The sequence below is a fragment of the Musca vetustissima genome, unplaced genomic scaffold (genome assembly GCF_032173495.1).
Source record: "Musca vetustissima isolate MV318-11 ecotype Yass unplaced genomic scaffold, APGP_CSIRO_Mvet_v1 utg91909, whole genome shotgun sequence".
Lineage (NCBI taxonomy): Eukaryota > Metazoa > Arthropoda > Insecta > Diptera > Muscidae > Musca > Musca vetustissima.
In genome coordinates this window covers 51,662-123,750 of record NW_026872421.1, presented here as the reverse complement: position 1 = coordinate 123,750, position 72,089 = coordinate 51,662, and the positions used below count along the sequence as shown (strand labels likewise).

Genomic DNA, 72,089 nt, shown 5'->3' with positions numbered 1-72,089 from the left:
ATTTTGTACAGAGTACTGAAGAAGGTCCCGATTGATGTATGTATTGATGAAGTTTTATTGGAATCGGTTCAGATTTAGATATAGCTCCAATATATAGTTTCCCCCGATTTTATGTAAATGGTGCACCATACTGTCAATGTTTGTCCGATTGAGATAAAATTTGGATTGTAGACTTTTCAGGTTTAGATATAGCTTCCACATATATTTCCAACCGATTTCATCAAAATGATGAACAAAATAACTAAAATATGTCCGCTTAGGACGTACCAAATCGAACCTAAAATAACGTGTATGTGTCGAGATAATTTGAGTGACGTAGGGGATGATATATACCAAGCAACGGCTCTAATTCGCTTTAACATGGCGAAGCCCAGGCTTATCTTGGTCCCTCTTTCATCTCAATTGTGGACACTGACCCACCACCCCCCCCCCCCCCCCCCCCCCGCGGTTTCATCTGGAGTAACTATTTTCATCATCCATTGAAATAGTGAGCTAATATGTGCCGCGAGTTCACCCGTAGGATCTATAAAAAATGGATTGAGGTGTCGGGTTAGTTGCCCACACTCGGAAAACTACTATGAGAAAGAAAAAAACAAACCCCCCTGATGTTTACGACCCCCGCAAACGTATAAAGGACCACGATCTGCGAATTTTCCCTTGGAATGTGCGCACCATGTACAGAACAGGCGCAGTTTTCGTTTTGGCGGATGTACTCAAGAAGTACAAAGCCGATGTTTTTGCTTACAGGAAATGCGATGGAAAGGGACTGGCGTAAGTAAATCAGACGATTACGCCCTGTATTATAGCTGTCATGAAACGAGACATGAATTTGGCTGCGGATTTATGGTTAACAGGAAAATAAAAGACCTCGTCTCCAGATTCACTCCAGTAGATGAGCGAATTGCTATAATCCATATAAAAGCGAAGTTCTTCTACATCAGTCTCTTTTGCGCCCATGCTCCGACCGAAGTCAAGGATGAGACATATTTTACGAGCGCCTAGAAACATCATATGACCGCTGCCCTGGCCATGACATTAAAATTCTGCTAGGGGATTTTAATGCAAAAAACGGAGAGAAAATATCTTTGGCCCCACCGTCCATGAAGAAACATCCAACAACGGCATGGGGTTGATTGACTTCGCGGTAGCAATAAACATGGTAGTTAGCAGCACCAGATTCGATCATCTCGATATACCCAATACCACCTGGATTTCACCTGATCAAGCAACGAGAATTCAAATTGACCATGTTGTGGTAGACGGACGGCATTCGTCCAGTGTTTTAGACGTTCGATCGATACGAGGAGCAAATATCGATTCGGACCATTACCTTGTGACAGCCAAGGTTCGCACCCGTCTTGATATAGCAGCAAAGGTGCGATCTAATGTAAATTCGAAGTCGAAAAGCTGCAAACACAACAGATAGCAGAGGCCTACTCCGTTCAACTTAACCACCTGCTTGACGAAAGCACTTCTTGTCCCGATAATGGTTAGTGGTATGTGTATGGGCTGTTTTAATTTAGTTCAAATGTCTATGTATTTCATGCAAATAATTTCGTCCGATTCCATTTCAATGGCCCTCCAAAGATGATATGTCTATTCTATCAAGAGATGTTCATATATATAATATCCTTTAGTACATATGAGCTTCTCTTAGTCGGCTCGTACGACTTTTGAACTTTCCTTACTGGGTTTTTCCTAATTTCCGACAAAGTCGACAGGTCGCATTAATTATCCGATTTGGATGAAAATTTGGCACAGGCCATGTTCCTACTCCAAACCGTACTGAGTACGTTTATGCTAAAAAATTTCAACATTTTCAAAGTCAGTAGACCTCGTAAAATAATAAAATTTACTTATATACGCATTATTTGTATGTATGTATTTATATGTATATATATTGCGCCCTATAGTATCGCACATAAATATTCCTAACAAATACCACATTATTATTGTATTTAAAATAATACAACTTATACCGAATCAAATATCCCTCATAAAAAAAAATAAAACCCCAGCAATGAGTTTGTGGTTTGGGTTCATTGTTTTATTTAAATGTCAGTTGTTTTATCTCTTGCCTGGTCTGAACATCCAAACAGCAGCAGCTCGACCACCAACACCACCAGCAGTCCCTGAGAAACTATGCTGCTGTTAATACGAGAAAAAAACAACAACAAAAATCCACATTCAATATAGAATCATAAACGGTCAAATGAAACAAAACAAAAAACACAAAACTTTACTTTAAATACCTCAACTTCTATTGAACTTAGCAGTTGTAATTTATAATTGATTTTGAGTAATCACAAAACAATAACTCGGCGCTTGGAGTCCGGCCAGCAACAACAATGCCAAAGCAACCACAGGTAATTCGTTTTGTGTAAACCTTGACATATGATGCTGAGCGAGCGAGCGATGTGAAGTTCAGGAAATAAATAGGAAAATTATGTCTACGTCAGCATTCCTATTCAATTTGACACTTGTTATTGATGGATGGATGGTTGGTTGAACGGATGAATGGAGGATTAATGTGAATGATGTGCAAAGCTGCGAGACATCAGATATCACTTAAGTGCAACAGAGGGCTAAGCAAACCACTGCAAAAGGCACAACTTAATTAGTTAGCGATCAATTGTTTATTTGTTTGTTAATGAACGTTGCATTGTTTTGAAAAGGGCGTGAGAATGTAGTGCTTGCTATATGGTGGTGGTGGCGTTTGAAGAGAAATCGAAAGACTTAAGAAACGAACTTGAAATATGAAATTGCATAATTTTACCACTGAAGGTGGTCTATTGATGGTGTAATAGGAACATGCGGGTTCTCACTTCACCAAAGACCTTGATAATCTCAATGCCATACTAATTGTCAGAAATTTTGTACAAAAAATGGTCGCTTAAATACAAAGGTCAACCAAACAGGGTTGTCGATCCACAGAACATTGCTGATGTGCATAAACTAATAATGTAGAATCATGTCATGTGACATACCGTAAGATAAAGCATCTTTGGATCACCATTGAAATGGAATCGGACGAAATTAAACGTAAAGTTCATAGACATTTGAACTGAATTAAAACAAACCATACACATACTATTCTGGAGATTACGAAAAATCGATTCCAACCAAATTTCGCATACATCAATCAGGACCTACTTCTTTTGTCTCAATCAGTCAAATATTGTCTATGTGGTGCTCTATTTACATAAAATCGGACGAAAATATATATGCGAAAATATATATACTAAATCTGAAGCGATTCCAACAAAACATCGCATACATCAACTTGGACCTAATTCAGTACTCTGTGCAAAATTTTGTCTCAATCGGACAAACATTGACAGTATGGTGCTCCATTTAAATAAAATCGAACGAAACTATATATGGCAACTCTATGTAAATCTGAGCAGATTCCAACAAAACTTTGTATACATCAATCTGGAAATAATTCTTTACTCTGTGCATAATATTGCATCAATCAGTCAAATATTGGCAGTATGGTGCTCCATTTATTTAAAATCGGACGAAAATATATATGTGGGAGTTATATCTAACTCTGAACCTTTTAAACAAAATTTCGCGGACGTCAACCTGCAGTATTTTCAGGACGCTGTGCAAAATTTTGTCTCAATCGAATAAACATTTACTGTATGGTGCTCCATTTACATAAAATCTGACGAAACTATGTCTAAATCTGAACCGATTCCAACAAAACTTCATCAAACACGCATCTATCAGGACCTACTTCAGTAGTATGTGTGAAATGTTGTCTCAATCGGACAACTATTGGGAGCTTGGTGCACTATTTACATAAAATCGGACGAAAGTATACAGGGTAAGATAAAAAACTGGAACAAAATCAAACGCCATAATTATACCCTTCACCCAACTGTGGTACAGGTTATTATGTCTTTGTGCATATGTTTGTAACAGGCAAAAGGAAACGAGATAGACAAATGGCTCCTTTTGAGAATATGCATAGAATCACTTTCTGAGTCGAATTATGCATGTCCGTCCGTCTGTCTATGTTAAATTGTAAACAAAGTACAGGTCGCATTTATGATCCGAATTGGATAAATTTGACATATGCCACTTATTAGGCCCAAGGACGAACCCTATTGAAATTGGGAAAATTGGTCTCTTGTGGTTTTCCAAATATAAAGAAATCACACTATCACGCTTGAACTCCATCACGAAAACTTTTTTTCTGGAAAATTCTCACCAAAATGCTTTTGTACGATTGTAAAAAATATAATGAGCTGTCACTGGAATAATTTTAACAGCTGTCGGACGAGTGGTTTAGAAATGACAGGAGTCTGAAATTGGTTGCAGTTTTTTTCATCTCACCCTTATATTATGAATTTTGCCAATGAAAAGGGCAATATGTGGTCGTACAGATCCCCAATCCGTAGAACGGATACTGTGACCGCCCTCGGGCGATATCACCCGCTATTTCATTCCCAGTTATTTTACTATGCCCTGGGACCTAAACCATAGTAACTTTAAAGACATGAATCGATTTTCTTCTAAATAATATGAACATGTTCGCAGAGATTATCGATCGACTAGATACGACTGTGGTACAGAACCTATATGACTTTATAGAAAGTCTAGTAGGGACGCACCCGATGAAGTAAAAGGCAATCCGGTGGTGCGAGATAGGTGGATGGAGATATTGGAGAAAAAAATCCAATATGGAAAGAGGTTTTAGGCCAGTCCAAGAAGAAATGGGCAGCCTTCAAAGAGCATTGGAGGAGAAAAGCCGTGACGTGGCGGAGTTACGGGCAAGGAATAACGAGCTAAGAGAAAAGGAATCTTTTGAAAAAACTGGATCTTTCGGAGAAGAACCGTCGATCAGCAGAGGCAGAACGTGACCAGTTGGCCATACGAATGGTTGCAAATAACAATAAGGAGTTGCAAGTATGTATTATTCCATTTGTTCACAGTAATATTCCATTGGCACAGGAAATAGCTCCAGTCGAGTTGGCCATGGAAAAGCCGCAACCAATTCACCTTTAAGCTTGAGATCTTGAAAGTACAATTCAATGTATGTACCTCTTGCCTTTTTTAAACTTGCCTGTGCCCTTTCTTTAAGGCAACCATTGGCGTCTTCCGATCACGGCCACGTCACGGCTTTTCTCCTCCAATGCTCTTTGAAGGCTGCCCATTTGTTCTTGGACTGGCCTAAAACCTCCTGCCAAATTGAATTTTTTCTCCAATATCTCCATCCACCTATCTCGCACCACCGGATCGCCTTTTACTTCATCGGGTGCGTCCCTCACTAGACTTTCTATAAATTCATATAGGTTCTGTACCACAGTCGTATCTAGTCGGTCGGTGCCGAGGCTCTGCCTAGCTTATCTTCATCTGTCACCGCCTTGTTTCTTGCCGCAGTCTTCTTTTTGACTCTGCATTTTGTTTTCAATTATTTTTTTGTCTAGACCGATTGTGGAGAAAATTGATGCTGAAGAATTTGCTTTAAGGTCAAGGAAATTCTCTCAGCTTGGAGGAAATCCAAATAGACAAAAAAATAATAAAATAATAATTATTTGCTGTGCATTTACACACTAATTTATTAATATAAAAAGTGCTCCGTAAGAACTAAGTATTACAATATGACTTAACCTATTTTAGACTAATGTGTAAAAGTGTGAGAGAGAGAGAGAGAGCATCTGCCATAACACATGAAGTGGACACACACGTTTTTTTATCTCACTTGTGGCAAGCACGCTACACATGCTTATCAATCTGTAGTGAAGATTACTCCCCGTAATCTCGCCCAAACATGCCACATGTGGCAATAGAAAAATCCTATCTTATCTCAAGTGGACTGTATACGAAAATAGATCCCTGTTTAACTAAATATTCTCTCTTCTACACAAGGGACCCACAGCACTATCTTCATTATTTAAAAACCATGTTCGCCACGTGAACAGATTTTGAATGTGACTACATTGCCTAAAGACTGCCTGTTGAATCTATTATGTTCTTTAACTATTTTAGCCGATTTCGTGATTGCTAGGATTTCTACTTGAAAAATTCTACAAAGTTCGATGAGTTTATATGAGTTGTGTATGACAAATTCCTCACAGTAAAAACTTGCACCAATACCTTGAACCAGTTTGTATATAAGTCACGAGTTCTTATCATGTTAAGGATACAAGCATGCCGTAAATGCGAAGTTCGGTTCGATGCCAGGAACCTAATCAAAAAGTTCATTGGAGATTTGGAATTATGTTCAAGGCAGCTTAAGGTGTACTTCTATGAGCCCGATCAATGTACGATATCCGGTTTTAATCCCCATCTCTTTCATTTGAAGTTCTTGTAAGAGTAAAGTGCTAAAAGACCTTCTTAATGCAATCCTCTTCACATTTTTTATAGCGTTATCTTATAGTCAAGTATTTTTCCGAGTAGTTTAGCTTCTATAGAGGGGTCTAAGGTCACTCTATTCAAGATGGCAGGCCGAAGTTCGCATCGATGCCTGGAACCTAACCAAAAAGTCCATTTATTGGAGATTTAGGATTATTTTCAAGGCAGTTCTTCTGAGAGCCCAGTTATCAGGAGCTATACCGATCGCTGTACGATGTCCGGTTTCAATCCCCAACTCTTTCCTTTGAAGTTATTGTATGAATAAAGTGCTAATAGAACTGTCTTAATGCGATCCTCTTCACTATTTTCCCCTTTAGTTTATGGTCAAGTATTTTCCCGAGTTGTTTAGCTTCTATAGAGGGAAATTTGAGATCTTACCATATAGGAGCTTAGTAGTATTTTTCATTGCTACTACTCCTTGGGTGTTCGGTATTAATAATGGGATATAAGTTTTAGTATGGCTTCTATACAACTTTACCGACCTCTTTTCGGTATTTAAAAGGTTTGAGTGGATTATTTTCATGGAAAATTACAATATAACCGAAGTGGGTTTAAGTTGTCATTGCGGATTCTTGATGGGCAAAAAATATGTACTTCACAGAGAATTGTCAACGTAGGTCCTTGTGTAAATAGCCCACACATAAAGGCCTCTCTCCATGTTCGTTATGTTGAAGATTCGAGTGATTTGATTTTTCGCTGTCTCAGAGGATAAAAAGAGTACTAGCAGACAATTTACAATGATAGTGTCCCCATAAAAAAATTCAGACCTATTTAAGGTATTAAGTGGAGAGTTTTACAAATTCAGTAGCTTCTTACATATTGTTATTACTAGAAACCTTTTTCTTAGTTTTCATTACAAATTTTCACATTAAATCCCAAAACGAATAAAATACTCCTTCTTCTTCCTTTGCATCGCAAACAAATGTCCATTCAGCTCATCCTTGCCATACCATATTAGGAAACCGATACGAATCGTGTTTCTTTCTTCTGCATTTAAGGTTTAACTTTGTCTATTTTTTTCGAATGCAAATTTGGTAATATCTTCAAATATCTAAAGTCATACTGGGGATGAATCTTTGTTATCTACTCAAATGGGTTCCTATACAAAAGTCAAATTGCATGCCCCTCTCTCTAAGTCTCTTTAAGCCCACAACTTATCTTGACATTTTGACAACAGCGCAAAAAAACTATGGTTAAACAAAATTTACATGACATGTTTTATACTTTTGGCCTTAACCAAGATCGTGGCTATATTCTGTGTGCAGCATTGGCGATGCAGAGAAGAGGAAGCAGATGATGTCAAAGCTACATAAATTGGGTACGGTTACATTGCTCCCCAACAAGCAGCACTAAAACGTTACGATTCCATTTTGTTGTACGAGACAAATATCAGTTAAGACGAAGGCTTTAAAGATTTATTTGCATTAATATTAAACAAATCAAATACAACACTAACAACTAATACTACTACTAATAATAATAATTGGCAAATTTGTTTTATTGACAAACTTCATTTTCAATATTAATTCAATTGTTTTCGGTGACAAATATTTTAGATTAAAATAAATTTTTTATTGAATTTGCAATGCAAAAAAAAAAACAAGAACAATTCAAGGTTAATTTGCAGTTTTTGTTGTAAGTATGTATCATAAGTAGTTTAAATATGTTGGTATGTAGGAGATAGAATTTAACTTTGGACTTGTTTTGGGCTCGTTAAAACTAATACGACATACAAATTTTGCATAGATTTGATCATTCTCTTAGCTTTATATTAATGGATCATTTTTTATACATTTCACCACACTGTGTTGTGTGCATATGTTTGTAACAGGCAAAAGGAAACGAGATAGACACATGGTTCCTTTTGAGAATATGCATAGAATCACTTTCTGAGTCGATTTATGCATGTCCGTCCGTCTGTAGATGTTAAATTGTAAACAAAGTACAGATCGCATTTATGAACCGATTTGGATGAAATTTGGCACAGCTCACTTATTTGGCCCAAGGACGAACCCTATTGATATTGGGAAAAAATCGGTTCAGATTTAGGTATAGCTCCCATATATATTTTCGTCCGATTTAAGGTAAATAATGCACCAAAGTCCCTATATATCTTTCGATTTGCACGAAATTTGGCAAGGCGTACTGAATTGAGTCTAGAATCTTGTGTGTTAAGTTCCGTGAAAATCGATTCAGATTTAGATATAGCTTCCATATATTTTTTCGTCCGATTTTAGGCAAATAGTGTACCAAAGTCCCTATATATACAACGATTTGCACGAAATTTGACATAGCGCACTGATTTGAATCCAGAATGATGAGTGGTAAGTTTCGGGAAAATCGGTACAGATTTAGTTATAGCTCCCTATACTATTTATCATAGTGTACTGAATTAATTCTAGAGCGATGTGTGTTAATTTCGTGAAAATCGGTTCAGATTTAGATATAGCTCCCCAAAGTCCCTATATATTTTTCGATTTGCACAAAATTTGGCAAATTGTGTGTTCTAAATTTCATTACTCAAGCTATAAAGGTTCACCCAAATCTTAATTTTACCAGATTTAGTATATATAAATCCAACAGAAATCTTATTTCCCAATTTCAGGATTCCACCCAAATATAACTTGTACCATATTTAGTACCAATTAGAACACATTAGTATGAATCTCCAAAACTTCCTACCCTATCTCCAAATTTCAGAATTCCAGTTTTATCGGTTCACCCAAAATTTAAATTGTACCAAATTTAGTATCCATAACCCACTCCGACTGTAACCTTATTTCCAAATATCGGTGTTTCAGCTCTATCGGTCCACCCACAACTTCCTTCATATCCCAATCCTAAACCCTAATAGTGACCTCCACTCCATATTTCAGGATTCCAACTCTATCGGTTTACCCAAAATTAAATTGTACCAAATATAGTACCATTTAGTATTTAACGTACACATAAACAATTTCCAAAACTACCTACATATCGCTATTCTACACTTCTACACTTCATCAGTGACCCTCATTTCAAATTTAAAAGTTCTAGCTCCATCGGTTCGGCAAATAAAATGGTACCACATTAAATACTTTTTAGTACTTTTCGTGCCGTTCTAGTACGAAAATGTATATGGGAGATATATATAAATCTGAACCGATTTTAATAAAACTTTACATACGCATACCGTTAAATGGGGTCTATCCTAAAAAGTGAGTCAATACTTATCATTTTTGATAAGATGATTTGGCACCCAGTGAGAACCTAAAATATCAAAATATCATGTCAAAAGCGTACTTAAGATCCCCAAATTACAGAATAATGGAGGCAACCTCGAAGCATGGATCATTATTAGAATTTTTGAGAGGAAGAATTTCTACGCAAATAAATCCAAACCAAAATCTCTCAAAAATATTGACAATGATGAAGATATGTTCCATTTATTAAAATCCATACATCCCTTCCCCACACTGTGGTACAGGGTATTATGTCTTTGTGCATATGTTTGTAACAGGCAAAAGGAATCGAGATAGTCCCAGGGTTCGTTTTGAAAAAAGGCATGGAATCTTTCTGAGTTGATTTATGCATGTCTGCCCGTCCAAGTATTTTTGTGAACAGAGTACATGTCGCATTTATGATCCGATTTGGATGAAATTTGGCACAGTTCACTTATTTAGCTCATGGACGAACCCCATTGAAATTGGATAATCGGTTCAGATTTAGATATACCTCACATATATAGTTTCATCCGATTTTATGTGAATGATGCACCAAACTCCCAATATTTGTCCGATTGGGACAAAATTCTGCACTGAGTACTAAATTAGGTCCAGACTGATGTATGTGAAGTTTTGTTAAAATCGGTTCAGATTTAGATATAGCTCCCATATATAGTTTCGTCCGATTTTTTTGTGAATGATACACCAAACTCCCAATATTTGTCCGATGACCATACTGAATTAGGTCCAGACTCCGATGCAAAATATTGAAGTTTTGTTTTGTTAAAATCAATATTTGTCCGATTTTTTGTGAATGATACACAAAACACCCAATATTTATCCAATGGAGCAAAATTTTACATAGCGAATGCAATAAAGAAAAAAATGATGTGTGATAAGGTTTGTTGAAATCGGTTCAGATTTTGATATAGGTTTTATAAATGGTGCACCTAGGGGCCTATGTTTGCTCGATTTACACGAAATTTGGCAGAGGATATTAACTGGAATATACAGTGATAACAAAGAACTAATGGTGTATGCAACGATTGCTCAATTTATATATAGGTCAAATACGTAACTTTACTATATTTCATACAAATGGTACACCTAAGAATCCAAATCTGCCCGTTTGGCATGCAATTTTTCATTGATTTCAGAATGGTAGGTGTATGGGGTTTTTCCAAATATCTATCTAGATAGCACATTTAATTTCGCCCGATTCCATCTCAATGGTCCTCCAAAGATGCTACGTCCATTCTACAGGATATTAACATCTCTTGTATGTGCCCAAAGGTGTCACGTGCGACTTTTGAACTTTCCTTTTTATACCCTTCACCACACTGTGATATAGGGTATTATGTCTTTGTCCATATGTTTGTAACAGGCAAAAGGAAACGAGATAGACACATGGTTCCTTTTGAGAATATGCATGGAATCATGCCGAGATGATGTCAATTCATTGATATCAATTTCATTGACATGAAATTATTAGGATACATAAGTAGAATATACCCAAAGTGGTGAAGGGTATCATATAGTCGGCCCAGTCCGACTTTATTACTTTCCCTACTGGTTGGTTAATATTTAGTCTTGCCTAAGCCAGAAATACATGTAGTATCCCTTGTATTAATAGAAGTAACCCATAGTGTTATAATATTCTGTATAACTCTATACCGAATATACAAAACGTTACACTTTCTAAAACATTGTAATAACCCCCTTCGTGTTTCACCTCTAAATAGTGAATCTTATATTATATATATATGTATATATATATATAAAAATGGAGCAAAGAAAATGTATACTAACGCATCAATTGAGAACGGCTGGACCGATATGACTCAAAATGGGTTTGAATTGTCGGTAATTGCAGTGAGAAGGTTTTTATGAAATAAAATTTTAAGAAAAATCCGCGAAAGTCTCGCAAAATTATTTTGAAGGAATGGCTGGACCGAATCGACTCCAAATTACTTTCAGTTGTCTGTTATTGAAGTGGAAAGGTTTCAAAGAAGGAATATTTTGAGAAAAATCCGCGAAAATGTTGCAAAATATATGTTTAAGGAAATTTTCATTTCCACACATTTTCTTCGAAGCTTTATGATTTCATCACTTCGTAGATCTTTTTGGACATATTTTAGTCGAACATTGTCAGTGTATATTCTCTTTAAGCAATTGTCAATTATGGAAAATTCTCAAAATATGTTCATTTTCTACAATCAATTGGATTGTCATTACTCTAAGGGTCGTACCTAAATTCATGCGTATGCGTACGAATTTATTCACCTCAAAAGTTAATTACATGTATTTCAATAAATATTACCCAAATACGCATTGCGTATCAAAATATAAAGTTGAAAATTTTCAACATTGACAATGCGTATTTTCGAATTTTTGTTTTTTGAAAATAGAATTCCAGTCATTGAAAAATTCGTTTTTCTATAAATGTAAATATTTTCGATCAATTAAAAAAATGTTTTTATCAATTTTCGCCGTTTTCAATTGGCACAGATGCAAATAAAGTCCTTGCGTATTTGGGTAATACGGACGTCTTACAAACCCTATAAAGGTGAGGAAGTGAGTATTTCTGATGGAGCGCAATAAATTAGGTAAGGTCCTAAAATATATACATATGTATATATATATATATATAAATGAATTGCTGTTCGTTAGTCTCGCTAAAAATCGAGAACGGATTTTTTTATCTTAGTCTTGAACTGTTCGTGGAGTTTCAGGGAAGTCTTAAAAGGTGAGAAAAAATCGGAATGTATCTAAAATGTTGCTATGCCATGGGAAATATCGAATAAGGTGGTACCATTATATGGTGATGGTATACATCAAAACATGTATTATAACAAAGAGTCTTATGATGGTATGACCCATTCGTATTGTACATGTGTCTATAAAATTACAAATACCTGAATATGTCAACTACCGACATCTAATAACATGTAAAAACGTTGTTCTTAAACCAGTAGGGACATTAATAGAGCGACTATGTTACAGAATTATGGTTGTCCATGATTTGAAAAAAAAAGTTCAAAATTAAGACACTCGGGTTGGAAAAGGGGGGTAAAAACATCAACACGCCGTATGGGCCTTTTTAATATGTTAGGCCAACTCTATGAGAAAAGTCGGTCAAAGTCTTTGCAAAACCAAAAATGGGGAGGGACCTGTATGTATGAGAGATATCAAAAATTGGTCCTAAATAGAAATGCTTCCGCAAAAATGTGTTGTACCCTTCAATATCCCGGAATGATAAATTACATCTACTACATTGGGAATGGATATATTTTACTATACTTAATATTACATTAAAAGCAATTCTGTAGAATGTTGGGGGTACCGTTAAATGGGGGCTACCCTAAAAAGTGAAGCAAACATTTAAACATTTTCAATACCAAATATCTTATGAGTAGTAGAAATTATGTGTAAATTCCAAAGTTCTATCTTAAATCGTGGAGGGTAGAAAAAGCTAACATAGTATTTGGCTACCGTTATATGGAAGTCTTCCAAATATTTTGGAAAAATTTAATTAAATCCGAAAGTCAAGTTTATGGAGGGTGTAAAAAAAACCTAAAATATCGAAAATTTTACATTAACAATATTGCTAGGCAAGACAACGTTTGCCGGTCCCGCTAGTAAAATATAAAATTTCAGAATGCCATTGCTTCCCATTCACTTAATATCATGGTACAGTATTAAAAACTGATTTATATCGTCTACAATGCATGCTTCCGACTAACCACCGTTTGCCTGTTAAACTATAATTTTCATAATATATTTTTTTTTCATAAAAAAACATTTTTATATTCGAATAAGAAAAAAACCAATAAAATTTAAGTACTTTAACATTTATTTAATGACCCGTAACAAATTTTTAAGCAAATTTTTTTGGTTATTCGGAATTGTTTAACAATGGCTTCATTAACCGCAATGCTAAATTATGGTATTACATTGAAGCTCTTTGCCAGTGGTTTATATTTAAAGGAATATTTTTTTCATATTGTTGTCGTCGTTTTTCTTATATTTTAAATAAAAATTAAATTTAATTGCTATAATATTTTTTTCAATCTAAAATCCAAAAGGGCAGCAATGGAATAAAAAATAAATCGATTTGAAAATCTTCGTTAACAATTAATCAAATTGAAAAAAAAAACAATGTTCATGACATGCAAATAGCCACTTGTCAAATGCTAAATATTCCGGTTGAAAACATCAAGTGAACCTGACCTATGCGAATATTTTCCCACGCTCAATTGCGCATTTTTTCACCTCATCGAAGAAGATTCATTCAAAAGTTATTTCCAAATGCAAAGCATTCATTCATTCATAGCTGGTATTGGCGTTGTTGGAAAAAATTTAAATATCATCTTCATTTTTTTTCTTATTGACAAGCGGACGGACTGGCTGGCGTTAATATTTATAATCACAGCTTTGGTGGCTTATCCAAACATTATTTTTGCCTGTTGTGTTATTTTTGTTATTATTGTACAAATCCGACCTTGACATCAGTAATAATTTTAGTGAAATAATTGTTGTCGGCAGCAGAAGATGAGAAGTTGAAAAAAATACAGAGTTAATTCGTTCGTCTTCAATCATAAAGAACCACCACATCGCATCTGTTAAAATTTGTGGATTTTTTTATTTGTTTCTAAATGTTAATTTAGAGAAATCGTTAATTGTGGGAGGTTGTCTAATTACCACAATAAAGAAGAAGAAGAATAGTAATTAAATTAATTTATAGCGTCTTTCAAAAAATAAAGTTATAATAATTTTATCATTGGAGGAAGCGTTGGTCTTATTTGGTAAAATAGAGATGTGCTGTTTGTATGAGTATGGGAACACCAATTAGAATTAGATAGAAGCGTCGAACTTTCCAAGACATTTTATAACGATATTTTCAACAATTTATACCACAATAGGTGTAGATTTTTAAACCCCATATTTTCAACAACTTATACCAGAATAGGCATCAATCCCACGGCGGCTGGTTCTATGTACCGGATGGACTCGGAGATGGACTCCGACCAGAGGCTGCCACCTCAACAATTACATGTACGTGTACGTCATTTTTATCTTGGGAGCGGCATTATATCCCGGAATGCCTGCTCCGAACCTTCCGAAATTAACCCCGAACCTTGGTTCTGCAGTGTTTGCAGAAACCGCATCCACCATAGATCAATATCGGTGAGATGCAATGGATGTGGAGTGGGTGCATTTTCGAGGTTGCTCTGGACTGAACAGGATCCAGGAGTACTGCGAAAGGAGTTACGTCGCTTCAAGCTGCGCTAGCACGTCTCCCAGTGTGTCTCAGGAGTCGTCGTCCGATTCATCATCTGAATCGTCATCGTCGGAGTACAAGACATCCCCTCAAAAGCAAAATGCGCAGCATTTAACACCACATATTGCTGTTCCGGGCGATTGTCTTCGCAACAAAATCAAAAACAACGTTGTGCGGAAGGACCGTAGCAGAAGCGGAGGTGGGGGACTTGCATTCTTATTACACCATTATGTCCAGTACAGACCTATCTCGCTTGAGCTAGACTCTAGTGACCCATACATGGAATGTATGGGGGTAGCAGTCAAGTGTGTAACTGCCGAGGTAGAGGTGCTCAATTTTTATATACCGACGATGAATAACTGTGCACAGCGTTACTTACCGGATATCAGTCCGCTTTTAGAAGGTAATAACCGCCTGGTACTAGGAGATTTCAATGCCCACCATGAGTTGTGGCATTCCTTCCTAGGTAATGACCAGCGGGGTACAGCGCTGGCTGAGCAAATTGATAGCTCAACATTTTGCACGGTTAATGAGGATGCCCCCATAAGAGGAGATTGCCACAGCTCGTCAGACATCATCATTGTGGCACCGGGTCTGATAAATGACGTAACCTGGCAACCCGTCATTTCACTCGGCTCAGACCACCTTCCGATCATCGTCTCCGTCAACAGACCACCAGACTTCATAACCTCTGAAAGCCGTACATTCCTGAACCATGGGAAAACTGATTGACCTGGCTTCAGAGAGTTTACCAAACACCGCTTCAGAGAGCTGCCGATTCCCTCATATCCACGGGTAGCTGAGAGGAATTTTCGGAAAATCATCGCTACTGCTACCGCTCGCTTTATACCTGCTGGTCGAATACCCGAAGTAAGACCTAACTTCCCAGCAGAAGCAACAGTATTGGCTAATGGGCGTGATGAGCTCCGTCGTACTACTCCTGATGACCTAAGGGTGCGAGAGTTTACCCTTGAAGTCAACAGATTAGTATGCGAGCACAAAAGGAAAAAGTGGCTAGACCACCTGAAGCTATGCACCATTGCCACCGGAACAAGTAAATTGTGGGCAACGGTTAAGTCAATCTCGAATCCTGGAAGGAAGGATGACAGGACGGTTATTACATTTAACGACGTAACTGTGACAGACCCGAAGAGGTGCGCGAGTTATTTTAATCGGCAATTCATAGAGCTCCCTGAGAGTGACAAGGCGAAAAGGAGTGTGCTACGTCTCATAAGGGTACTCCGATCTGAAGAGGAACCACTACAATTTACGAAGGAAGATTTTGCAGATGTCATTAATAACGCTAAGTCATCCAAAGCATTGGGCCCGGGAGAAATTTCCATGGTAATGCTTAAGCAGCTGGATAAACCCGGAGTTGAGTACATAACATCAGCCCTCAACTTGTCGTTAACCACCCACATAGTTCCTGAAGACTGAAAATTAGGCAGGAGGTCCCGTAGCGAAGACACTTGAGGCGCTACTCCTCCCATCGTTGTGAAGCAGTTTCCAAGTTGCCCAACACCAACTTGGATTCCGTAAGATGCACAGCACAACAACAGCATTACACGCCATTTCCACACATATTAGCAGAGGACTCAAACAGAACAGGCCGTGCAACCGAACAGTTATGGTGGCACTTGACCTATCGAATGCCTTCGATACCGTCAACCATGCCAAGCTTTTCGAAGATATAGAGAGGACAAATCTCCGACCGTGTTTGAAACGTTGGATAATCAACTATAAGTGTGGACGCCAGTCGTATGTGGAATTCAGAAAAAGGAAGTCTAAACCCCGTAGAGTGAAAGAGGGAGATATCACCCCAAGGAGGGGTGATATATCGGGAACTGTTCAACCTCTACCTTTCTGATATTCCACAACTAGAGATCGTAATGTATGCGGATGATTGTACGATCATGGCGTTGGGTCCCATTATTGATCATATATGTGAGAGGCTAAAATCCTACATAGCCGGTCTTGTTAATTTCTTCCATCTGAGGAATATGAAAATATCCGCCACCAAATCAACAGCCACACTGTTCACCTGAAATGAAGCTGACGACTGAAATGAAGCTACTACAGAACATAATGGTCGATGGAGAATTGATTCCGACCACCAACTACCCCAAGATACTGGGAGTAACGTTCGACAGCCTTTTCAAGTCGTCTGCGCAAGCCACTGCTTTATGCGATAAGCTGAGAAGTAGGAACAAGGTCCTCAAGTCGCTAGCCGGCAGCACTTGGGACGCTGACAAAGAAACATTGTTGACCTCTTATAAAGCAATAGGTCGGTCAGTAGTAAGCTATGCGGCGCCAGTGTGGTTCGCGAATGTTAGTGATACGCAGTGGAAGAATATCCAGACCTGCCAGAATGCTGCCCTGAGAACTGCAACAGTGTGTCTCCTCATGACTGCTGTGGATCATCTTCATGAGTAGACGAAGATCTTACCCATCCATCGTCACAATTATATGTTGTCGATGCACTACTAACTTGGGTGCTATCGTCGGGAAAATCCCTGCCATAGTCTTATAGACAGGACTCCCCCGCCCAGGCACGTCAGGAAAGATCTTTATGATCTAGAGAGAAGTCTATCAAGCAGGTCTGAATGGTATTCACACGGACGCAGTCGCTCAGGCAGTAGATCAATATCACGTGAATACCATAATTGTGGTCTCCTCATCCATCGCAGCAGAGGAGAAGCAGCTGCCAAGGCAAACACGAGTAGTCTTAGCTCAACTAAAATCAGGATGGAGCAACCGTCAATGTTTTGACAAAAACCCCATATAATGGCTCCCACCCATTTTCGGTATTTTAAATGTAATTTAAATTGGCATTTCAGCCTCTAAAATAGTACATCGTCGGCACGATCATACTTAACCTGTTGACTTCGAGGCTAAGTTTACTGGTTTTTCGGGTGTTGTACGAGTATTCCCAGTACAACATTCATAGGTTATGAAACTTATAGTGCTAATAGTGCATCACACAGAAGTAGATCCGTGGTGGATTCGGTTCAGAAAATATATACAGAAGCGAGCAAAAAAATTCACAGAAGACTTCGTGGAATATAATTCCCCTACCATAGTTGAAACACAGTATTTCTGATGGCCACTACGTTGCAAGATATCCTTGTAACCCATTGACGACAACCTATTTGTCATATTCCCTATATAAACATCACGACCGATTTAATTACATCGGGTTTAAAAACCTAAATTCAAGTCGGTATACCTATACCTGGTATAAATGTAAAAATGTTCGATCCGACCAAACATAACGCATTTTTCACTTGTTTCTATTAAATTTTAGCCAAATTTACGATTTTATTTATTACAAAAAAGGTTTAAATATTTTACAACTAAAAACAAACTAATACCACAACTAAAATAGGCTGGAATTTTTAAAAGAATACTTAGGGGAATCCATATATAAAAATTATGTTGTTTTCAATTTAGCTTTGGTTTCTCGTTGCTTCTTCAACAGCTTTATCATCATGCTAAATGAAGTTACCACTGGTACCATTATGGGTAAAAACAATGGGATATAAATGGCATATTTTTGTTCATCCGGGAAATACAACTGAGCCAAAAGACTGGCATCAAAGAATGCCTGTTCCGAAGCAATAAATGCCTTTTGAGCTAATTCCGAGGCTTTCATTAATTCATGATTGGCCAATGCTTCTTTCGATTTGATTATCAATTCATAGGCAGAGTTAATGGCTTTACCAACATCATCATTAATTACAATATAGCTGATGTTATCTAGGAGAATGGAGAAAAAAAACAATGAACATGATTAAACAAATTTCGATGGGTATTCTTTAGTTTTGTTTGGTTTTTAATTACCCAATAATTTGATTAAACTTTGCAAGGTGTTGGTGGTGGTTGTAATATGGGTTATGGCACTGCGTCTTAAATACGATTCATATTCCCATAGGCGGGGTGCTAGCTGTTCAACAGCAACAGTTTTAACACCTTCTGTGGTTACCTGTAATGAAAACAAAATTTATTATTGAAAAGCGTATGCCTAAAACTTCAAGGCCTTACCTCCACGCTAATATCCAACAACTTTTGTAATTGATGTAACATTATTTGCATAACATCATTGGTTTGAACAAAAAATTCCACTTTTTGTGCAGGATTATCATTATATGCACGACATATTTCAACGGAAGGATTGGCAATAATTATGCCACCCCATTTGGGTGATATAAATCCGTTTATATTATCTTTAGAAACTCTTTGATTTTTCATATTATAAATATAAACAGGAGCAATGTCACATGGTGTAATATAAACCACCAAATTCAAAGGAGTTTTATCGGTAATTCCTGAACCCAAATTCTTTTCAATGGCTGTAATAATGTGTGGCAATGATGACTCAGACAAGGCATAATGGCGATTCAATATGGTGTTATCACGAACTTGTCTTAAATCAGCTTCGAACGGCAGTTGATATTTCCATTGTGTGGTCAGGGTATAATTGGATATGTGAGAAACTTGATCCAAATAGGGTTTCAAGTAGGCTGCAAAATAAAATTTATTAAATTAATAACATTAGCCATTTAAAATAGTGGGAAACTTTACTTTCTACTGCCATTTGCACATGCCACTTGGCATCCATTATATCTGGCCGTGGATTCAATACCGAAACTGTTACATCATATTCCGCCTGAGGTGCTTCTGATTTCAACGAATCCACTTGTTCTTTAGCCAATATTTGTTTTACTCGGTGGGTTTGTAGAATATAGGTATTCAATACCTGCATTAATTTTTTGGAACCTGTGTACGCAAAAAAATGTACTGTTAATCATGTAATTATTGTACCTAGCGATAAGACTCACTGGCATCACTGCGTATTAATGCTGTCCTCTCATTGGTAATCAATACTTCCTCTTGCAGTTTTGGCCATTCAATAAAAGCAAAATCACCTTCGCGCAATTTAACCTCTTTTAGTATCAAAGCTTCCAAGGCAGCAGGTGTCTTCGCTGTATTGGCTTTCTCAAAGTTGTTTTTGTGTACAAACTCCAAAGACCATATGTCTGTGAAGAAAATCAAAAATATATTTTAATGCAAAATATTAATGTTATAAAATTTCGACCAAAAAAAAAACCTACCACTTTTACCATATTCCTCCTTCAGTTCATTTATCAGCAGTGTCGCTCTTTCATTCTTTACATTGAAAATACCAATTTTGATTTTAATTTTGAGCGGTTTATCACTTAACTCCATTATATCGGATGAGGGGAGTCCAACTCTAAAACAAAGAAAAAAATTAAGCAGTGAAAAAAGACCACACTAAGGCAGGGATTTAATATATGAAATAATTCCAACACACATCTACAATGAATGTGAATGTCCAACATTTCGTACAGTCTTTAGTGCATCATTGACATAAAATCGGAAGAAAATGTACATCGGAGCGGACATTTTTATACCATCCCCCACACTGTGGTTCAGGGTATTATGTCTTTGTGCATATGTTTGTAACAGGCAAAAGGAAACGAGATAGACACATGGTTCCTTTTGAGAATATGCATAGAATCACTTTCTGAGTCGAGTTATGCATGTCCGTCCGTCTGAAGATGATAAATTGTAAACATAGTACAGGTCGCATTTATGATCCGATTTGGATGAAATTTGGCACAAGTCACTTATTTGGCCCAAAGACGAACCCTATTGAAATTGGTGAAAATCGGTTCAGATTTAGATGTAGCCAAAGTCCAATTTTGCATAGAGTACTGAATTAGGTTCAGAATGAGGTGTGCTAAGTTTCCTGAAAATCGGTTCAGATTTAGATATACCTCCTATATATATTTTCGTCCGATTTTATGTAAATGGTGCACAAAAGTCCCTAAATATTATTCGATTTGCACGAAATTTGGCACAGCGTACCGAATTAAGCCTAGTATGATGTGTACTAAGTTTCGTGAAAATCGGTTCAGATTTAGATATAGCTCCCATATATATTTTCGTCCGATTTAAGGTAAATGGTGCACCAAAGTCCCTAAGTATCTTTCGATTTGCACGACATTTGACATAGAGTACTGAATTAGGTCCAGAATGATGTGTGCTAAGTTTCCTGAAAATCGGTTCAGATTTAGATATAGCTCCTACATATATTTTCGTCCGATTTAAGGTAAATGGTGCACCAAAGTCCCAATATATCTTTCGATTTGCACGAAATTTGGCATAGTGTACTGAATTGAGTCTAGAATGATGTGTGTTAAATTTCGTGAAAATCGGTTCAGATTTAGATATAGCTCTCATATATATTTTCGTCCGATTTTAGGTAAATGGTGCACCAAAGTCCCTATATATCCTTCGATTTGTACGAAATTTGGCACAGCCTACTGTATTAAGTCTAGAAATATGTGTGTTAAATTTCGCAAAAATCGATTCAGATTTCGATATAGCTCCCATATATATTTTCGTCCGATTTCATGTAAATGGTGCACCAAAGTCCCTATATATCTTTCCATTTGCACCAAATTCGGCATAACGTACTGAATTGTGTCTAGAGTGATGTCTGCTAAGTTTCGTGAAAATCGGTCCAGATTTAGATATAGATCCCAAATATATTTTCGTCCGATTTCATGTAAATGGTGCACCAAAGTCCACATATATCTTTCGACTTGCACGAAATTTGGCATAACGTACTGAATTATGTCTAGAAAGACGTGTGTTGAATTTCGTGAAAATCGGTTCAGATTTAGATATAGCTCCCATATATATTTTCGTCCGATATTATGTAAATGGTGCACCAAAGTCCCTATATATCTTTCGATTTTCACGAAATTTGTCATAGCGTACTTAACTGTGTTTAAAATGATGTGTGGCAAGTTTAGGATCGGTTCAGATTTCTATATAGCTCTCACATACTCATATATATTCGTCCGATTTTACATAAATGGCTCTCCAAACTCCTAATGTTTGTCCGATTAACACGAAATTTTGAACAATGTATCAAATTGAGACTTGAATGACGTTATTGCGTATTGTTGAAATTGGTGCAGATGCAGCCATAGCTTCCATATGTATTTCGAACGGGTGTCTGATTTAAATTAAATTGTTAACAGTGCGGCGTACTGAATACCGTGTATCAATTTTGCTATAAAACGTTTTCCATTAAGTTGTCCCATGGTATGCAGACGACTCTAAATCTGCTCGAATGAAATTAAATTTTTCACAGGTTGCAGGAAGACATGCGTATGTTCCTTCGAGGGAACATTCAAATGTAAGAATACATATGCGCAATATACCCAAAGTGGTGAAGGGTATCATATAGTCGGCCCAATCCACCTTTACAACTTTCCTTGCTGGTTCTACTTACCTATAGACTTCAGTAGTTTTCCACCACATAGGTACACCAATTATAATAACCACTGTCATAAATGCAATGGTTGCATATAAGCGAAATTTATCTGAAAATTTAAAACATTAACATATAAGTAAAATTTATGTAACACGGATAAGTTAACAATGATTATTTGTATAAAATATTCAACTAATATTAAATTCCCGAAATATAAGCTTTCATTTATAATTGATTTGTTTAACGCGCCTAATTTACTTCGGACACTATGGTTAGTAAATTCATATCGGCAATCATGAATTTCCCAATATTCATTTTAAAACAATTACAAATAAAAAAACAACTCAGATTTCTTTTCAAATCATCTTTATTCAAAAAACATATTATTGGTTCTCTTTATACAATATATATGCGCTAAACATTTGTATTTCAACAAATTTGTATATATAGTATGCTTACTATAAAAAATAGAACAGCTAATAAATTTCGTTCCATTGACAAAAAATGAAATCAGGAAAAACTCTAAATGACTTCAGTCATTCATTAGAAAAGAAATAAAACATATATATAAATCGGGCACTTCTCTCTGAGAAGATTAACATCAGCAATATATAAATTGTCCTCCAATTCAACCATACACTTTTTTCTTTATTCCTTATAACTGCAGGAAATAACAAAAACTGGTCCCCTGTCCAATGGTGTATTACGCGATACATATTTTGTAAATTTCGTTGTACCCTCACAACGATAGACGATGTTGAGAGCATTATCTACCGGTGTTATGGTTAGTAAAACCGATTCATCATCGTCATCGAAACCTTCCCCTTCCAATGAATCGGTATCACTTTCATCATCACCAGTCTGTTTTTGTCCTCCGCCTGGTTGTTCAGTGTCTGGGGACAGATATGTAATTATTGCTGCACCCTCCGAGGCATTAAGATAATATATTAAATCTAGGGTATTGTCTTCACATATAGCACCATCTCCCAAAACGGTATAGTCACCATGCGACCATCTTTGGATTTCTAAAGTAAATTGAGGATTTTTGGCATTCGGTCCCGACAAATCCAAGTCTGTATAGTCTCTTAGTAGGCTAAACATTTCAGTATTTGAAAATAAATCGATTATTTGTGTAAGCGTTTTGGTCGCAGTCTTCAAATCGAGTACTTCAAAATTTTGTGCATTAGCTGGTCCTTGGCGTGACCATTTCAGTGTTTCGTCGTTAAGTAATTCCTTTAAGGCCGCTTCAAATATTTCCCTGCGGAAAAATTCATATAGGCAAATTTCCGAATTGTCTTCTATTCTCTTTTGAATACTGCGTTTTGTTGTGGGTTTTAAGTAGACCTCATTCAACAAGAGGTCTACGGATGATGGGGGATTAACAGATATGGGAGGTTTGAATTGTAATTTTGCAAAGGGCCGTAAGGCATCGGCAATTAGATCTTCATTCGAGGCTCCATGGAACCAGCCATTTATGGTCAAGCGAGGATAATCGAACGTTGTGACTTCACCAACCTGATGAAATGATTTTGAACCAACTTTGAAAAAGGCAAATTGATTATTTTTCGGTGCAATTTTTCTTTTAACAGGAAAACTAGGCAGGCATTTCTCATCACTGGCAAATATCTCCAAACAACCTCCTTGGTCCTCTTTCCATTGTTCATTCTCCTCCCAAGGGGAGAGGTAGTAAATGAAGGCAATTTGACGATCCTTCAACAAATCGTCGTGTACCAAAAGATAATCACCGCAGGTGTACATGGAACATGATGCTGACACATAGTCCAGCTTTAAATTGGTTAACTTTTCCAACCAAGGTCTCACGGATCTGCGAAGCATTTGTAAAAAGTTGGCCAGGAATTTACACTCAATCATATTTGACAAATCAGTGCTCTGGTAGAATTCATACAGATCCATTTGTTTTCTTGACCAATGGACTTTTTTCACCATTTCCTCGACCAATAGCTTGCAGCTGTCGGTTTCTTTTAACAAATTAGGAAGCAGGCATATTTGAAAGGGGTCCGTGTATAGCTCAACGCCGGTCTTATCGTCTTTGTAGTCTTTTGTTTGTTCCGAGAACCATTGTTTTTGTAACTGCTTGGCAAACTCTTCGGATGTGTAGCAGTTGCTCAACGACAAATCAATGGTTTGTGGTCCAACTTTTTCCTGGAGCTTTGCAATTTTTACTTCAGGCTCTTCCGCCGAATGGCCGTTGGCCAGATCTGAAAAATAAAAGAACAATGAATATGATTTCATTATTAATATAGTCGAACTTCATACCTTGCTTATGCATAATTATCACGCTTAAAATCATTGTTCATTTTTTAGGTTCATATGGAAACACTTAAACTTTAAGGGGGTTATTTTTATTTGCTAAGGAACACTTCGATATTATTTGTGGTTTTACGAATACAATATCTTGAGTTATGCTCAAGCTTAACATCTCCGTATTTCGATTTAGGGATTTTACAAGAAAATAATCTAAGGCCCATCCTTATTTTTATCTTATCTATTGCACATTTCTGTTCAGAACACCTAAAGAATTAATTTCACTTACCTTCGGCTGCATCTTCCTTATTGTGCTCCAATAGTTTCTCCTCGTTTTTATTTGTCTCCATCTTGACACCGAGCTGACACTTTCAAGTTTTAATAGATTTATTCTGTTCAATTTAGATTATTTTTTCGTAGGACAATTGGCATGTGTGTGATGCCTCTGTGAAAAAATTAAAAACGTTCCACCGGCTACAAAAAGTGGGAGAAGAATAAATGGCCGATAAAGATGAAACTCAAAGTGAAAAATGTTAAATTTACGAATGAGGTGTGATGGACACCGGTTAAAAATCCTATTGTTGAGAAAGAGGAGGTATGGAGAGAAATGCCGATTAAGTTGGCGGTAATGGCAGCACTATCGATAACAACAAAAATTGAAATGATTAACTTAATACCACGTTCACACGACCCTCGAATTACTTGTCTTATACCACGTTAACAATTAGCCAAATTTTTAATATGAATAATAGTACGTTTACATTGTACGGGAATTCGTTAACCCAGTGGGTTTAAATTGCCAATTTTTGTAACACTTTTTTTCTGTTAACGACAAATGTCGATAAAAACAAAACACTTATTTCTGCTCTTCACTAGGAAACGAAAGATTCCTAGTTTCCGCCTGCCATCACTGGGAGGAGTGACACTAACCATTTCTGAAGAAGCAAAATACCTTGACACTATCCTCGACCGCAAACAAACTTGGAATAGGAATGTTGAGAAACGCTCTAAGAAAGGACTGCTGGTACTCTAATCATACAAAATCTCTATTGGTAAGAGCTGGGGATTAAAACCCGAGATCATACACTGCATGTATGTGACGATCGTTTTCCCCATGCTTACATATAGTTGCCTTGTTTGGTGGCAGGGGGTCAACAAAAAGATGTTGCTGACAAAAATAAGTTTAGTACAGCGATCGGCTTCAATTCTGATCACCGGAGCGTTAAGAAGTACGTCACAGGCAGCCTTGAAAGAAATCCTGAATCCCCATCCACTGGACATTCTGATTAAATTCCAGGCGGCAAACGGATGTCTGGAGATCGCTGAACTATGGTCACGCTAGTATCCTAAACATAACGCCAGGTTGTGACCCCTTGAGGGGAAATAGTCATATTAGTGACTATGATCCCTCTCACAGTGACTTTAATGACATCAAAGTACAGTTTCCTAGTAGGGAATCCTGGACTAGAGGCTCGTTACCTCTGCCAGGTCTGTCATTCTTTACAGACGGGTCAAAGATGGAGGAAGACACTGGTGCAAGCGTTTACTTTAGGGAATTAGAAACATATAACTCATATTTGTAGAGTTTCAAGCAGAAATCCTTGCTATCACGAAAACGGCCGATATAGTAAAATCACTGCCGCCATTACGGGACCGGTGCCTATATATGTCGATATTCAGGCAGTCAAAAGCTGTTCATGATTGCAAGTCATAGTGACATTGAAGGGAATGAGATAGCCGACGAGCCGATGAGATAGCCGGTGAGCCCGAGGGTGCTCACAGTCGTCCAATCTTTCGATTGAGAGATCTGTAAAACCTCCCATTGGCTATTTCATTGGCAAAATCCGCTTGTGCTACTGCGAGGTAGTTGGCAACAGATGGTTGAGAGAACCTGGTTGCAGAATCTCAAAATCTATCTGGTCTGAATTCTCTCGCAAAAGAATGTCTTCTCTGCTGGCATACAATAAAAGAGAGATCAAAATCATTGTGGGGATCATAACAGGTCACTGCAAGATAAGATCTGTCACTTCGAAGTGGGACTCCAGCGGAGAGGATTACTGTCGTCTATGTAATGACGAAGAAGAGCTAGAAATAATTGAACATATCCTCTGTAAATGTCCATCGCTGATTGGCAGAAGACATAAACAGTTTGGAGAATATGAAATTGATAATCTAGCCTTCTAGGCTTTGTCAAAAAGTTGACATGGCTAAAGTAACCATTTCTCCGCTCTTCTTCTCTCGCTATCTTTTCTCCTTGCTCTTCCACTCTCTCTTTTCTTCTCTTTGCAGGTAAAAAAGGATGGCGCAATTCTGCCACCACTGAACGCAATTGAGCCAATACTACTCATCAACGATGGATGAGCTCCGAGGACCAATTTAACACGTCAGAAACTGCTTGAGTGTGAGTGCTAATCAGACCTGCTCGATAAGTTTCTTGATCGTGTGGCTTCCTTTTATATCGTCGTTATTTTTATAAGGCGTGGTTTAAACTTGTTATCGATTGATTTAGATCGTTTGCTAAATACGCTTCCACGATGTTCTCGAAATCCATTATCTTAATGGCACAAAATCGATAGTATCTGTCTAATGGAGCGAACATTACGAGGTAAGCTTAACACAGATTTGGTGTTTCTAATCGTTAAGCCATGCGTTAAGCTATTTCGTTTATTGTAAATATTAATAATCACCCCTATTCCGTATGTCGTCGTCGTTGTCGACGACGTTTCTCTTTCGACATCACTTCGCATCGACATCGACATCACTTCGACACTGATTTGGTATTCTGTAACCCTCATGCGACGATGTCGACTATTTATCGATAATTTCAATAAAAACAAAAATGTTGTTGCATATTTTTGGGCAAAAATGTGTTTGTATCCTTCACCGCACTGTGGCACAGGCCATTATGTCTTGGGAAACGTGACCAAAAAGAAACGAGATAGACCCATAGTTACTTTTTAGTATATATGTACATACATAGAATTATTTTTCAGTCGATTTATGCATATCCCTCCATTCATGTATTATTTTAAACAAGTTACATGTCACCATTATGATCCGAACGGGATGAAATGTGGAAAAAATCCATCCAATTGGGATGAAATTTTATTTCCACATAGACGAGTCCTATTGACATAGGTCAAAATCGGTTTAGATTTATATATAGATCCCATATATTTTTCTTTATTTACACTTTATTTTGCATTAAGTATTGCATAGATTCTAGAATAATGTATCCTGTTCTTGTCCGGTCATGTTTTTTTTAAATAAAACAAAAAAATGTTCAAACGCTTTAGTCGTCAACAAAAACTATGACGAAGAAATCTTCGACATCGTCGTCGTCACACATTGTTACGGAATACCAAAAATGTTTCAATAGTTATCGATAAATGTCGACAACGACATAGGGAATACCAATTTGCAAAAGACGACTCTCTTCGACGTCGTTTCGTGTCGACGACGACATACAGAATAGGGGTGAATAAGTAAAAGGAAATTTAATGTATTATCCATTTACCTATGTACATGTCAATATACTCATAGTATACCTTTCTTACTGTTATGTCTAGAACAAAATATCCGTGAACAATTTTCACAAAAACAACGTTCCCCAAAGCTCATCGGCCCACAAGGGTTAAATAAAAAATGTCAATAAAAAATTGTTTAATTTTTTTTTATTACAATATATATAATTTGTTATTTGGTACATTTGGCTGAATAAAGGCACTATTCGTTACTGTGGATTAATTCCAACATACAAAAAAATGGATGCAAAATATAAAATACATAATACGTTACATACATATAATGGCATCAAGACTAGTAATTAATTAAATATATTGCAATGATAATACACATAAGAATAGCAATTATGGTTAATATATAAAATTTTTGATTATATTTTTTTGTGTTGTGGGGTACAATAATAAATAAAATAGAAAATACATTAGAACAATACATTAAAAAACAAAGTTTCTTTTAGAATAATACGAGTTATGTTTTTTTATTTGTTATCAATCAATGGCCTCTGAGGGGATTTTGGTTTTAATGACTTTTTTTGTACTGAGTCGTTTGTCATCATATAGTATAGCGGAAGCTACCGTGTTTTCTTTGTTAAAAGGAACTCCATTGGGACATTAACAGAAGCCTCAATATAAAATTAATTTGTGATTTAGGTATTTGATTAGATTTTGTTTCGTTTATGACATTAAGTTTGAACATAGATTCTAGTTATGAAAGAAAGGAAAAAATAATTAAATATTATCCACAATATCGCAATAACTAATACGTTTAGTTTCCTCCTCAACAGTTGTTAATTCATCGGATAAATTATTGGCACATGATTCTTCTTGATTGATAAGCGATAATTGATAGGCCACCTCAAAAGCTTGTCCCAGTGTTAGTATGATTTCGGTGGCCAAATCCTAAATAATAAAAAAAAAATAATAATAGAATATTTAAGAAAAATTTGATATGTGTTTTGTATTGTAAAAATACTTACCAAGCTATCAACCATAAAGACATGACAATAGTGTGTATCCTTTTCTCTTGTTATATAAGCAAAATATCTTAAATCATCTGTATCCTGGCTAACACAATTGATATTCTCGATATCGTGGACACTTATGGTACTCTGTAGGAAGATAACAGAAACGAATGTTATTAATATTAGAGTTAATAAATAGCTGAACTCGTTTTTTAAGGATTTTTTAGACTTTGTCTACGCATGATATATGGTTATATACCTCCTATACTAAATAGAATGTGGACTAGTTGGAGGAGGAGTAAAGACAAAAAAAGTTATTTCCCACTAAGAATTTCAAATTAAGATTAAATAAGGACGGTATGGTGAAAACATGGACCTATATCGAAAACTTCCTGCGAGGAAGCACCTTCTGTTTTAAAATTCAGCTAAAAACCTTTAAAAATTACATGGGGCTATTTGAAAGTTGATTTTCACCCACTAAAAACTCAGAATTCGAAATTAAAGCTCATCTTTTATAAAATGCTGCTAATGCTTAAAATAGGACGAACATTATATGGAGGTTATATCAAAACCTGGACCTATATTAAATATTTTTTGTGAGGAAATTACTTATCCTTCACTAACGCGGAATTTCAAATTACACTCCCTTCGTTGGAGAAGGAAAACCTAACTCAGTCTCTTCCGTAGAAAAATGTTGCTAGAATCATTAAAATACCTAAAATAGTGCGGAACCTATATATTAGGACTATATTTAGCCTATATTAAACAACTTTTGGGAGGAAGTCCTTTGTCATTTAAGAAATTGGAATGTAAAATTTCAGTCCCATTGGATAGAAATGCGTCTGAAACCTTCAAATCACGGACATGTAAAATCCTAAACTTCCATCTATCCACCTTGAATTGATTTCTTCTTTTTATACCCTCCACCATAGTATGGAGGGCATATTAGTTTTGTTTTTCCGCTTGTAACGCATCGAAATAATCATTTCCGACACTATAAATTATATATATTCTTGATCAGCGTAGAATTCTATAACGATTTAAGTATGTCCGCCTGTCTGTTGTAATCACTCTAGCGTTTAAACGAATTGAGATAGATCGCCAAAATTTAGCATAGAGTCGTATTTTGTCTGCAGGCAGGTCAAGTTCTATGATGGGCTATATCGGTCCACGTTTAGGCATAGCTCCCATATAAGGGTACCCCAATTTTCGGTATTTTAAGGTTCTTGAGCGCGTTTTTCTAATGAATTCTCTGAAATTTGGTACTTTGAGTTCTTATTAGGTAGCAAATCTTTCCACTAAAAATTATAAATATGGGTCCACATTTTCGGATAGCCCCCATATAAGGGTACCCCCAATTTTGCGGTATTTTGGTAGTTCTGATCGTGTTTTTCGACCCTCTGTCGTGAAAACCTACTATATCTCGTTGCTTATTGATGTTTATTTCAATATTCATTTCCTTACCTTATTATCCGTATCAATAAATCGAACACCGGCATGTGACAGGGCTATGCCAACTTTCAAACGTGTCTGTTCGTTTGTTTCTTTTAGAATTCGCGTTGAACAGTTAATATCCTCTATTATACTGCCATCTTGGGCTTTGTACTCCATGGGAGCAGGTGTCTCTTCACGTTTTAACTTCTGTATGGATTTTCTAGTCGAGACCGTACCATGTAACTCTCGGATGACTGTAGAACCCAAATACTAGAAAAAAAAAATCAAAATTATACGATTTTCTTATAACTCAATATCACAAGAAATTTTACTTACATAAACATCATATAGAACATAACCATATATCAATGTGTTGGCCGAATGACACCAATTCGGATTGATATCTTGTTCTTCGGGTGATATTAATAGCAAATCAGCTGGTTTTCTTATGGTTAAAGTCTTTTTACGCAATGTATTCGATAAATAATTACATTCATCTTTTATAGCCTCTAATGTTGTTGTTGTGTTGGTGGTGCTGTTGTTGGCCGAGGTATTGTTGGTTTCATTATTGGCAGCGGAAACTTCATTTCCAATACTTTCAAAAATTGTATTTATCTCATCCCATACCTTTGAGGCATCAAAATCAAATTCATTTTCATTTGTGGTGTTGGGGTCTTTTATTTCCTTTGTTGTTATGAGATTTTCTATGGTTTTTTCCTCATTGCCGGTGGGAGTTTGTAGATTTGCAGATGATCTTTTTGTGGGCATTGGTTTAACAGACTTAACCAAACTGGGAGACCTCAAACCACTTGGCAACTCTTCAATGGCTTGACTTTTTTGATCTGTTTCCTGGCTGGGATCGGGGCAGGCCAAATTCAATGAAGAACCTTTAAACAAACCGGCAAAAGGTACATCACCCACAAACTCTTCAACACATTCAGATACCCTTGAACTGCTTATCGAATCAAATTGTTCTTCTTCTGGTGGCTCCATTTGTTCTTCCCATATAAAGGATTTTAGATTATTGTAGAATTGGGAATTGCGATTTTGCAATTGTAATGATTTACGTTTCCAACTTTTATCCGGTGGTGGTTTCACAAATTCGAATATTGTGGTTTCTGCTTGAAAAGCCGATGGTGGAGGACAATCGGGGGTTGGCGAGTGTACAGATCTGTCTTGACTTTGTCTTCGAGAATCGTTGTTGTTGTTCGTATCGAAATTATTGTTGCTTGGTATAGACGTTGTCTTTGGTTGAATATCACTGAAATATTTAGAGAAGAAGAAAAAACATGAATTTGATTTAAAATTTATTTTAAATGTTTTCAATGAAATACTCTACCGTTTTGAAATATCTTATTTTATGGAAATAAGAAAATGCATTTTTGTTCTTTAATTGATATCCTTCTTTTAGCAAGGATACAAATTTGTTTTCTAACTAGGGTGGCTTAACTTTATATCACAATATGTTGTTTAGGTTATTTGTTAACATGCTTATTAAAAATTATTTCACTTTCATTTTCAAAAATTTTTAGTACAAAATATTAATTTTAATCCAAAATTAAATAGATTTCTTTCTTTATTACTAACACAAAGGAGAGGCGTTGTTTTACATCTACAGCTGCCACAAAAATGTGTTAGGAATTATAAATGGCGCACGTGCTATCCTATCCTGTGCGTCATATCCTTTTGTTCATGCTGAACAAAGAACAATGATGCCAGATCGTATATACAAAATTCATATTTTTGATTTGAGTGGGACATATTTTTATCTGTGGTTGTCGTGTAATGTAGTTTCTACCTGTTCAGGTACATAGATGATTATGATAAAAATTATTATTTTTTTTTTTTTTGGGAAAATCCATGATAGGGAGGATGCGGATGTGTACAGTTATTATTGTTATTTTATATGTTGTTTTCGATTGGAAAATAAATGAAATAAAGCAAACAAATATTAAGATATTTTGAGACAGGGACGGACATATGATTAATCCAAAATGTGTCAAAATAAAGTTGGGATTATAGATGAAATTTTGATAGGAATGTGTTTATTCACCAAATCATTTTTAAAATGCTTTAGATACTTAGATTTTAAAATAGGATCAGGATCAATATTTAATATAAAGTTTAAAAAGTTAAGATAATTGGTATCGAATATTGGAATAGGTTCCATGGCTGTAGGTGACGTAGGGGATGATAGATACCAAGCAACGGCTCTGATTGGCTTTAACATGGCGAAGCCCAGGCTTATCTTGGTCCCTATTTCATCTCATTTGTAGCTACCCCGTGGTGCCACCTGGGGTAGCTATTTTCATCACCCGTTGAAATAGTGAGCTAATATGTGCTGCGAGTTCACCCATAAGAACTATAAAAAAATGGGTTAAGGCGTCGGCTTAGTTGCCCACACTCGGAAAACCCCTCCTACTATGAAAAAGAAAACCAAACAACCTCTAATGTTGAGGACCCCCGCAAACGTATAAAGGATCACGATCTGCGAATCTGCACTTGGAATTGGCGCACGTTGTGCAAACAGGCGGGGTGTTCGCTTTGGCGGATGTACTCAAGAAGTACAAAGCCGATATTATTGCCTCACAGGAAATGCGATGGAAAGGGACTGGCGTAAGTAAATCAGATGATTACGGCTTGTATTATAGCTGCCTTTAAACGAGACATGAATTTGGCTGCGGATTTATGGTTAACAGGAGAATAAAAAACCACGTCTCCAGATTCACTCCAACAGATGAACAAATTGCTATAATCTTTTACATCAGTCTCATTTGCGACCATGCTCCGACCGAAGATAAATATGAACAGACCAAAGACATATTTTACGAGCGCCTAGAAACAGCATACGACCGCTGCCCTAGCTATGACATTAAAATTCTGCTAGAAGATTTTTATGCAAAAATCGGAAGGAAAAATATTATTAGCCCCATCGTCGGAAAATTCAGCCTCCATGATGAAATATCAGACAACGGCATGAGGTTGAATGACCTCGCGGCAGCAAAAATCATGGTAGTTAGCAGCACCAGATTTAACCATCGATATACACAAGGACACTTGGATTTCTCCCGATCGAGCAACGAGAAATCAAATCGATCATGTTGTGATAGACGGAAGGCATTCATCCAGTGTTTAAGACGTTCGATCGATCCGAGGAGCGAATATCGATTCCCGTCTTAATGTAGCAGCAAAGGTGCGATCTAAAGTAACACGGAAATTCGACGTCGAAAAGCTGCAAAAACAACAGATACCAGATGCATACTCCGCTCAACTTACTCAACTGCTTGAAGAAAGCACGCCTTGTCCCGATAATAATATAGAAGCACAATGGCAAAGAATTTCCCACTCCCTACAAGCTGCAGCAAAAGCAACACTTGGGTACCAAAGACCACCATCAAGAAATTCGTGGTACGATCAGGAGTGTCGTGATGCTACTGATATGAAAAACGCAGCGTATAGGGCAAACCTGCGGACAGTAGCAACAATGCGATGGAGAACTATCGGGAGAAAAGGTGAGAGGAGAAACGTGTTTTCAGAAAAAAGAACAAATAACTACAAAAACGTGGACAAATCGAGATGTACAACCTCAAACCGAAGGTTTTGGTGCAGGCACATCCTTCCTTAGAGATGAAGAATGAAACCTGGTGACAGATACAGTAAGCGTACTGAGGATCTGGAAAGTGCATTATGGAAAACTTCTGGTATCAAATAGTGGCGGTGAAGCATATACTCCAGAACCAAAGAGAGATGCATAGGAGAATAGTGTTGGCCAACAGATGCTACTATGGTCTGAGTAAGCAACTCAAAAGCAAGGTTACCTTTTACCAAACTCACACTCTACAAGACGCTGATATTACCCGTACTGTTGTATGGATCTGAAGCATGGGAAGGACATGAATCCGATGGAAAGATCAAGTAGAAGACTACATCTCGGAAATGGTCTTTCAAATTGGTATGCGTGAACAAAATGCATCTGGCCGAAGGATTCGCGAAGTAGGACCATTAGACCCCTCCCATTCAATTGGGACATTACTACTGCCATTTATGTGAGGATGAAAAAAATGCTCAACTACTAAGGTATAAAATTTATACTCTTACATGTTTCTTCGCAATAAAATCTTAATCTCTATATGTTCTACTTTTCAGGTACTCAACATAAACCCAATGGACCGAAGGACCGCGAGTGACAACAGCTGTTAAATTATTGTTGACTCAACATCGTAACTTAAGTTTTTATATAAAATTCACTGTATTTGGATTAAATTGAAATTTATAAAAAAAAAAAATCTTCCTATTTTTATTCTGATAGAATAATCTCTAATTTGAAATATTGACCTCAAAAGTCTTATTAATATGTGGAGTATATTTGCGATAGTTTTTATATATCCTTAAGAACTTTAAGGACCGTCTCACGTTTACAAAGCATACTTCAAGAATTATAACGTAGACCTTGAAGCCACTTTTCCAGCTCCAGATGAATTTCCCTTGACATTGCCATTGCGGAGGTCTTCAGAGTTATCGGGCGTTGCATTTTATGGAAGTATCGATCATGATTTAGTGTTTCCGATTTAGTACCAGCTATGTAAATGGTTTTTTTTTCTGAACCTGGATAAAGTCAGAAGAGACCCACTCATTTTGGTCTTCCCCAATCAATTGTCAACATTTTGATAAAATCATATATCTTATATAATCAATCAATTATAATTCGATTAAGAACACATTTTCTAAGACTTTTTTGGGTATTAGTTCAAACATTTAAGATAAACCCCCAAAAAAATGCACAAACTCAACCAGATTGGATAAGATTGAGACCAAACATTTAGCAAAACTTATTTTAATAATAAAGCAAAACTAATAATGCAAGCCCCTGGGTTAGTAATATATAAAAGTTTTTATATTTAATGATTTTCAAATTCTACATATCCTCTACTATATACACATACCAAATAATATCGATTAAAAAAAAATCACATAATTTTAACAATTCCTTTGATTTATGAGATTTCAAATTACTTCATTACAACTTACTTGTTATTACAATCAGCTTCATCATCTCGCTCATTTTCTTTTTGGCGCCGTCGATTATTATTTTGAGCATTATCCATAATAACACTAATATTTGCATAATCGCAATATTCAAGATTTTTTCTAGGACTTGGTAACGGTATTTGTGGTTGGTGATCTATACCAACTGGCGTTCGGGGTGTATTACCGGCACTTCCACCGGGCAATTTCATTTCAACATATTCATCTACACAGTAATATTGTGTGGAATTGACGGCCGGCATCTTTTCTTCCTCCTCTATATTCAAATCAAAAGTGATGTCATATTTCGAAAGTGTGGTAAAAACTTCATGTAAATACCTACTTTGTCTATACGTTTCTAATTTGGGAAATATTTTTTCGGTGTTGAGTGTACCCAAACGACGATTTAGAAGATTTGTGGTATAGACGGGTTTATATTCTAGTATAGTTTCTGGAGTTGAGCGATTACTCTTTGGTATTGTTGTTTTTGGATTTAGTATTGGTTCCATTGGTGTATAACGATCGATGGATATTTGGCGTTCCATAAAACTTTTTTTTAAATAAATAAATTTTGTTATACACTTGATGTAACCACACAAATTATATATTTAAACTTAGACACATACACAAAAAAAGTGAAAGCACTGGCATTTGAAAAGAAGTGATTTGGACAGAATAGACAGACAGACAGATCATAGAGGAGTAGACACAATGATGTAATTTTTAAGACAAACATAAAAATCATGAGTACGAGAAAAAATATCAAAATTTCACATCTTTTCTTTTTGTAAAAATTAATTTATTACTCACTAAAAATTATTGTTAACAAATATGCCTAATAAGCCATTGAAATGCATAAATTTTATTGTCAGAAAAATTTGTTAAAATTTTACATTGCACGGTCGCTGGCGCATTTGGCATACTTTTATACGTCTTTGCTATTCAGGCTCAATTCAGTACGCTGTGCCAAATTTCGTGCAAATCGAAAGATAAATAGGGACTTTGGTGCACCATTTGTCTTAAATCGGAAAAAAAAATCGAAAGATAAATAGGGACTTTGGTGCACCATTTGTCTTAAATCGGAAAAAAATACGAGAACTATATCTAAATCTGAACCGATTTTTCCCAATTTTAATAGATTTCGTCCAAATAGATGAGCTGTCCCAAATTTTATCTAATTCGGAGCAGAAAAGCGACCTACACTTTTTTACAATTTAACATGGACAGACGGGCGGGCATGCATAAATCGACTCAGAAAGTGATTCTATACCATGGGTCTATCTCGATTCCTTTTGCCTCGATTCCTTGTACCACAGTTTGGTAAAGGGTATACATAATAATTTCGAGGACTAACAGCCTGTTTTTGTAAAATTCCAAACAGGCTGTAAGGGGGTAATAAAAATTTGCAAACAGTAGTTTGGAAGCTCAGGAAGTTTTTTTATCGACTAGCTTACGCTTAGGGAGTTTTTAAAAACGAGCTGAATATCAGAGAGTCGTTTTAGACGAGCTGAGACTCAGGGAGACTTTATAGACAAAATGAAGCTTGGGGAGTCCTTATAGACGTACTGAAGCTCGAGGAGTATTTATAGACGAGTATAATCTCAGGGAGTCTTTATAGACGAGTAGAAGTTCAGGGAGTATTTATAGACGAGTAGAAGCTCAGGGAGTCGTTATAGAAGAGTAGAAGCTCAGACGAAGGCAGTCTTTCATAGACGAGCTGAAGAGTCATGCATAGAAGGCAGTCCTTCATAGACGAGCTGAAGGGAGTCTTTCATAGACGAGCTGAAGGGAGTCTTTTATAGACGAGCTGAAGGGAGTCTTTCATAGACGAGCTGTAGGGAGTCTTTCATAGACGAGCTGTAGGGAGTCTTTCATAGACGAGCTGAAGGGAGTCTTTCATAGACGAGCTGAAGGGAGTCTTTCATAGACGAGCTGAAGGGAGTCTTTCATAGACGAGCTGAAGGGAGTCTTTCATAGACGAGCTGAAGGGAGTCTTTCAAAGACGAGCTGAAGGGAGTCTTTCATAGACGAGCTGTAGGGAGTCTTTCATAGACGAGCTGAAGGGAGTCTTTCATAGACGAGCTGAAGGGAGTCTTTCATAGACGAGCTGAAGGGAGTCTTTCATAGACGAGCTGAAGGGAGTCTTTCATAGACGAGCTGAAGGGAGTCTTTCATAGACGAACTGAAGGGAGTCTTTCATAGACGAACTGAAGGGAGTCTTTCATAGACGAACTGAAGGGAGTCTTTCATAGACGAACTGAAGGGAGTCTTTCATAGACGAGCTGAAGGGAGTCTTTCATAAACGAACTGAAGGGAGTCTTTCATAGACGAACTGAAGGGAGTCTTTCATAGACCAGATTTTCACTCTGCGCCAGATTTTGGAAAAAACACATTCTACCTGTCTGCGTTTGGCATTCCTGCAAAATTAATTCGGCTATGCAGGATAGCTTTAACTGGTACAAGATCAGTAGTTAAAGTCGGAAAGGACCTCTCGGAGCCCTTTAATACCGAACGAGGATTCGTGTGACTTTTTTAACATCCTGCTGGAAAAGACCATACGAGATGCAAATGTGAACAGAAATGGCACTCTGTACACACGTTACTCGCCTACGCCGATGACATCGGCATAATGGGTCGAACATTGTGAGCGATAACAAATTAAGAAGGAGTCTGCCAAAGTGGGTCTGGCAGTAAACGGTAAGAAGACCAAGCTGATGGTAACAACGCGCAAGACGTCCAGTAGACTCGGATCAACTGTTGAACTTGAGAACTACAGGTTGGAGGTAGTTAAAGATTTTATATACCTTGGTACCGCCATAAAAAAAGATGACATCAGTTTTGAAATTCGGAGAAGTATAGTGTTGGCCAACAGATGCTACAATGGTCTGAGTAAGCAGTTTAGAAACAAGACCACCTCCCGCCATAGCAAACTCACACTCTACAAGACGCTGATACTACCCGTGCTGTTATATGGATATGAAGCATGGGTACTTACGCAAGCAGATGAGGCAGCTCTTGGAGTGTTTGAGAGAAAAATTCTCCGAAAGATCTATGGGCCGATCTGCTTTGACGGTGAATATCGCCGTCGAATGAACCATGAGCTGTACCAACTATTCGCCATCTTGTGAAAATGGATGAAGATGGCCCAGGCCAACGATTGGGGTCACACAAAGTAATATTGATGAAAAAAATGATCGCCTACTCCCGGTATGGCAAACACAAAACATTTTCTTCTGAAAATTTGGAAAAATTCGGATTTGCCGGTAGTTCTGTATATAGAAAGTACTACATCCATTTTAATACATTACAAATAAATGTAAATATATTCTGTTGGTTGTTATTCCCAGACTATGTTTTTATCACATTACATTTCCCAATTCCTAATCTTAAACACAGTTCCTTCGAAAATTGTTTTTAATTAATAATTATTTTGTTCATAACACATAAAGCAAATTAGTCTAAATTACCCTTTTTAATACACATCGATCGAAATTTTAAAGAGATACAAAAAAATAAACGTTTTTAATTAATGATATATAAATATGCATGTTGATGTATTTTAAAAATAACAAATGATTATTATTACATGTATTCAGTTGAACGAAAAAAAACAAATATCACATTAATGTTAGTGTATAATTTGTAATTAGTAATGCATGTATGAGATCATCACCTATAAACTAGAATATAAAATATAACATTTAAAACAAACAACATCATGTATCACATTCATATCCAGGAATGTATAAACAAACATTTTTTTGTTTTCCTATATATAAGCAATAATATCCATAACAATAGAGAATAGGAATGGGGTTTTTTATTTTATTTTGTGGTGCATTGTGTAACGTGGGTGTATGGATGGTTGGTGGTGGTGGTGGTTGTGGTCGCTAGAGGTGCATAACACTGATGATGATATGGTGCATAAAGACATGAAGATGGATATTGAAAAAAAAAACAGAAGTGCATTAGGCGCGGGCAAACACACACACATACACAAAAACAAGAAGAAAACACATAAATTACATTATAATGGATATAACATTCAAGTCATTCTTACTTCTTTGTCATTGAATGTGGTGGAGGTTCTACAGAATTCGGATGATGATGGAAATTCCGTTGCTCCATTATTTTGTTTTCTTCACATCTTGCATCATCCTCATAATTCGATAATGTATTATTGTCATTTACATCTTTAATTGGCATGAAATGGGTTTTATTTTCCATCTTACTGCTGTCTTGGCAAAAATCTGTAAGAAATGTACATACATATCTAATTAATGAGTCATAGAGATAAAAAACAATGCAATAAGATTTTTTAAAGAAAATAAGCTAAACAACAATACAGACCGGTCACTGAACGTTCTTATATATGGCAAATTACTGGATGATGATGCCGCTATATTCTACTGTGCCTCCTACACACTTGACCACTAATGGCAATGCTGCATGTATGTCATAATATTGTTGTATCTGTTCATAATCAAATAGCTTAATAGCAAGTAAACAAAACAAAGTGGGTAAAACAAACGATGATTTGTTTAAATTTACAAAATTATGTTTGTATAGTTGTTTATTTGAAGACGTATTCATGAGAAAATCTACAAAGTATTTACAATTGTAGTTTCAGAATGGATGGAGAATTGGAACGTAAAATATAATACAACATTGTGCTAAATATATTTTTAATGTAATACTTAATCTAGGTAAATTAAAACGACTTGAATCAGCCCCAATTGACAATAGAGGAGGCTAATAAAGGTCTATGATGGCCGAATTTAATGAAATTATTTTTTAAATTAAATGATAGCTTTTTAAAATAAAATTAAATATAGTACAAAATTGCAAACTAATACCATTTTTTCAACTTACCCTTAATTATCGAAACAATTTCATAAGTGACATGCGGTGGGTAATCAACTAGAATATCCAATGCCGTTCGGCCATTACCATCAACAGCATATGGATCGATGCCGGCTCGTAATAATGTACAAACCACCGACTTTTTACCACACAATGCCGCTTCGTGCAGTGCCGAACCGGAATTTGTCAAAATATTTACATCAACACCGGCTGCCAGTAGTGTTTCGACAACTTTTTTATGACCATTACGTGCCGCCAAATGTAAACATGAATGTGTATAAATATGTTTGGTTGGTGTTATCGTATACGGTGGTGAATGACCATTCTCCAAAGCCACCATTTCGTCGTACACACGAAATGGTTCAATTAATTCAGGATGTGTTCGTATCAATAATTGTACCACTTGTAATCGTCCGAATTGTGATGCCAAATCTAATGCAGTTTGAAAACTATTATTACGTATTGTTGGATCAGCACCATAGGCTAAGAGTATTGCAACAACAGCATTGTGACCATGCTCGGCAGCACAATGCAGTGGTGTTTCATTTTGTGAATTTTGTGCATTGGGATTTGCCGGTCGGCGGGGATGCATTAACAGCATTTTTACAATATCTGGTTTATTTGCCCATGATGCCAAATAAAGTGGCGTTGAACCACGTATATCTGGTATATCGGTGGCAGCATCGCTAGCCAATAGGAGGCGTACAATTTCTTCGTGACCATTTAGGCAGGCATGATGTAGCGGGGTGTAACCATTCATATCCTGTGCATTTATACTGGGACTGCGTCGAAAACTGAAAAACAGAAACAAAAATCGGGTGGGTTTATGAAAATCAATAGGAAAGGTAGTAGAATGTGATCGAGTCAACAATTTGGTAAACTGCTCCAATTTAGAATCCATATTCCTCATGTAAAGATCTAGGCTTTACTCTAATTTAGTAAAAACGATCAGTTTTTTCTGAAATTTTTTCCAGAGGTAGGTATTTTTACCCTAATAAAGGGGATATCTTTTTTTCTAGGAGGACGTAGCCGGTTATTTGACCCGGAAGTTCGGGTACGGGTACCCGGTTATATCCGGTTCTATGGATCCAGTTAATATCATCATTTTAAAGGTCATAAAAACACCTTTCCATTGGAGATATGATGGGTTTATCTCATACTGTTTTGAAGATACAGTCCAAAAACTGGGTTTTGAAAAACGTCCTAAATGTCGAACTTGGGTCCTGACTCAATTGATAGACCAATTTTCCCTTTCCAAAATGGTCCGATAAGTGGCTGTATCTGTTGTGGATCAAAAGAAATGGGCCTTAGAATGGGCCTTAGAACACTAAAAAACAAGGAAATTCTGTCGCGTAGGCGGTGTTGGTATCTGTCCATATCAGAAAGTCTTAAATCCCCGTCCGAAGGCCGTCTACACAAAAAATACTATTTAAAAGTAGTTTCTGTCGCGTAGCCGATGTTGGTATCTGTTGGTATCCATAAGAGAAAGTCTTAAATTCCCGGGCGAAAGGCATTCAACCAAAAAGCTATTCTATTTAACAAGAGATTCTGTCGCGATGTTGGTATATGTCCATAGGAGAGAGTCTTAAATTCAGAAAAATCTAATCGTTTTTACTAAACTAGAGTTGTTCCATGGTACAATTATAAAAGGTAACAGCAAATCCCAGCTGATTTGATTCCAACGTAATACTAGTGTCGATATGAATTTGACAAATTATGTTTTTAAAAATCACCCAACAGGAAAATTAGGAACGCATACAATTTGAAATTGTTCTTTATTAATGTGCTCCCGTATTCAATTTACTCAATCTGCCTGCTGGGAAAGTTTGAGGAAGCAAATCTTTCTTGAAGGAATAACTCGCTATTCCCAGCATTTTCATACGTGTTACGCATATATATGGCAATGGCTCAATTAAAGGAAAGATGTGGAAGCGATAGAAATATAAATTTGATAGATTTTCATTCATGTTTTTCAATTTTTATTTTGAGGATTCGAAAATATTTCATTTTCAAAATAAAAATAATTTGATGATAATTTGTTTGTTTCTTTGTTTACATTTTTCTGTAAACATGAGTTGACACTAGTAGAACTTACAACAACAAATTTCCATGTGGTTGTTGTATCGTTTTTTGTACAACAACACTTGCTGTTACCTTTTATTATTATACCATGGAGTTGTTCCAAGATCTATGAATGGTCTTAGATCTATTCTCCAAACAGAGTAGTTGTAATTTGACATTTCGTTTTTTTATGGGTTAATACAATGACATAGCCTCTCGACTTCTTTCCCCAGTTCTTTGTATAAATAAAATCTTTGAAGAAAATGTTCAAAATTGGTATAGCTTTGACATAGCCCACATATAAAGGCCCAACGCCATGATGATGTTAAGCGTATTTTGCAACCAAAGTGGCTGCAATTTAACATTCCGTATTCATGGTGGATAAAAATCCGCTTTCAAAAAATTTCATATTTTATAAAGTTACCCAATAAAAAAATTCCGACAATTTTAGGCGTGATCCCAGGCCCTCCTCATGAAATTTCGGATTTACCGAACATAATGGGCCCCCAAAATTCCATATAGAACAATATATTTCCCATTAGTTTTAAAATGACAATATAGCATGTGCCGGAACAAATCCTAAATATCCGCCAAAAATCATAGAAACAAGAAGTTTTATTATTTGGAAGGAAATTTTTGACTGTTAACAAATGGGGCCAATCGAAATTTTCAAAAAGATCCGCGACGGGTCGCTTTCCTTACTCTATTTATAAGTGTCGATCAAACAAAAAATATTTATATCGGAGGGTTTAAATCTAAAATCCATCGGCCATTTAAAAATAACAACGGACCAATCCTCTTAACCATTCTGGAAAAGGGTATACGGTGTTGTTTTTGGTATAAATATCATCACAGCTATTTGAAGTTCGAATTCTGTCAATTTACCAAAATATTTTTATTTTCCATATATGATCACCAAATCAGGGTTAAAAATGAAAGTATTTCGCTTACCTAGAAAGTGGACCTCCTTTTTTGGCATAATGCTCCAGAATTTTGGCAACAACACTAATATTGCCAGTTCTTGCTGCATCCAATAAATCCTGAGATCTTCCCATGATTATTGTAGTGCGATTGTGAAATACATTAATATTAAAAAATTAGCTTCAAATTAGATTGTCTGCATTCTTCTTAATTTCATGTTGTTGTTGTTGTAAACGAAAATAATGAGAGTACTAATCAGCTGTTAAATGACACTTTCCACCCACCGCCGCCTGCAGCTAACAACAGCGACAAGAACGATCAAAACACAAATGCTTACGAATGTAGTCGTACTGTTTAAAACAACACCACGGGCTGAAACTTTTTTATTGTTTAAATAAATTATCACTGTTTATCCCGTTTTGTTTACACAATCGCAGTATACAACAAAATTCAAGGTCTTCTTAGATTTGTTTCTTGTTTCTCCAGCAGCCAGCCAGCCCTGAGCAATGTCAAAAGAAATAGTTTGAATTTACAAATAAAAACACAATCATACACACACTAGCGTACTACTCTCAAGGAGAGATGAGATTAAAGGGACATTGTCGAAAATATTTTTATGAGTTCATTCACTTGTTGCTTTTTAACGTATTTTTATTTTTGTAATTTGATTTGATTTTAACACTTTATAAATATATTTATATTTAATCACTATTATGTTGTTGTAAAACACGTTTTTCTTATGGAATTTATTACAAATAAATTAATTAACTAGTTTTTTTAATTGATATTGCTCCCCAAATCTCTCTCAATGAAACGATCCAATTGCCAATTTGTCAAAAGTCGCCGTTCAATGAAGTAATCACATATGACGGCACCGACAACCACTGAACTACGTAGTCGGTGTTTGTCTGTTCAACGGCATTGGTATATGCCAGAAGAACTAATAACAAGTTTAGATGAGGCAATTTTTGCCTCATATGGTTTGTTTTTTTAATAGTAAATGGTCTGTTCCCGTACTGCAAGAATATACTATTTTTTACTCCGATAACACTTTTTTTCCTTTAAGCAGTACGGGAACAGACCAAAAGCTAGTAAAAGGGAAACATTTCAAAATCGATCTCATAGTACAATAAAAAATTGAAAAGTTCGGGAAAAGTTCCTGTTTACCATTTTACTCTGCCAAATTTCTCGAGTAAAAAGTTTTCAAAGAGAACGCCATGTTTTGTCCTCTCTTAAAATTGATTCCATTTTTTTTACCAGTTTTGTGGGTTCAGGAACGGTTTTCGAGTAAAAAGTTGCAAAACTTGAAAAAGTAGTAGATTATTTTAGTTTCTACAGTCAGTAGTCACACTAGCAAACTTTCATGACAAAATTTCTTCTCGCAAATAATACTTGCGTCAAATTTATGATTTTTCTAATTCTTCCCCACACTCATTTTCTCGTTTGACCATTGCTCATTAAAATTAAAAAATGGAAATAAAAGAAAAAACTTAATTATTAAAGGAATTACGTTTTCCTTTATGATATGGAAGAAAATATTATTTTTAAAGCAATGTTATTTTTTCAGCCTAGCATTGGTGATTGAAACTTACTTCTTCGGAGCGCTATGAATGCCGATTTTTTGTTTGCTTTGAGACACTTGAGCCCTTAAAAGTTATGGCTGAGATACCGCCCAATATGTTCCCGTGGAGTTCATATAAATTATTGGTCTGATCCCGAAATGCAAAAATATATTAGTTTTTACTACGATAAAGAATTTTCTTTTATGTTGTGGAAGAAAATAGTAATGTCGAGTAGATTCTTGCAGTGCGGACCATATATCGTGTCTCACACATTTTTTTTCGATATCATAAAGGAAAACTTTTTATCGCAATAAAAAATTGTACATTCTTGCAGGTTCTGGAACAGACCAATGATGTCAAAGTTCAAACCTTACAATAAAAAAGTTATACCTAAAAAAAATATTTTGTGAGTTTTATTTACCATTACTTTTGATACCACCAAATTGTTATCCCTATCTAGATTTAGTTACAGCAAATATCTAGTTACTCTATTTACAAATCGAGACGATTGAAAATATATAAAAGCCTCCTATTTTAAATATTCTGATCATGAAACCTTTTTAATGCGGTGTAAACACTATAATTCTTGAATGACACGCTTTCTTGCCCAAATGTTGCTTGTTCAATAGCGTGGACTTTCATGTTCGTCATTCATAAGACAACGACAAAAATTACAATATTCCCCTCTCAAAGTTTGAAGGTAATTGATGGTTATTTAAATGTCAATTAATTGAAATGTCAAAAAATCCTTGTAACAAAGTAGTCCAGACACTGTGAAAATAAATATGAATACATAGAGGAAAATATTATTTTTATTACAATTTCCTATACTATCCAGAATTATGTAATCCAAGCCGGTCACTTGACAATTAACCAAAGTATAAACATATTGATAAATATTTCTTACCAAAAAGTCTTTTGCGAAAAACATTGAAACGTTATTTTACTTTTTTTCGTATTATTTATAATATTATGCCTTTTTTATTTCCTATAATCAATCAAAATATCTTTATTTATTAATTAATTCTTTAGTGTTTGTCTGTAAAACATTTTGTATTCCTCTATTTTGTTATGCCCCATCTAAATGCTGCCTACAGTTACACAGCAATTACCTTTTGCATATGTCACTGCATTACAAACACTTCCTAAAAAGTGCTGCCAAGCATACCAAGCTTTGTTGGTGGACATTTGAAAATATAACGGCATTCAAATATTTTTCACTGAAAGGAAAACAACAGCAAGTGACGCTCTTGTTAGAATTAATATAATTTTAGATTTCTAGTTGCTTTTTAGTATTGAAAATAAACGGAAAATAATTTGTGCAACCATACAGAATGGAAACTACAAATGATTGTGATGGGGGTAAGTTTCTGGTGGAGGCAAACTGTTGTGAAAATATCCTTAAATATGATCTCATCATTGTTCTATAGCTCCACTAACCCATACCCTTGAAAATGTATCAAGGCGTCCAAGAAAAGTTAAAAATTTGGAAAAAGAAGTTGAAATGATATTGTCACAGGATGAAAACGAAGATGAGACAGAAATCGATGAGAATGGCGCAGTGGAACCATTGTTGAAGACTCCTTCCACCAGAAGGAGGCAAAAGGTAACTGCTTGTACACCACAGGCATCGGAATCCGTGTTGCAGGATATGCTGCAAACACCACGCAGGAGTTGTCGTAAGAGTATTAAGCCACCCCAGGATTACGATGATATTGTAAAACAGTCCGCAAGGCGATCCGCTAGGAAGAAACTAAACTCATTGGAAGAGAACAATGAGGAAAATGAGAATAATGACCACGATGAGGAACATCCCAAGTGGACGGCAGCAAGTGTTGGTAGATCTTCAACGAAACGTACACGAAAATCTAGACGCAACACAAACAACACAGGTCGTGGTAAGAGGAATTTAAATGAAACTGCATTGGATGAACCAAGTGGAGGCGGCGGCGATGCTCATGTTTCTTCAAATGCATTTGAAGAAAACAATGATGCAACTGTACAAGTCAAAGAAGAGAAGGAGACTGAAGATTTGACCGCTCCCGAGGTGATGGTACATACTGTACATGAAGAGATTGAGAAGAAGGAGAATGCTTTGTGTTCTGCTGTCAAGGAAGAAGAACAGGAAGATGTATGCGTTAGCAATGAAGAAGCCCCACAGGAGCATGTTGTTGATGATGAGATTAATTTAATACAAAACGAAGATGAGCATGAAAAGTGTCAGTTAAAGGAAGAGGAAACTACTGAAGAAGTAATCTGTTTAATAGAAGAGGATCCAGAAGAACAAGCAGAAGATAAACTCACTCAAATGCAGGAAGAAGATAAACATGCTGATGATGAAGATATCCAATTGATACAAGAAGAAGAGGAGGAGGAGGAAAATATTGTTAAGGAATTGAAAGAAGAACCAGAGGATAAGTTAAACGATATTCCACCATTAAAAATGGAAGAGGAAGATGATATACATGTCCCAGACGAAGAAGAAGATGTCAAGGACATATCAATGATATCTATTAAAGATGATTCCATTATTGAAGAAATAAAAGAAGAGAAACAAATTGAGAAAAAAGAGGAAGAAATGCCACACTTGAAAACCCAAATTGAGGAGGAAGTGGACGAAAAACCAAGCTTAGAAAATGACTCCTTTGGTTCTTATTTGAAATCAAAAGAAATTGATATGGATGATTTGGGTTTAAATCCCATCAATGATGATGATGAAACAGATGCAGTATCGTCCATTAAACAAGAGGTGAAAAAGGCAGAATATGAAATTTTGGCATCTGCCGAACAACCAGAGGAAATGCCTTCACTAATTCTCTGTGATGATGACGATGAAGGGGAGGAGGTGGTGGAAGATAATGAGAAATCTCAAAAAGAAAGTGCTAACTTAAATGAAACTTATGATGCTGAAGATAAAGTTGTTATTAATGAAGGCGGCATCGAAACAACTAATGCAGCTAAAGAAGACACATTGGCAAATGACACTATCGATAATTTTGCAATTTCTACCGAATCTACAGAAATGGATAAACTTCAATTATCTGATGATGAAGAGGAGGATGAATTGGGACCCGCGAAGAAAAAACCGAAAGTTATGTTTAGCAATCAAATTCCATCATCACCCTCAACACCCAAACAATCGAGAATGCCTGTTCGGCATTTAACACCGTATCGCACTAAAAGCGATAGTAAACCTAAATCGGAACCGCAACAACTGCATGGTAGTGGCAAAAAATTACCTTTAAAGAAGGAAAACTTAAATTTCAGTACATCTGAACTAACAACCATGACTCCAAGAGATATTGTCTTAAGAGGTATACGTAAGCGTTCGCTGTCCGTATGTTTGGGATCGGCGTCGGCCGCACCTAAGCTTACCAGAAGTGCCAAAAAGGCCCAACAAAAAGCTGTTAATTTCTATAGTCCTGCTAATCAAACCGCAATCATTGAAGATTTGGATAAACAGATCATAGAAAATTTTAAGCGAAGAGTGCAGAAATCCGAAGAAGAAAATAAAGCTAAAAGTAAGTAGTAGGAAAACAGGTTATCCCAATAGAAACACACAATGTATTAATTTATTATATTACAGATGTAACTACAAGACGTAAACGTTCATATTCCTTTGATGACTCGACAATGTCAAAGTCTATTTGTGTTACATCAAGACTACCACGTCCATGTAAGTTTTTGTTTTTTTTCTAAATTTCATTTGTTTTGGATTACAAAAATATTAACTTATTTTATTTTTTGTTATTAGTGGCAAATCAAAAGCAATTCCTTAATTCTACAACAATCTCGACATCATCATCATCGTCCTCTTCAAGTATGATAAAGCCAACACGCACAAAATTACCAAATTTTGCTGCAATACATCAGAAACAGTTCCAAAAAATGGAAAACTTAGCTGATCATGTGGCTCGCAAACAGGAAAGATCTAAAATTTTGATCAACTCAAACAGCAAAATAAGACCAGGTAAATAATAACACATATCTCTTAATTTGTTTGATAAAAGAGTAGGGATACTTGTTTTATTTATTTACCCAGTACAGTTTGTTTTGTTTGAATTTATTTCTTTTTATTTACCACATTTTCGTATCTGCTTAGAAATAAATGAAAATTCGAGTAAAGTGGAGATATTCGTCCCTACAAATACCAATTGTTATATTATAAGAACAACAACAACGTCTCTATTTAGGTAGAAAACTCCAAGCCCGAGTTTAGGTAGAAAACCAGAAAAAACAACCCTTAGTGTTTGTATAAGCGTGACAGCAATGTAGGGGGGATGTAAACAAATACCAACCACCAAATGGAGAGATAAAAGGGATACTAGAGGAGGGATATATTGATACAACAAACAATTTTATGTTTCGTTAGTTTTGGATGTTGACTTGGAAATTTATCGATTTGGAAAATTTCAGAATACATAAACGCAATGTGCTACTTAACATTCCAACATGAATTTCAAGAACAAGCATTTCCAACTTGATGATATTTGAAGCAATGTTTTGTCTTACCGCTGTGGTAATTCGAATAACTCGTTAATTTTTTTATATAGGCCATCCTCTGTTGCAGTAGCTATAGAGCAAGAACTTATTTATATTCTCAATCGATCCCCTGGTTAGACACATGGTTCCTTTTGAGAATATGTAAAGAATCACTTTTAAAGTCGATTTAAACATGTCCAGAAGACAATTATCTTGGTCCAGACAATATCTCTTGGTCCAGAATGATAAGTGGTGAGTTTCGTGAAAATCGGTTCAGATTCAGATATAGCTTCCATATATCGTTAGCTAAAATGCAAAAAGGCGTAAATAACAAAAGAATATTGACTTTTTGAATGAATATTGTGAATGTCAATAAACTGCATGTATTGACAAAGTTTTACACGTCTGCGGTCAAAAAAGGAACTTCTATTAACAAAAAGCAAAAAGACGTAACTACAAGTTGGTTTATTTGCTAAATGCAAAAAGGCGTAACTAACAAAAATTTCAAAATTTTACATAATTGTTATGACGGCCATTAAACTAAATAACAACTAAATTTGTTAAAAAAATTATAGTCTATTATTCGTCATATGCGATATCACCCTGCCGGGCATACTTTTTCATTTCACATGACATGTTTATAGTTTTCATTCAAAACTGTTTTTTTGCTTCTCCTAAACAATTATACTTTTGGTAGTTATGCCTTTTTGCATTTTAGCTGAAGGTTAGCAAAGGTTCCTAAATTTGGCATAGCGTACTGAATGAAGTCTAGAGTGATGTGTGTTAAGTTTCGTGTAAATCGGTTAAGATTTAGATTTAGCTCCCATATATATTTTCGTCCAATTTTAGGTGAATGGTGCACCAAAGTCCCTATATTAGATTTTTCATAAAAAACGAAGAGTACATGTTTATTTTAATATAATGAACGATTTCTAGGAAAATATTATAAAAAAAATACTTATTTTACTTATTTTCCTTAAAACAAACCGCATTGTATTTAACATTACGTTTTTTCCAATTTTTATTTACAGCATCTGCTCAGAAAAGTATTAGCACATCAATGAAAAATAACAACACCAATCCGAATGAAAAACCTAAAGCTTTAAAGCGCATCGATATGACATCATCACAAAGTCAAACTCAAAATAAGCAGGCAGCAAATACTTCTATCAATGTTGCCAGGAAAATACCACTTGCAAATAATCAGAATAAAAATCCGTCAACAGAGAAAATTACAACATCTTCTAATTTACCCGATCCCAGAGATGCTAAGCATATAACTATGAAGCCAAAATATGCAACAACTACTACCAACACCAACAGCAGCGGCAACGTGATGCCTAAAAAGCATTTGCAACCAACACAATCGTTTAATGTATCAACAAATGCCAATTCGTTTTCGTTTAAACCAAAGCCAACATTTAATTTGTCCACACAAGTAGCCGGCGGTAGTACAGCATCAAGTCGATTGGCGGCCAATACATCTATTGTGCAAAAGAAACCAACAACAACCGCTGGTGGACTTAGCAATCAGGATAAGATGGCTTCACGTTTACAGCGTCACATTGATATGTTTAAGGGACGTGTTCCGGCTGCACGCGCTGGTGTCGCTTCACGTAAAAATGAGGCAGCTATTAAGGGTGTTCGTTCGAATCGTCGCTTTGAATTGCAAATGCAACACAGAAAGAATATTGAAAATTAAAAATTTCTTATATGTATGTGTGTAAAATCGTTTTTTTGTTTGTTTCAATTGCAATTTTTTCCCCCAACAAATTTGCTTTAATTTGTAATTTTAATATATTTTTTAAATTAATTTTATTATTATTCATATATGTATGTATATTTAAGATGTATTTATATAAGTAATCGTTAAGATATTATCGCTCGTTGCGATAATTTGAATTAATTAACATTTGTTTCAATGTTTAATTTCGATTTGGCGGCATGTTTTAGGCATGCTTCTACGCGTTAGTTCATTGTCAAATCATATATAACTTAGATATGTTATAGAAATGTGAATGTACATTTTCGAGGCATAATTATATTATATATACTACTATACATGAAATAAAACATTTTTAAAATGTATATTTTAACACTTTTTCTTTATTTTCTGCCTTCCATCATAGTATTACGCAGGGATATTCCTTGCGTCTGTAGTCTCCAGGCAGGTCAAGTTCGAAGGTGTGCTATATCGGTCCAAGTTGCCCCCTCCAAGGTTGCACCAAAAAAATTACGTTATTTACGTTGTGCACAATTTCGCTTCAAATCTAATAAACATGAGTTTGTTGCCAATCGCCTTAGCTTTGGAAGTTTGTCTTAGCTTTGGGATATTGCAGGCGTGCCTGATGGTCTTGGGGGAGCAGTTGCTGTGCCATTTGAATTTTATACAGAAACATTTTAAGATCCCGCTTCAAAATTCTTTGCAGGGATCTTCTGGAGATTCCCAATTGAGTACAACGACGACGAGTGGAGACAGGTGGATCCTCGTTTACACTCTGTCGTACAGCCTCCACAACTGCTTCATTGCGCACAGATCGACCTCTTCCTCTTCCTGGAAGATCTAACACTCTTCCATATTCCTCAAAACGGGAGACTAAGTTCCTAATCATGTTGTGACTGGGTGCTGTTCGACTCTCGTATGAACTAGGATAAAGCCAATCGGTGAATATCTTCCTTATTTTTTAACTTGGTTTTTGTTGTTGTTGTAGCAGTTTATATGAATTGTATGTTTTCTGTTATGTTTCCTCCAGTTCTGTCTCCAGATTCAGAAATGCAGCTACCTCCACTGGCTGTAACCACAGATCTTCCGGAGTGAGGTGAGTAGGTTTGGCTGGGCAATTGAACAAGTGCAGTGTGGTATGAGGGCCTGTACCACATGCTGGGCAGACATCCTGCACCTGGTCATCAATCCGTGCCCAATACGAATTGAGCCGACTGCACCATCCAGAATGTAACTGAGCCGAAACTACTCTGGTTTGTCTAGGCAGCTGACGTTCTTCAGCTGCTATGGGTGGGGGGTGAGCTCCGAGTGCGGCATTCACTTTGTAACCGTTCAGCGCTGCGGCTACTGCATCTGTATGAATGCCATTCAGACCTGCTCGATTGGCAACTTGATCTAGAGGCTCCCTTTTGTATCGTTGGACCTCTCTCTCTCTAGATCATGCAGATCCTTCCTGACACGCCTGGGTGGGGGAGTCCTATCCACCATATGATGGTTGGGATGATCGTCCCTGAAACACCAGAGCAGGTACTGCAACGAAAGGATATTGCTATGCTGACGTACGGGAAGGATCTTCGTCTCCTCATGAAGATGGTCCACTGGTGTCATGAGGAGGCACCCTGTCGCTGTCCTCAGGGCGGCATTCTGACAGGTCTGAATATTTCTCCATTGCGTATCACTAGAATTCGCAGACCACACTGGAACCGCATAGCTAGCCACAGACCGATCTATCGCTTTGTAAGAGGTCAAAAAAGTTTTCTTTATCTGCGCCCCAAGTGCCGGCAAGCGACTTGAGGACCTTGTTCCTACTTTTCAGCTTATCGCAGATAGCTGTGGTTTTCGCGGACGATTTGAACATGCTGTCGAATGTGACCCCGAGTATTTTGGGGTAGTTGGTGGTCGGAATTGTATGCCCCTTGGTTTTTGGTAAAAAATTGGCGATTTTCCAAAAATATTTTTTCAAAGGTCCACCATTTTGTTAATTTTAGAGCGAAGTCAATAATCCTAGTTCGTACGAGAGCCAGACATGTACTCTTTCTAACACCGTTGGAATTTTCGGATTCCGATGTTCCAGTGAGGAGTTATCATGCCCGCCATCAAAAATAAGGACTTTTCTTTAATCACAAAAAACAACAACAAAAATTTTTTGTAAATTATTTTTCTTCCTTTTTAAATCTTCAAATATATATGTGCAAAGTTAAGGGTTCCCTTAAATGCCTTTTTAGACCACAGAAAACTAAAATGCCTTTTTAGGCGATAGAAGCCTTTAAAGGCCTTAAAATGCAATTTTTATGCGATAGAAGCCTTTAAATGCCTTATTAGGCGATAGAAAATTAATGTGCCTCTTTTAGGCGATAGAAAGATCCCATCCATTTTTGGTTGCATTTCAAGTAACTGTCAGAATACCTTTGGTGGAGGGTATCCAAAGTTCGGCCAAATTAGTAGCATGTGCAAAATTTCATTCAAATCGGATCATCAATGCGACCTGTACTTTGTCCACAAAAATACATGGAGTGACGGACAAACGGACATGCATAAATCGTTTCAGAAAGTTATTGTATGCATATTGTACCACAGTGTGGTGAAGGGTATAAAAATTCCAATTGTATTTTTCAAACACATTCTACACAAATTCCCATTATATTCGTTGGGATTTTGTCATTTGTTTTGTTTTTTTTTTGAAGTAAGGAATTCAGATATAAAAAAATATTTTTATTTGTTCGATATTGCTTAAAATGAAATATATTTGGTCTTTGGTGATAATAATATTCCTATGGACCGTGGATCATTGTGCAGGTGCTAACAAACCGGCTCCAACTAAAGCTCCAACAACAGCTCCAGCAAAAGCTCCAACAACAGCTCTGTCTAAAGCTCTAACTACAACTGCAGCTACAGGTAAAAGGATATTATAACATTTTATAGACCAGACAGACAAATCGACTTGAGTGTTTATACCCTTCACCACACTGTGGTACAGGGTATTATGTCTTTGTGCATATGTTTGTAACAGGCAAAAATAATCGAGATAGACCCATGGTTCCTTTTGAGAATATGCATAGAATCACTTTCTAAGTCGATTTATGCATGTCCGTCCGTCCGTCTGTCTGTCTGTCCATGTTAAATTGTAAACAAAGTACAGGTCGCATTTATGATCCGAATTGGATGAAATTTGGCATAGGTCACTTATTCGGCCCAAGGACGAACCCTATTGAAATTGGGAAAAATCGGTTCAGATTTAGATATAGCTCCCATATATAGTTTCGTCCGATTTCATGTAAATGGTGCACCTAAGTCCCTATATATCCTTCGATTTGCACGAAATTTGGTACAGGCTAATCATTTAGGCCTAAAACGATGTCTGCCGAGTTTCGTGAAAATCGGTCCAGATTTAGATATAGCTCCCATATATAGTTTCGTCCGATTTCATGTAAATGGTGCCCCAAAGTCCCTATATATATATTGATTTGCACGAAATTTGGCACAACGTACTGAATTAAGCCTAGAGTGATGTCTGCCAACTTTCGAGAAAATCGGTCCAGATTGAGATATAGCTCCCATATATAGTTTCGTCCGATTTCATGAAAATAGTGCCCCAAAGTCCCTATATATCTTTCGATTTGCACGAAATTTGGCATAGCGTACCGAATTGAGCCTAGAATTATGTCTGCCAACTTTCGAGAAGATCGGTCCAGATTTAGATATAGCTCCCATATATAGTTTCGTCCGATTTCATGTAAATGGTGCACCTAAGTCCCTATATATCCTTCGATTTGCACGAAATTTGGCATAGCGTACAGAATTGAGCCTAGAATGATGTCTGCCAAGTTTCGAGAAAATCGGTCCAGATTTAGATATATCTCCCATATATAGTTTCGTCCGATTTCATGTAAATAGTGCCCCAAAGTCCCTATATATCTTTCGATTTGCACGAAATTTGGCATAGCGTACAGAATTGAGCCTAGAATGATGTCTGCCAAGTTTCGAGAAAATCGGTCCAGATTGAGATATAGCTCCCATATATAGTTTCGTCCGATTTCATGTAAATAGTGCCCCAAAGTCCCTATATATCTTTCGATTTGCACGAAATTTGGCATAGCGTACAGAATTGAGCCTAGAATGATGTCTGCCAAGTTTCGAGAAAATCGGTCCAGATTGAGATATAGCTCCCATATATAGTTTCGTCCGATTTCATGTAAATAGTGCCCCAAAGTCCCTATATATCTTTCGATTTGCACGAAATTTGGCATAGCGTACAGAATTGAGCCTAGAATGATGTCTGCCAACTTTCGAGAAAATCGGTCCAGATTTAGATATAGCTCCCATATATAGTTTCGTCCGATTTCATGTAAATGGTGCACCTTAGTCCCTATATATCCTTCGATTTGCACGAAATTTGGCATAGCGTACAGAATTGAGCCTAGAATGATGTCTGCCAAGTTTCGAGAAAATCGGTCCAGATTTAGATATATCTCCCATATATAGTTTCGTCCGATTTCATGTAAATAGTGCCCCAAAGTCCCTATATATCTTTCGATTTGCACGAAATTTGGCATAGCGTACAGAATTGAGCCTAGAATGATGTCTGCCAAGTTTCGAGAAAATCGGTCCAGATTGAGATATAGCTCCCATATATAGTTTCGTCCGATTTCATGTAAATAGTGCCCCAAAGTCCCTATATAACTTTCGATTTGCACGAAATTTGGCATAGCGTACAGAATTGAGCCTAGAATGATGTCTGCCAAGTTTCGTGAAAATCGGTCCAGATTTAGATATAGCTCCCATATATAGGTTCGTCCGATTTCATGTAAATGGTGCCCCAAAGTCCCTATATATCTTTCGATTTGCACGAAATTTGGCATAACGTACTGAATTGAGTCTAGAATGATGTCTGCCATGTTTCGTGAAAATCGGTACAGATTTAGATATAGGTCCCATATATAGTTCCTTCGATTTCATGTAAATGGTGCACCACATATATCTTGCGATTTGCACGAAATTTGGCATAACGTACTGAATTGAGTCTCGAATGATGCCTGCCAAGTGTCGTGAAAATAGGTCAAGATTTACATATAGCTCCGATATATAGTTTCGTCCGATTTCATGTAAATGGTGCACCAAAGTCCCTATATATCCTTCGATTTGCACGAAATTTGGCATAACGTACTTAATTGAGTCTAGAATGATGTCTGCTAAGTTTCATGAAAATCGGTTTGATTTAGATATAGCTCTCACATATTTTTTCGTCCGATTTCATGTAAATGGTGCACCAAAGTCCCTATATATCTTTCGATTTGCACCAAATTTGGCATAACGTACTGAATTGAACCTAGGATGATGTCTGCGTTGTTTCGTGAAAATCTGTCCAGATTTGATATAGCTCCCTTTTATTATAGTTTGATTTTAAGTAATTGACGCACCAAGGAACCAATAGGAACAAAACGTTCTGAAATTAGTATAACCTAACCTGTGACAAGTTTGTTTGAAATCGCTTAATATTTGGATAGAGCTTTCATATATATTTTCGACCGATTTCAAGTAAATTGGGCATCACACTCCTCATGATAGTCACTTTGACATCAAGTTTTGCACAACGTACGGAATTGAGAATAGAATTATGTAGTTGCTAGAAGTACAGACATAGCCCAACGGATGACCTATTTATATTTGTTTGAAGTCGATGTACATACTTTATGGATAGATCTACGTAGATTCACATTTAGATAAATATCACATATTTTATTTCATCCAATTTCATGCTAATAGTCCTGTTTAATATACCCATAGTGGTGAAGGGTATCATATAGTCGGCCCCGTCCGACTTTACTACTTTCCTTACTGGTTTTTTATTGGACATTCGCCACAAGAGAATGTGTATATTAATTACCATTATACCGTCTTGATACATCAATTAACCTGTCAGAAACTGTATAGCTTTTGAACGAATTCCCATTGAGTAAAGAACTTGCATGAACTTCCAACATTGATCCATGAATTTGTATATTTTCGAAATTTGGAAGGCATACTCTGTAAATGGCAACGTTGTTCTTAGGACGGAAGATGGAGATTGCAGCACATAGAAATCAGGTTGATAGAAATTAATCAAGAGGATCTACAGGTCGATCATCGTCTACATCACGAGTATTCAGTACTTGAGTGCTACGGTCATAGGCGTTCTCACGAAAATGGGTTACATGATCCATGTGAAAAACTTCCATTTTATCTGGAAACTAAGACAATTCGTTTGGAAAATGAGCATAGGCCTTTATAATATCTAAAATGCCGCAGGACTTTTTTGGGGGCTATGTCAAAACATGTACGCTTAGGACTATCAAAATATTGTCTCTGGGCCAAAGTCTAGATCTCTAATAGATCCTCCTCCCAAACCCAAAATGGCTTAGGGTCATGAAAATGCCTATATATTGAATTTTAGGGGTTTCGTGAAGATGTTTTGTAACCATAGAGAACATAGAATGCCATTACAGACATGTCAGTCGGAAAATGCGCCTTGGACTTTGAGTAACCTAAAATGCGTTTGGACCATTATATTACGGATATGTTTTGTACCCAAAAAGAATCCCGATCACTGGCACTTCGTTTGGAAAATGACTGCAAAATGTCCTGCGGATATGTTTTGTACCCAGAAAGAATCCCGATCACAGGATCTTCGTTTGGAAAGTGAGCGTAGGACGATCAAAATATTTAAAATATGACGGGACATTTAAGTGATTGCTATGCCGAATATTAAATGTTGGTCCATGTTAATTTCTCTGTCGTAACTCACCTCCATCCGAGACCATTGTTAGGGGGTTATGCTACTTTAGGTGTTTTGAACCTACATTTCATGGTGAAGGGTATAAGAAGTTCGTTTGGTCCATGTTAATTTCTCTGTCGTAACTCACCTTCATCCGAGACCCTTGTTTGGATGTTATGCTATTTTAGGTGCTTTGAATCTACACCTCATGGTGGAGGGTATAATTTGCACGAATTTTGGCATAGCGTATTGAATTAAGTCTGGAATGATGTGTACACCTCCTATATATATTTTCATCCGATTTTAATTAAATTGTGCACTAAAGATCCACAGATCCGATTGACACAACGTATTGAAATTAATATAAATTAATCTCTGGCAATTTTGTTTTAAATCGGTTCAGATATAGATATCTCGTAGCTTCCATATATAATTTCGACTTATTTATTGAGATTAAATTTTAAATAGTGCAGCATACCGAATAGTGTGTGTCAAGTTTGCTTTAAATCGATTTACACAAATCTGTCCCACTGTGCGCAAAAACGACTCTAAACTTGCCCCAATGAAATGAAATTTAGCATAGGTTCCAGGAAGACATACAAATCACATATTTGAGTTCGTTCAATTTCATGTCAAAATTCCTTCATTGATTTTTCAAGTGAAATCTTAGGCAGGTAACACTTAGCGTATGCCTTGGCCCAAAATGTATATAATTGTCATCATATAATTACTTCATATTCCACATATACTCATACTCATATTTCTGATCTACATCCCATCCCCCCGCCACGTAGGTATTCAATGTTTCTCCTGCACTTATAATAAAATCCAGTGTATTAATTTAATGTCCTTCAAAAAAAGGTATGAGCTGGTAAAAACATGTAAGACAGGATGTGCGGTGCTATTAGGACAAACGGGAGATGTGGGTCCATATGGTAAATTTTCATATTTTATACTCTAACCACCATAATGGTATCAAAAAAAAAAAAAACATACTTAAATAATTTTCCAGATCTCAGCATAAAATTTGCCAGAGGTTGTGATGACATGGAGAAATGCGAGGCCAAAAATGCCCATTGTTGCAAATGTAAAACGGATTATTGTAATATTAATAATTATTGTTCTGCCGCACCAAAATCGATAATATCTATGAAATTTGCAAATAATTTTATATATTTGTTGTGTTGTTTTTTTTTTGTTTCAAAATTTTTAATATAAATTAAATGATCATTTTAATTATTCTCACTCTTACTACCAGATTCAGGAAATAAATTTCCAAAGGAAGATGTAAGTGAACGTGTTGCCGAAGAGCCGACTGTGTCGATTCTTTGTCGTTCTCAGGAATTAGGATTGTCTTACGGCATATTATGGCGTATTTTGCATTTAGACATACAACTAAGTCTATACAAAGGCCAGCTCACTGAAAAATTAAAACAAGTTGGTGATGCTTAAACAGACGGTTGTCGTATTTTCGGTTCTGAGAATCCACAAGTAATTGAACAGATGCCTTTACATCCAGAAAAAGTCATTGTTTGGTTGGTTTTTATACCCTTCACCACACTGTGGTACAGGGTATTATGTCTTTGTGCATATGTTTGTAACAGGCAAAAATAATCGAGATAGACCCATGGTCCCTTTTGAGAATATGCATAGAATCACATTCTAAGTCGATTTATGCATGTCCGTCCGTCTGTCCGTCCGTCTGTCTGTCCATGTTAAATTGTAAACAAAGTACAGGTCGCATTTATGATCCGAATTGGATGAAATTTGGCATAGGTCACTTATTCGGCCCAAGGACGAACCCTATTAAAAATTGGGAAAAATCGGTTCAGATTTAGATATAGCTCCCATATATATATTTAACCGATTTAATGTAAACGGTCCCTATATATCTTTCGATTTGCACGAAATTTTGTACAGCCTAATCATTAAGGTCTAGAATGATGTCTGCCAAGTTTCGTAACAATCGGTCCAGATTTAGATATAGCTCCCATATATAGTTTCGTCCGATTTCATGTAAATGGTGCCCCAAAGTCCCTATATATCTATCGATTTGCACGAAATTTGGCATAAAATGGTGAATTAAGCCTAGAGTGATGTCTGCCAAGTTTAGAGAAAATCGGTCCAGATTTATATATAGCTCCCATATATAGTTTCGTCCGATTTCATGTAAATGGTACCCCAAAGTCCCTATATATCTTTCGATTTGCACGAAATTTGGCATAACGTACTAAATTGAGCCTAGAATGATGTCTGCCAACTTTCGAGAAAATCGGTCCAGATTTATATATAGCTCCCATATATAGTTTCGTCCGATTTCATGTAAATGGTGCCCCAAAGTCCCTATATATCTTTCGATTTGCACGAAATTTGGCATAACGTACTTAATTGAGCCTAGAATGATGTCTGCCAAGTTTCATGAAAATCGGTCCTGATTTAGATGTATCTCCCATATATAGTTTCGTCCGATTTCATGTAAATGGTGCCCCAAAGTCCCTATATATCTTTCGATTTGCACGAAATTTGGTACAGCCTAATCATTTAGGTCTAGAATGATGTCTGCCAAGTTTCGTGAAAATCGGTCCAGATTTAGATAGATATAGCTCTCTTTTATTATAGATTGATTTAAGTAATTGACGCACCAAGGAACCAATAAGAACAAAACGTTCTGAAATTAGTATAACCTAACCTGTGACAAGTTTGTTTGAAATCGCTTAATATTTGGATAGATCTTCTATATATATTTTCGCCCGATTTCAAGTAAATTGGGCATCAAACTCCTCATGTTAGTCAGATTGACATCAAAGTTTGCACATCGTACAAAATTGAGCATAGCCCAACGGATGACCTCTTTATACTTGTTTGAAGTCGATTGACATACTTTATGGATAGATCTAGGTAGATTCACATTTAGATAAATATCGCATATTTTATTTCATCCAATTTCATTTTAATAGTCCTGTTCAATATACCCATAGTGGTGAAGGGTATCATATAGTCGGCCCCGTCCGACTTTACTACTTTCCTTACTGGTTTGATTCGAAGCTGTGGTTGGACCATACTTCTTCGAAAACCACTGTCACTGCTAATTCGAAGCATTATGGTCATATGATAACAGACTTTTTTGCCTGCTATTGAAGAATACGACTTGGAGAATATGCGAATTTAACACGAGGCTAGTCTTGGCGATATCAACTGGCCACCAAGATCAAACAAGTACAAACATGGGATATTTGTTCATCCATTTACATAAAATCAGACGAAAATATATATGGTTGCTATATCTAAATCTGAACCGATTTCATCGAAACTTAACACATGTGATTCTAGACTTAATTCAATATGCTATACAACATTTCGTGTATATAGAACAAAAACATAATTTTTTTAACACACATAATTTTTTTACACTCAATTTAATATATTGTGCACAGTTTTGTGTGAATCGGAAGAAATATACGCGCTTTGGTGGACACTCATCATATATATGGGATCTATATCAAAATCCGAACCAAATTTTAGAATAAGTTTAAATTAGTTCGAATTGGTCTCCTTTGGCACGAATTATGACCTTTAAAAGGCCAATGAAGCCGTCACACGCTGCCCAAATGTTGCTCTGCGGAATTATGGCTCATTCCCGGCGAAGCGCTTGCTTGAGGTGATCGACACTTTGGTATTTTTTAGTGCCAACCTTGCTTCCCAAAATACTTCAGACCCAATAGTCCAACGGATTGGTATCCGGAGATTTTGGTGGCCATTGTACGCTGGAAATGAAACTAGGAACCTCATTTTGTAACCATTCTTAGGTGGCGCGTGCTGAGTGCGTTGGTGCTGAGTCCTGTTGGAATGTCCAAGGTCTGCGGTCAAAATGTTTGCGTGCCCAAGGCTTTAATACACCCTCCAGAATTTTTTCGCGATAATATTCGGCATTTATTCTGATGTCACGGTCGATTAATACGAGCGGAGAGCGACCATCGGGTGTTATGGCCGCCCACACTATCACCATGGCCGAGGCTTTAGTTCTGGTGGCCAACCGAACGTGCACGTTTCCAGCTGACCTCTTTGCCAAGTAAACACGATCATTTGGTTTGTTTACAAACTGCTGGACAACGAATGTTTTCTCATCGGAGAAAACCAAATTCGGCAGTTCACCACTTTCGGCCAAGCGAAGCAACTCTTTAGCTCTTTTGAGTCTTTTTTCTTTCTGTTGCGGCGGAAGTTCTTGTAATTTCTGGAAATTCAATGGCTTTGCCCCGAGCTCACGATATGTTCAGCTCACAAGCCATTTTTATGGCCACTGAGACGCGGGTTTCGATCAAGTCGCTTCATCACTATTCCAACCATTTCTGCTGATGTTGTGGTTTTCTTCCGTCCACTTCCTTGACGTCGGGCTACGCTACCAGTATCACAGTAACGAGCGATGGTACGAGACACAAAAGATGTATTCACATTTATATGCTGAAGTGCTCTAGCCACTTGTGGTTTTCCAGCCAAATATTAAGATATCACACTATCACGTTTGAATTCCATCACGAAAAACTATTTTTCTGGAAAATGCTCAACAAAATGCTTTTGTACGCTTGTAAACAATACAAACAGCTGTCGGACGAGTGGCTTAGAAAGTACAGGAGACTGAAGATGGTTGCAGTTTTTTCATCTCATCTTGTATATATGGGAGATAAGGCTCAATTAAGTGGGAATTTCGTGTAAGTCGAACTAACAATGGGAGTATGGTGCACCATTTACTTAAAATCGGACGTATATATGTATGGGAGCTATATCTACATCTTAACTGATTTCAACAATTTGGTAGCAGTAATTTTTTTGTCATAAGGCGACAAACATTTTGTACTCGGATGTAATTACGGGACGTATGGGAGGTATATCTAAATCGGAACGGATTTTCACCAATTAGGACTCGTCCTTGGGACAAATATATGAGCTGTGCCAGATTTGATCTCATTCAGATAATAAATATGACCTGTACTTTGTTCACAATTTTACATGTACAGACAGACGGACAGAAGGACATTCATAAATCGACTCTAAATGCGATTTTTTGCATATTCTTGAAAGTAACCATGGGTCTATCTCGATTCCTTTTGCTGTACCACATTGCGGTGAAGGATATAAAAACAACAACATATAATTGCATGGCTTATCTCCTGACATTTCAAATGCTAAGCTGAGAATTAGTTTGACTTTGCACTTATTGCTTTTTTCTCTTTGTTCTTCTGTCACTTTAATTTCCTGGCATTTTTACATTTTTTTACCAAAATTTTCTATGTACATACTTAGGTTGTAATACACTCAACAACATACATAAATACATTGTACATACCTGCATACCGGAAGTGTTTTATACCGATTTGCTGTTGAAATTGTTTGTGTGTGTGTGTCTTCCTCGCTAATTCCCAACAAAAGGACAATCAACCAGTCTCGGATTCCATGGCGTTCCAATTCACTTTGAAATGTTAAGACATCAACACAATGTAATGACACTAACCACTACAATATCAAAATCACACACACACACACACACACACACTCAGCCACACAACAGAAAATAAACGAAAACGAGTTTAAATTTCCGTTTTCAATTGCTAACAAAGCAAAAAGACCAGTCGTAATATATTTATGAATGTATGTCTGGATAATAGGGTGGTACCATTACCGAAATAGCCCAGAGCTGCAATTTAGATTTTGATAGTGGTTACGTGTGCTCCATTTGCTGCAAGTTAATATTTCTGTACTTTAAAGTTAATGTGTGTGGGGTTTTTATTGTCAAACATTCCAGGTTATGATTGTTGATGGTTGTGAGGGAATAAAAAAATCGGTCTGTCCGAACATAGCTCGTTGTATCGATCACTTTTCTTCATGAACGGGATACCACAGTCGTTAGATCATTATGGCTTCACGTTGGGCGCCATTCTTGTCACAAATGAAACCATCAAATTACGTAAAGTTGGACGGGAGCCAATTGGGAGCTATGTCCAATAATGGCCCTATATATACCAGAAATGGCAGATTACAGACACTTTGGTGGGAAATGCGGTTAAAACCCTTAAAATACCGAAATTGGTAAGCTAAATCAAAACACGGACCTTTTTGAAACCATCAAAGTACTTAAAATTGGGTGGGAACTGTATGTGGGAGTTATGTCAGTGTATGGTCCTATATTTACCGTTCATGAACCTGAAATGGCACATTACAGTCCCTTTGGTGGGAAATGGAGACAAAAACCAAAATACGATAATGATCAGCTACGTCAAAACATGAACCCATTTAGACAATTTTTATCTATTGAAAAATGCGAAATGTGGATGCTATGTTAAAGAATGGTCCTATATTGATAGTTATACCCTCAGCCTTATGGCTAATGAGGGTATATACACTTTGATACGGAGAAAATGTTTCTATGGGCCAAATCCGTTTCAGATAATTTAGAGTTGATTTACACATGTCCGTCCGTCTGTCTGGCTGGTACGCACGATAACTCTAGAAGGGAATAATCGATTTCATCCAAACTTTGCACAAGTTAAAATTTTTTCCAAACTTAGTTTAATTTCGAGTACCTCCCCCAAAAAATAGTTAAAATCGCGCTAATTAACCTCCCCGGAGGTTCAAAATTTTCAATATTTATAAATCTAATATAAGGCTTATGGATTGAATAGTAGAGATAGACCCATGGTTCCTTATGAGAATATGCATAGAATCACTTTCAGAGTCGATTTATGCATGTCCGTCCGTCCGTCTGTCCATGTTAAATTGTAAACAAACAGATTTAGATATAGCTGCCATATATATTTTCGTCCGATTTTAGGAAATTGTGTACCAAAGTCCCTATATATCCTTTGATTCGCAGGAATTTTGGTATAGGGTACTGCATTAAGTCTATAATGATGTTGCTAAAAGATCCATAGCTAGACCGATTGACACAACGTACTGATGTAGTATAAATTAGTCTCAAATTTCCCTGAAATCGTTTCAGATATAGATATATAACAAAACGCGTCGTCTGTTAGGATACATATGTAGAATATACCCAAAGTGGTGAAGGGTATCATATAGTCGGCCCAGTTCGACTTTACTACTTTCCTTACTCGTTTTTATATGCAATATCAGACAAATGGAATGCCAGATTTGATCCATACCTTGCACAATCTATTATCTTTATCAACCCTATGTCAAGTTCGAAGATGGGAGCCAGTAGTCCACTCCCTTCGGTACATTCCTCACAAATGGTCAATATTTTAAAAAATTTGATCAACATGAAATCCGAAACCTCTATGATAAAAAACATTTATTTTATAAATTTAATAATAAAATCTGTGAGTAATTTCTAAGACTTTGCAAACCATAGGCTGGGGTATATATCAGTCGGCAACACCGACTGACACTTTTTATTTGTTTTCTCCACAGATTAATGTCATCTTCGAACAACCTGGAAGACTGAAATTACAGCTACTTCGGTATGAAAATTTAAGAAGCTGAGCTCAATGAACTATCTGAAGGATTGAGTCTCCGTGGACTAGCTAATGAAATCATATCTTATATGTTAGCTGTAAAGGCTCTATAGGCTAGCGAGTCTGTATATGCTAGCTGAAGAGGTGCGGTTCTATAGGCTAGCTGATGAAGCGAGGCTCTAGAGGCTTATAGGTTAGCTGATGAAGCGAAGCCTTAATTGATGAAAGGAGGTTATATAGGCTAGTTGAAGAAGTGAGGCTTGATAGTCTAGCTGAAAAAGCTTGGCTCTATAGGGTAGTTGAAGAAGATAGGCACTAAAGGCTAGCTGAAGAAGCGAGGCTCTATATTGTTTCTGAAGAAGTGAGCCTCAATAGTCTAGCTGAAGAAGCGAGGCTCTATATGCTAGCTTAAAAAGCAAGAATTTATAATCTATTTGAAGAAGTGAGACCCTATAGACTGGCGTAAGAAGTGAGACTCTATAGAACAGTTTAAGAAACGAGGCTTTATAGTCGAGCTGAAGAAGTGAGGATCTATAGGCTAGCTGAAGAAGCGAGGTTCTATAGAATAGCTTAAGAAATGAGGTTCCATAGGCTAGCTTAAGAAGCGAGGTTTTACAGACTAGTTAAAGAATTCATGCTAGATGAAGAAGAGATACTCTATAAGATAGATGAAGAAGCGAGGCTATATAGCCAATCTGAAGAAACGAGTCTTTATAGGCTCGCTGAAGACTAGCTAGCTAAAGGGTCGAGGATCTATAGTCAAGCTGAATAAGCGAGGCTCCATAGAACAGTTTAAGTGCGAGGCTTTATAGGCTAGTTGAAGAAACGGTTTTATAGGCTAGCTTGAAAAGCGAGGCTCTATAATCATGCTGAAGAAGCGAGGTTCTATCAGTTAACTGACCTATGAAATAATTTATAATGTATACGATGGAAAATTTCTTCATAGGATATAAACTGGGCTTTGTATTTTAATGAGGGTCCTTAGGCACCAGAGGAATATTTAGATTAATTCGAACCACCCTAATATTATCCTTATTGCAGGTTATTTTATTTTTCTTTTAACTGAACAGCTGCTATCAACGAATGTATGTTTGTACGGGAATGTACGCTTATTTTTGCCTTGGAGCTCGGCAAGTCGATGCTTTCCTTGTTTGTTGCCGGAAATGATAAAAAAATGTAGGAAATTTTTGTGATTTTGTAGAATTTTGTCATTGCTTTTTTTCTTTTCTGCTTTTAGATTTGTTCATTCGATTAAAAGCAATTTGTACTTTAATCATGATTGAAATCTTCGCATGGTTGTTTTTGTTGTTGTTGTTCTGGCGCTTACAGATGATTCGATGATAAAGGTGTTGACATGAATTGCTGGATGGTGTAATCCAGCCACTTTTAATATTAAGAGAAATTGTTAGTAAAGACCTTGACTTATACATGACCTTAGAATTTTGTCTATAAGCAGACTTTTGTCCATAGAATAAATTGAGTTTTCAATATGCGGAACAAATCACATGAGGCCTTCTATTTGATGATGGCATCAAAAGGTCTTTTCTCAAAAGGCTATTCCGTCTTTTGGAGACCTGATGAGGTCCTCTTGTGATTTAATCCATATATTGAAATCCCCTTGATTGATTCTATGGACACAAGCCTCATTGAGGTCCTTCATAGACAAAATATTAAGGTCGAGTATAAGCCATGGTATTTACTAACAATTTCAAAAGACCTGAAGTGGTATTCTTTTTTGGGAGACCTGAAGAGGTTTTCATTCTATATAAAACTTGAAGAGGTAACTTTTCTATAGAACACTTGAACATTTCTTCAAGATATCCGCAACAGTGTTAATTAAATTTTCGTTCCGCACATGTGACAAATATTTTGGCTTAATGTAAAAAACCTGCTCTCCATTAGTCATTATTATTTAAAACTCTATTCCGTCTTTTGGAGACCTGATGAGGTCCTCTTGTGATTTAATCCATATATTGAAATCCCCTTGATTGATTCTATGGACACAAGCCTCATTGAGGTCCTTCATAGACAAAATATTAAGGTCGAGTATAAGCCATGGTATTTACTAACAATTTCAAAAGACCTGAAGTGGTATTCTTTTTTGGGAGACCTGAAGAGGTTTTCATTCTATATAAAACTTGAAGAGGTAACTTTTCTATAGAACACTTGAACATTTCTTCAAGATATCCGCAACAGTGTTAATTAAATTTTCGTTCCGCACATGTGACAAATATTTTGGCTTAATGTAAAAAACCTGCTCTCCATTAGTCATTATTATTTAAAACTCTTTTAATATGCCCACAGGGTAATGGTCACACCATCGCACAAGAACAACCGACAGTCATTATGAAAAATGCAATGTGGGAAACACAAGAATGGTATAAACCCATTTAGTGAAAAAGTGTTGTGGTCCTTGTTATTTTGCTTTTTTGGTTGAAAATATGCTATGTGAAGTGGACACTCAGGGTATTTATATTCTCGAATCCAATAATAAAGCAATGCACAAAAAAATGCTGCTGCTACATATGAGATTCTACCGAAGGATTTTTATGAAAAAGTACAAAGATAACAAAACCGTTTTTGTTCGTTTCACTATTCGTAACTTTCGTTATACTTTTGTATAGTGGCTATCTTCGTCATATATTTTGATGAATGTGTTTTGGTGAAAGGAAATCCTCTTGTTCATGCTTATTCATCTGCTGCTTCCGAAGAGTAACTTTCAGAGTAACTAATGGAGAAAAAGATAATGACAATCTTAAGCATGACAAGGGATTTTTAGAAAGTTAAACATTTGTGTTGTACAGTAACCAGCATACGATGAATTTCTTATTTGAGAAAATCTAAAAATAATTAAAGAAGTAAGGCTCAATAGCTGAGCCGAAGATGCGAGGTCATATAACCGAACCTATGAAGCCCGACTCTAAAAATGTGATGCAAAAGTGAAGCTCTGTAGGCATGCTGAGTAATTATGGCTTTATATGCGCGTTAAAGAAGTAAGATTATTCAATATAGCTTAAGCAGAACAAATGAAAGATTAAAGACCAGCTGAAGAAACTAGGCTGATGAACAGAGGCTTTGTAAGATAGCTGAAGAGACCTGGCCATGCAAGGAGCTGAAAAATGGGGCTTTATGGTCTAGCTGGCGAAGCAAGGTTCAAGGTTGAAGACGCGACGTTCTATAGGTTAACTGAAAAAACGAAGTTCTATGGACCAGCTGAAGATGCGGAGTTCTATAGGCTAGTTGATTAACCTAGGCTGATGAACTGAGCCCCAGAAAGATAGTTGAAGTGCGAGCCGAAAACGAGCGGCTGAAGAAGGTCGAGGGTCAATAGGATAGCTAAAGAAACTAGACTATGTATGTCAGCTGAAGGAAATCAGGCTTAAGAAACGAGGATCTATAGGTTAGCTGAAGGCTACTGAAGAAGCCATGCTCAAGATGGTGACTAGGCTATAAAGTCTCTATAGGCTAGATGATGAAGCTATTAGGTATAGGCTAGACTCTATAGGTGAGATGATGAAGATAACCTTTGTATCATAGCCGAAGAAATAACTATATACAGGCTACCTGAAGAACCCAGGGAGATGAATCGAATCTCTGGAACTGAACTCCATAAGCTTGCCCATTTTCAGCAATCCTCTAATCTAAAGTCTGAAAAATCAAACAGTATACGCCAACTAAAGAAGCACGTTATAAAGGTTTGCTCAAGAAGCGAGTCTCTATAGGCTAACAAAGGAATCAGGCCCTATAAGCTAACCGACGAAGCAATATTCTAAACCAAATTGATGAAGCGAGACGAAAGGGTCTATAGGCTAAACGAAAAAGCATAGTTCAATAGACAAGTTGAGGAAGTGTAGATCTTCTACAGGCTACCTTGAAAACCTAGGGTCTATAGGTGAGCTAATGTAAAATTCTCCATATGATAGCGAAGAAGCAATGTAGTATAGGTAAACTAAACGGTTCATAAGCTTCTGAACAGGTGAGACTCTATAGGCTAGTCGAAAAATTGAGGCTCTGCTGGTTATCTAAAAAAGTGAGACCCTTTGGGCGAATTGAAGAAACAAGGCTCTATAAGCTTATCTAAAACCTTCAGCATACCAAAATGGTTTGGGACCTTTATATTTATGGATGCTATGTCAATATATTGTCTAATAGTGCACATTGTATGTCCTCTACCCTGAGTTGTTTGTTTGAAATATCTAAATTCGGTCGTGACATTGCATGTGTGGACTGTCATAAGTTTTATTTTGATCCCAGAATAATAAGTAAAATATTATAGAACATTTGAATACGACCTTAATATGAGGGTCCTTTATATGAGAGTTATGTCTAAATATGTGCTAGTTGGTTCCTAATCCTCCCAATATCTGAATTGTCCTCATATATGCATATCGTTTAGAAATTAACGGTAGTATCCTGAAAATACTTAAAATGGGGTGGGAACTTTATATGGGGTCCGTTGTACAAATATTTGGACCAATATGGACACTTTTTGCGAGAATATTGTTTGTCACCAAGAACACGGAATGCCGAATTACAGACACTTCGCTTGGTAAATGAGCCTAGGACAAAATCAGAACATCAGGAGGTTAAGTGAAAATATGGATATACACTGAACAGTTCACCAAAAATGTTTTTCGCCATTTCAGAACCCGAAATTTTCACCTACACCCGCTCTGTTGGATAATACCGATGTGTCTGTACTTTGGTATTTCGAAAGTGGGGTAATAAAACTTCACTATACAAGTTTCTAAGTAGATAACGGTAACACATAGTCGGACGGGGCCGACCATACGATACCCTACACAACTACCACGAACTCTAACTTTCTGAGGATGTTTATTCTGAGTCTGAGTAGTATTTCGTGATATTTGCCCCCTGTTGTCCGATTAGAGGTCAACAACACCTCTTTCTTACTTTTTTTCGAATATTCAGTACAGTCCTTCTAATTACTTGTCCAGATTACCTTCACGGTGGGTTGTGTTGTGATTTTCGGATTATACTCTACTCGAAAACCCACAAAAAATTATGTTTTCCGTCCATTTCATCCCAAAATTGTATCCTGATCATCACCGAAAATTGTAGGCGTTGTTCTTGACTGTAACTGGAACTTCATGAAAAATTTCAAAGCCATCAGCGCGATATTTCTCCCTCTAATGTGGTAATGGGTTACTAAATAATATCTGAATACGTAAGCACCTGTAAATATTTGACTGTAACTCCCACATCTGAGTAGATACATCACTATATTTGGTATCAATTTAAAGGCCAACCACTCCTCTTGGATATGCTATCAACTTCTGGGGTCTACATCCTCCAGGAGTAAATATGTATGCCATAGAATACAAATTTTGTCATTTTTCACACAAAAGTCAGGGTCCATTTGACCCGCTAAATATTGACTGATCTTTATCAAAACATGCATGCTCATTCTCTGACCCGATCCCCTTCTCCATGCAAAAATTCGCGGTGTTTGGGCCATAATTGCGGCCTCTGGAGCGACCAGAAAAACCGACAAAAATTTAGTATTTGGTCCATTTCATCCCCTAAATATTAACCGATCTTTTCCAAAAACAATAGGGGTCTTCATTGGCCAGAACCCATCCTACATGCAAAATTTCGTGAAGATTGGTCCATAACTGTGGCCTGTATCGTGTTTACAAATTATAATGGACAGACGGACACACATGTCTAGATCGACTCAGCTAGTCGAGATATGACGATCGGTATACTTAAAGGTGGGTCTAGGACCAATATTTCGCGGCGTTACAAACATTTGGGGCTGCACAAAGCTATAATACCCTGACAACATAGTTGTGTAGGGTATAATGAATGGAAATGGAATTATTTTGGAGATTTGGGGAGATATTCCTTTAATCTCAAATATGAATAACATTTTTGACATACATACATACAGTGAGTGTAATAAGTATTTTGCCTCAATAAATATTTGAAAAAATTCCAATATATACGCCTAAAGCCAGCAAACTAAAGATGTAAAATGAATTATGTATGATGGAGTACATTTGTGGACATATTTAGATCGTATTTCTGCAAGAATCACAGCGAAAGACCTATTGGTCTCGAAGATATCGGCCGAAATATATAATAACCCAAAAATGTTTATTACAAAAAAGTATTTTGCTTTTTATTATTATTTTAGAAAAAATGTTACATAGAACACTTTTGGTCTTTTTACAGTTACCATTGCGGGTAACGACATAATATAAGTGATTTGACAACGATTCCAAGAAACCACGGCATTTTTTCGCGAGTATTTTCTCATATTTACGTTCAATACATTCTCCAGCAATATTTCATTCAATATTTGGTAATTTATCGTCCTAATCTCAAAATCAGAATATTAAATATAGTCGTCGCGGCTTCAAAACATCCCAAATATGTTAAGAATAATAAAAAGGAGGTTTTACAAAATATATCGCGAGGACAGGACCTTAAAAACTATTAAAACCAAAATCCGACAAACAAATTATTTAAAAAAATATCGCGAAAACCCATTTTTCTAACTTCGAAAACTTTATGGTTCATTTTTACTGATCTAGGAACCAAAATATACGATTGAAATAGCAATAAGGAGGTCAGATTCAAATATATGGATGGTTTTCTGGCAATAGAAATACATCTTATTTCGAAAATAAATACATCGACCCGTTTATTCCCTACTGCATTTTATTCGCAACTGATGGTGTTAATCGGAGATAAAATATAGAATGGGTATTCGCCACCAGCAACCACAGTTTTTCAAAAGACAATAGGATTTAATGAATAATGATGTTTTCTCCCAACTTCATGTATTGTTTTTTATTACTCTTGCTTTAGAACTGTTCATATCTTTGAATCTGACCCCCTTATTGGTATTTACATTGCATATAT

General features: G+C 36.5%; 4 protein-coding genes across 4 annotated transcripts; 1 reads left to right on the top strand and 3 right to left on the bottom strand.

The window, feature by feature from the left end:
* Nucleotides 1-18,280: 18,280 nt before the first annotated feature.
* Nucleotides 18,281-24,775, bottom strand: LOC133332367 (GPI transamidase component PIG-S). The gene is made up of 8 exons (XM_061541103.1): nucleotides 24,714-24,775; nucleotides 22,178-22,268; nucleotides 19,962-20,101; nucleotides 19,689-19,886; nucleotides 19,432-19,626; nucleotides 18,892-19,370; nucleotides 18,691-18,832; nucleotides 18,281-18,606 (listed from the first exon to the last, which is right to left on the bottom strand). Exons 1-8 carry the CDS (start codon nucleotides 24,772-24,774, stop codon nucleotides 18,281-18,283), a joined length of 1,632 nt encoding a protein of 543 aa, XP_061397087.1. The 5' UTR covers nucleotide 24,775.
* LOC133331325 (prolyl 3-hydroxylase sudestada1) lies at nucleotides 22,806-24,449 on the bottom strand. The gene is made up of 2 exons (XM_061540060.1): nucleotides 24,437-24,449; nucleotides 22,806-24,378 (listed from the first exon to the last, which is right to left on the bottom strand). Exons 1-2 carry the CDS (start codon nucleotides 24,447-24,449, stop codon nucleotides 22,808-22,810), a joined length of 1,584 nt encoding a protein of 527 aa, XP_061396044.1. The 3' UTR covers nucleotides 22,806-22,807.
* A 3,902-nt stretch (nucleotides 24,776-28,677) lies between the features above and the next one.
* LOC133334499 (uncharacterized) lies at nucleotides 28,678-43,350 on the bottom strand. Its single transcript, XM_061543158.1, has 9 exons — nucleotides 43,245-43,350; nucleotides 40,242-41,026; nucleotides 39,430-39,619; nucleotides 35,373-35,918; nucleotides 30,895-31,605; nucleotides 30,681-30,861; nucleotides 30,375-30,614; nucleotides 28,926-29,057; nucleotides 28,678-28,848 (listed from the first exon to the last, which is right to left on the bottom strand). The coding sequence occupies exons 1-9, from the start codon at nucleotides 43,346-43,348 to the stop codon at nucleotides 28,678-28,680; spliced, it is 3,060 nt and encodes a 1,019-aa protein (XP_061399142.1). The 5' UTR covers nucleotides 43,349-43,350.
* Nucleotides 43,351-46,110: 2,760 nt separating this feature from the next.
* LOC133333449 (putative leucine-rich repeat-containing protein DDB_G0290503) lies at nucleotides 46,111-50,967 on the top strand. Its single transcript, XM_061542101.1, has 5 exons — nucleotides 46,111-46,138; nucleotides 46,207-48,297; nucleotides 48,363-48,452; nucleotides 48,531-48,746; nucleotides 50,290-50,967. The coding sequence occupies exons 1-5, from the start codon at nucleotides 46,111-46,113 to the stop codon at nucleotides 50,958-50,960; spliced, it is 3,096 nt and encodes a 1,031-aa protein (XP_061398085.1). The 3' UTR covers nucleotides 50,961-50,967.
* The last annotated feature ends 21,122 nt before the right edge of the window (nucleotides 50,968-72,089 follow it).

Bases quoted from the DNA above. Each gene is read 5' to 3' on its own strand.
- LOC133332367 (XM_061541103.1), bottom strand. From the start codon at position 24,774: ATGGAGACAAATAAAAACGAGGAGAAACTATTGGAGCACAATAAGGAA. The intron at 22,269-24,713 runs GTAAGTGAAATT...TTAAATTTTCAG, and splicing joins TAAGGAAGATGCAGCCGAAG to ATAAATTTCGCTTATATGCA. The intron at 19,627-19,688 runs GTGAGTCTTATC...TTGCGTACACAG, and splicing joins ATTAATACGCAGTGATGCCA to GTTCCAAAAAATTAATGCAG.
- LOC133334499 (XM_061543158.1), bottom strand. From the start codon at position 43,348: ATGGGAAGATCTCAGGATTTATTGGATGCAGCAAGAACTGGCAATATT. The intron at 30,615-30,680 runs GTAAGTAAAATT...TTTTTTTTCTAG, and splicing joins ATGTTCTATATGATGTTTAT to TATTTGGGTTCTACAGTCAT. The intron at 28,849-28,925 runs GTAAGTATTTTT...TTTATTATTTAG, and splicing joins TCTTTATGGTTGATAGCTTG to GATTTGGCCACCGAAATCAT.
- LOC133333449 (XM_061542101.1), top strand. From the start codon at position 46,111: ATGGAAACTACAAATGATTGTGATGGGG. The intron at 46,139-46,206 runs GTAAGTTTCTGG...ATTGTTCTATAG, and splicing joins TACAAATGATTGTGATGGGG to CTCCACTAACCCATACCCTT. The intron at 48,453-48,530 runs GTAAGTTTTTGT...TTTTGTTATTAG, and splicing joins ATCAAGACTACCACGTCCAT to TGGCAAATCAAAAGCAATTC.